This window comes from Drosophila virilis, unplaced genomic scaffold (assembly GCF_030788295.1).
Source record: "Drosophila virilis strain 15010-1051.87 unplaced genomic scaffold, Dvir_AGI_RSII-ME tig00001479, whole genome shotgun sequence".
Taxonomy (NCBI): Eukaryota; Metazoa; Arthropoda; class Insecta; order Diptera; family Drosophilidae; genus Drosophila; species Drosophila virilis.
In genome coordinates, this window is record NW_027212837.1 from 479821 (window position 1) to 551909 (window position 72089).

General features: G+C 38.9%; 1 protein-coding gene and 2 long non-coding RNA genes across 4 annotated transcripts; all 3 read left to right on the top strand.

Moving 5' to 3' along the window:
- The first annotated feature begins 10927 nt into the window (after positions 1-10927).
- Positions 10928-11917, top strand: LOC116649908 (uncharacterized). 2 transcript variants are annotated; one of them, XR_004302815.2, is made up of 5 exons: positions 10928-11165; positions 11224-11389; positions 11451-11494; positions 11626-11744; positions 11808-11915. It is a non-coding gene; the product is annotated as an uncharacterized lncRNA (long non-coding RNA). The 2 variants fall into 2 exon arrangements; XR_011417239.1 differs by having other exon boundaries at positions 10930-11165; positions 11626-11917.
- A 9821-nt stretch (positions 11918-21738) lies between these two features.
- On the top strand, positions 21739-32841 carry Rrp47 (Ribosomal RNA processing 47). The gene is made up of 2 exons (XM_002058773.4): positions 21739-22051; positions 32496-32841. The coding sequence occupies exons 1-2, from the start codon at positions 21785-21787 to the stop codon at positions 32721-32723; spliced, it is 495 nt and encodes a 164-aa protein (XP_002058809.2). The 5' UTR covers positions 21739-21784; the 3' UTR covers positions 32724-32841.
- LOC116649910 (uncharacterized) lies at positions 25215-32058 on the top strand. Its single transcript, XR_011417240.1, has 3 exons — positions 25215-27283; positions 27771-27823; positions 27895-32058. It is a non-coding gene; the product is annotated as an uncharacterized lncRNA (long non-coding RNA).
- Positions 32842-72089: the final 39248 nt, after the last annotated feature.

The following is a 72089-nucleotide window of genomic DNA, read 5'->3' on the forward strand; positions in this document are numbered from 1 at the left end:
AGAAAGCAGCAAAGGGTAAACCACATTGCGCAGGGCGCACCAGGGGGGTCAGAGTCATATGCCACAGCCGCTGATAGCGCGGTGTCGCAAATTGACGACGATGGCAACAGCGATGCTGGTTCGGATGTGCTCAATTTTTTAGGAGCAAGTCCCTGCTACCTCTCATCCGGCGAAGAGTAGCGGGGACTGATATGAAATTCCTCATCGATACGGGCGCGTCGAAAAATTTCATTCGACCATATGAAGGATTAAAAGGCGTTTGCCCGGTTGACAAAAATTTCACAATTCATTCAATCCATGGCACGACAAACATCACACAAAAATGCCTTGTTTTGATGTTCAATACAAAAGCTAAATTCTTGATTTTACCAGATTTGTCAACATTTGATGGCATCATAGGCCTTGACCTGTTAACACAGGTAGGAGCCTCACTTTGCTTAGCTTTAGGACAACTCAAGTGGGGTACGGAATTCGAAAAAATCACCTTCCGCACTTATGCCAACGTAAATTTCACAAAAGTAGATTGTGCAGAGGCACCCCCATTAGTTAAAACTTCTTTCTTAAAAATGCTAAAGACCAGATAAAAGGCTTTTGCAGACGCAGATGAAGCGTTGCCGTATAACACATCAGTCGTGGCTACCATTAGGACCACTGATGAGCAACCCATCTATGCCAAGCTTTACCCATATCCAATGGGAGCAGCTGATTTCGTTAATAAAGAAATCAAAGATCTGCTAAAAAATGATATAATTCAAAAGTCCCTCTCTCCCTACAATAACCCAATATGGGTAGTAGACAAGAAGGGCACTGATGAAGCAGGCAATAGGAAAATGAGGTTGGTAATGGACTTTCGTAAACTTAACGAAAGAACCGTGCCTGACAAATACCCTATGCCAAATTTATAAATGATATTGGTGATTTTGGGGAGAGGCAAATTCTTCTCAACATTAGACCTCAAGTCTGGTTATCACCAGATCATACTCGCTGAACGCGACCGTGTGAATACGAGTTCAAAAGACTCCCCTTTGGATTAAAGAATGCAGCAAGCATCTTCCAAAGAACCATCGACGACATACTGCGAGAGCAGATTGGCAAATTTTGCTATGTTTATGTCGATGACGTAATCATCTTTTCAGAAGATGAGGAATCCCACATTAAACACGTGGATTGGGTCCTAAAAAGCTTACACAAAGCAAACATGAGGGTCTCCGTCGAAAAGTCACGTTTTTTTAAGAAAAGCGTGAACTTTCTTGGTTTCATAGTCACCAACACTGGCGCCACGACGGATCCTGAAAAGGTTAGAGCAATACAGGAGTATCCAGAACCTAAAACACTGTTCGAGGTCAGATCATTTCTAGGCCTCGCAAGTTATTACAGATGTTTCATTAGGGACTTCGCCGCAATAGCAAGACCCATCTCGAACATCTTGAAGGGTGAAAATGGAACGGTCAGTAAGCATAGGTCCAGAAATATAAAGATTCAATTCTCTTAGGTGCAGCAAAGGGCGTTTCAGAAGTTGCGCAATATTTTGTCATCCGAGAATGTAATGCTCAGGTACCCCGATTTTAAGAAGCCATTCGATCTAACGACCGATGCTTCGGCTCACGGCATAGGTGCAGTTTTGTCTCAAGAGGGTCGTCCTATAACAATGATTTCAAGAACATTGAAGGACAGCGAGGTTAACTATGCAACAAATGAGAGAGAGTTATTGGCCATCGTATGGTCACTTGCCAAGTTAAGGCACTATTTGTATGGGGTGAAAGACATTAATATCTTCACTGACCATCAACCCTTGACATTCGCAGTTTCGGAATCCAAATGCAAATCCAAATGCGAAGATTAAAAGATGGAAAGAGCGCATTGACGAGTCTAATGCACGTATCTTCTATAAACCTGGCAAGGACAATCTGGTTGCGGATGCCTTGTCAAGACAGCAGCTCAACGCTGTAAATGAACAAGAAGTTGAGTCCTGCGCAGCAACGATCCACAGTGAGGTATCTCTCACCAACACCATTGAGACAACAGACATTTGAATTGTTTTCAAAACCAAATAGTGCTAGAAGAGGCGCGTTTCCCCTTAAAACGAAGCTTTATTCTTTTTTCGAAATAAGAAACGCTACTTGATCAGCTATACTTGCATCGAATAACTGCTAGACGAGCTCGATGTAGTTTCACCCAAATGCGTAAATGCTCTCCACTGTAATTTACACACGCTTGCAATGATACAAGATGCATTGGTTCGAAGATACCCGGCCACAAAATTCTGGCACTGCAAAAATCGCGTAGTGGACGTATTTGCGGTTGGAGAAAGAAGGGAAATCCTCACAGCCGAGCATAATAGGGCCCATAGGTCTGCACAGGAAAATATTAAGCAGGTACTCTCGGAGTACTACTTTCCAAAGATGGCAAAAATAGCCAATGATATAGTACAAAATTGCAAAACATGTGCTAGGGCTAAATATGATAGACACCCCAAAAAACAAGAGCTTGGGGAGACACCGATCCCCTCACATGTAGGAGAGATGTTACACATAGACATTTTCTCCACTGACAGGAAATACTTTCCCACTTGCGTCGACAAGTTCTCTAAGTTTGCTATTGTCCAACCGGTCCCTTCAAGAACCATTGTGGATCTGAAGCCAGCTTTAATCCAACTAATGCATTTTTTTCGAAAAGCCAGATCCATTTACTGTGGCAGTGAACCATCATTGAATTCAGAGACCATCGTGACTATGCTCGCAAACAACTATGGGATCAACATTTCAAATGCACCACCATTGCATATCATCTCAAATGGACAGGTTGAGCGCTTTCACAGCACTCTGTTAGAATTAGCCAGATGCCTAAAGATCGATAAAGGTATAAGTGTCACCGTAGAAATCATTTTACTGGGTACAAGTGAATACAATAAGTCGATCCATTCCGTCATCGACAAAAGACCAGTTGACGTGGTTCAGGCGCACCCAGACGAGCCACAAGAGAACATACAAAACAGGATCAGAGACGCCCAGACGGCGCTCAGAGCTAGGTAGAACGCCAAACGGCAGAATAAGATCTTCGACGTTGGTGACAAAGTTTTGGTCAAGTCCAACCGAAGGCTCGGGAACAAACTCACACCTTTATGTGATGAGAAGGCCGTTGAAGCAGACCTGGGGACCGAGGTCCTCATTATAGGGAGGGTGGTCCACAAGGACAACTTGAGGTAATCACCACGAGAATAAGGCCCTTGAAGTTTTTTCTTATAATACCAATCTGTTTAGCCGCTTGGCTCGCTTCTTCCAATTAATTATAAGACTTAGATATTAGCGTGTGCCCTAAGTTTAAGTTCTGGTGGTGGTGGGTTAAATAATATTAAAACACAAAAATAGCTAAAATTCCCATTCCACAGGCTTGAACTAATTCTCATCTTGTCCCTGTCCCTGGCTTCGGCGCGCGTCACCGATTATTCAAACGCTAGGTACATCCCGATAGTGGATGGACGAATCCTGGTGTGGGAGGATTTCGCCTACATTAAACACTCGGCGAATCTTTCAGAATATGCACGTGTGGTGGAGGAAACGGTCAGTTTGCTTGACATGTTCCCACAATCTCACATGAAGAAGCTTCTAAAGGTGGACACAGCTCACCTGCAGGACCTGCTGGAAGCGTTGGGCGTACACCATAGGGTGGCTAGAAGTTTGGACTTCCTAGGGTCCATGCTGAGTGTAGTAGCAGGCCCTCCGGATACCAACGATTTAGAAAGAATAAGATTTACAGAACAACAACTAATACATGAAAACAATAGACAAATAGAGATTAATTCTAAAGTACAAGAACAAGTAATAAGCTTACAATTACTGTCAATCAAATTCTCAAGGCCGCGAAAAACACACAAGTTAACACTGAACACTTGTATGAAACGCTATTGACTAGAAATAGGATGCTGATGATGGAATTGCAAAATTTAATGCTTGCAATATCATTAGCAAAAGCAAACATTGTAAGCCCGAACATTTTAGACCATATTGACTTGAAATCAGTTTGGCTTGAGGAGCCCACCGACACCCCCATAGCAGAACTTTTGTCCGTTTCGTCCGTTAAGATACTACAATCGAACAACGCTTTATACTTCATTATTAGGTTCCCAAAAGTTAAGCTAGCTTGTAAGAAAATCACAATTTATCCCGTCATTCAGAAAGGCGTAATACTGCGAATAACAGACAATACTGTGGCAGAGTGTGATGGAAACGTTCACGCTCTCGAAAACTGCACCGCATCCCCTGGAGCGACGTTCTGCAGACTCTCAAAAGAAAGCTCATGCGCCAGAGAGCTACACGCCGGGGGGTGGCTAACTGCGAAACCCAGCCTAGCAACTTGGAGCCACTTACTCAGGTGGACGAAGGGATGCTTATTATCAACGACAAGCTAGCAGAAGTGCAAGTTGATAACGGCCCTAAGAATTGGCTCCAAGGCACACACCTCATTACGTTGGCTGATCGGGCTAACGTAAATGGAACTCTTTTCATAAACCATAATAACATCTTGGATAGAATCCCAGGAACGGCGAACTCTCCACTGCTGAACATTACGGCCAGCCGAGATATACTAAGTCTTCCATATCTCCATCTATTGAACGAACGTAATGTGGAGGCAATTCAACAGTTCAGGGAGCAAATCAATGAGGACCGGGCCTACCGAGCTTCGTGCATAGCAGGAGCTATCAGTTGCGCAACCGTTTTTATCGGGTTGACACTTTGGCGAATCACCAAGAAGAGGTAGACTGCAAGGCGGCTGAAAGAGGTGATTGCCGGCATAGGGTCGACCGAGGACGGTCATAAACTCGAGGGGGGAATAGTTAACACTATAGTTAACAGAAACTTGCACAATACTTATATTGACCCATTTACAACCAAGCACATTCCGCTGACACATGAGTTCAGCGGCCTGACCGCAACGGTCAGCAGCGGTAACCTGACACCTGACACTATGCTGCAAGTATCCGCGTTGTCGCTTATGCTGAGTCGGCTTGCCGACTGTAGCTTTGTAGTTTATAGATCCAAGTTTTGGGTATAATTCAAATTCAATTTTATACCACAGTTCAGTTTTTTATTTGACGTTTAAGAATAAACTTACACTACTCCGGCACGCTGCCGTAAATATCATTTGTTATATATTACAAAAACATTGCTGAGCCACAAGGCCAGTAATTAGCAAAGAGAGTGAAGTCAAACTCTCCACCATAATCCTCCTAAATATCACTGGATCAACTATCGCATCGCTGGACCAGCAGATCTATATAATTTGTACATACATAGAGCTTGTAGCTAAGTGAATGTGCAGGTGCAGATCGCGCTTGTACAGTGCTTGTGAGCGAGAGAGCTTTCGACCACGCTTATTGTTTGTGATTCAATTATGCAATCAGATATATGTACATATATAATATAACATAATAACAAAACAGCTGATCAGTAACAATTAATCGTGCATATGCCCAGAATGAGCTTTTCACGCTTCGAGCCCTTGCATATCTCGAAAGTTTAAAGCGGAGGAACGAAGCATCAACTGCTGATTAGCTTTGTGACAGTAATTAATAAAAGTATGCGCCCACTAGTAGGCTTAATATACAACTGGCACGACATATGAAACAATTATAAGAATAATAACGGCTATTAAGAACCGATATGAGGAGAGATCGTAGTTTTCTTGCTGGCTTAAAAAGTGAAATGCAAATAAAACAAAACAAACAACCAATGAAATGCCGTATGTATATTTCGTTAATCAATAAATGATTATGCAAAATTAGTTCAGTTGCAAATCGCGTTTAGTTAAATTATAACGAAAGAAAACAATTTTTGTTTTACCAAGAATGTTAAAATTTCATAAAAATACACGAAAATAAATGAAGCCTATATATTGTTGCAAGGCACAATGAACGCTTTAGTTTTTATTAATGGGAGGCATAGGAACCTAATGTTCTAGATTAGTTTACAATAGGGAGTCTCTGTAAACTGGCATGCAAGATTCCTGGGTAGGTAACGGAACGCTAGGATCGTACTTCACCTCAGATCCTGCAAAAAAAAAGTTAAATAGTTGTTTAGTTGTAGAAAGCCTCACCCATATGTTGCTGGATACAGTTTATACGCTGTACGTTAGGTTTTGGTTTCCTTTTGTCCACTTCTTGTATGTTAAAAATGGAAGTTTAGCGCCTAAGGTCTACAGGAAAGCCAGTAGTAAAGATTGGTGTGGATGTTTACGATTATTCGCCCTCCGACTTTACCGCGAGACCACCGCTTTCCATGTGGACCTTCTAACGAAGTCTTATTGAGGATCGACACAACAAAATGTTTAGTAACAAAATTTGTACATTACACACAATTTTGCACATGATCATGTCAAACCCTTTAATAATATCACACAACTGCTTACTCGTAAGATTGTGCGTGTGACAAGCAACAAGACGCAAAAATTGAACATTGTAAATTTTTAGGTCTTTTCTGAAAATTCTTACAAGCCGACGATGAATTTCCTTTGCAGAAATACGACTTAGATATTTTTGTATTTTAAGCAAAATAGGTCCCTACAGTAAACACAAAATAGATATAAATATTTCCTTTAGGTCAATTAAGTGTGTATTAAGTAAAATTAGATAAAATTTTTATTATTATGCCTAACTAGACGAAGAAATGCACGAAGAGCATTTAAATGTGAGTACCTATGGCTACCACAGGCCCAAAGGGCACACAATTGAAGAAATAACCTCGGGCTTGCGACTAACGCCGTAATCTATTTGTGCGCACATCCATACAAGACAAACATATGAATGTTTGTAGATCTCGGGGTTTTGTGGGAAGCTATGCATGGAGAAAGAGATGGACGCAAATGCGCAATCCAATGACTGAGAGCGAGGCACATGCATACACACATATGTTTTTGGGCTGTACAGATTTAAAAATTACATATACATTATGAAAACGCATCAGCCGCTGCGACGTTGTGCGCTGAGCAAGATGTGGCTTCATATTAAACCTTCGGCTTTCGAGGCCGGGGTTCCGCTGCCATTCTCAGCAGTCTTAATCTGTCTGCGCACACTAAAATGGTCGCAGGTACCCTTGGGGTCGCCTCGTTTCGATTTTTGTTGTTTCGATACAAAGGGTCATTTGGTATGTCTACACATTGTATGGTTAGTGCTTAAGTTCGTGTGATAGATATTTATTTAATTCAATTGTATGAAATCGGGACAAGTTATCAATTATCGGAACTAAGCTTAACTGGATAGGTCGACTCAACTCTTGATGCTAACACTAACCAAACAACATATAGACTGGACATCACATACAAACAACGTTGTCACAAAAAGTATCGGAGGCATCTGATCCAAAATCGCGAGTAAGGCAGTAAGGGAGTATTTTTGAACCGCTTACTCTACAGGAATGTGATTGGTTTGTGCGATAGAACGGCAGCGCTGTTAACTTTTATCACGCTCGCAATTACTCTCAGCTCTCAATGCTCTCTCTTTATGTTTAGGGATCGTTTCAATCGAAATCTTAAAAAAGAAGGGCGCGCATCAGACGCGTGCCAATAATGATATGTATTTTTTTTTTTTGCGCCCATGATCAGCCCATTCACACACATTTGTATGTACTCAAATTTAAAGACTTCGGTGTAGAATAGGATTAAAGAATCCAACAATGATCCGTTTGATGAGAACCAAAAAATAGGCCCATTTAAGTTATATAACTGAAAAGCTTGTCGTTTCTTTATTATAGGAGCATCTAGTAAACTATTTGCTTAGCGGCCAACAAGGCATTTAAATAACAGACAACCAGCGCAAACGATTATAACTGTTGCAGAAAGATATTATATCACCCTTCACCAGAAACGTCCAAGTCTAAACAATTTGAAAAAGTAAGGTACTCAAATGTCTATCTAGGCTTATAGCCTCTGTCCAGTGGCATAAGAAATGTCATATTTTCAAATTTTCCATATTGGTAAACCACCGATTTTCGGAAACATGTAAGTGCGAAAAGTACCGCTTCTTTTAATAAACAGCTAATTGAGTAGCTTTAATTTGCATAAGCGCCGCAAAGTTTTTCTTCCAAAAATCAAATAATGCGATCACGAAGTAAGGACTCTATTTTACATACACTTTTCGATATTTCGCCATGTTTTAGTGCTAAAAACTGGGCGGTTGCCTTCGTTTGATAGATCAGCTGTTTATGGTTATGATGCTTTTACATTTTTCACAACATCTATCAACATCTCGATAATCACCGCAAAAAACACGAAATATTCGGGGCGAACTGACACATTTTTCAAAAATGTGACGTGTTGAAAAATGTGTGAAATGTGTTTTCGTATGGGAAAGCGCAAAAGCCGAATTTTACACATTCTACAAACATGTGGAATTTTATAAAATGTATTATAGCCTCTGTCCACTAGTTTAAAAAATGTCACATTTTTAAATTTCACATATCAGTGTTTCACCGGGTTTCGGTAACATGTGAGTGGCAAAAGTACCGCTTCTTTAAATAAACAGGTGATCAAGTTTCTTTAATTTACATAAGAGCCGTAAAGTTTTTCTTCCAAAACTCAAAATTGCGCTCTCGAAGTAAGGGCTCCATTTTAGGTACTCTTTTCGAGATTTCGCAATGTTTAAATTCTAAAAACTGTGGGATTATTATAATATTCAATTTCTTTTATAAAGTTGTCACTTGCATTCGTTGGTAAATCAGCTGTTTATGGTTATGATACTTTACCATTTTTTTTACAACATCGATAAAAATCTCATTATTGATCTCACAAACCAAGAAATGTTCGTGGCGAATTTACACAATTTTTAAAAATGTGACAAGTACCCGTTATTTTATTGGGACAAAAGTATTGGCAATTTTCAATATAACGTTATGTGAATATTATTTTGGATATGGTGTCACTTTTCTTTGCTAAAAATTGAATCTAAAAATAAAATTAGAAAAATTAATATAAGATTAATTTATATCATTTCTTTTTTGAAAAATGGTCGATAAGAATTGTGAAACCACCTTAGAACAGCGAAAAATTATAATAAATTTAGGCCAGGAGACAATAAACTATATGGAACAAAATTAATACATTTTCGGACGACCTTGCCGTAGAAAATGCTGAACGCAAGTTAACGGCGCCAATGAAAGTTAACGGGTCATCATTGCGTCAAAATAATACTTAAGATCATGAAAAAATCGTATCATCCCAAATAGTATCAGAGGTTATAGAAGAGACTGGGAAAGGAATACGCTCCAAAACTTTGCAAAGGGTACTACCAAAGACAATATAAACACTAAGATGAGTAACGCCATACAACAAAATGCTACTATGCAGCTTGATTTTTTGAAAATTGAGAACGAAAACTAAATCTGTAGCATAACGCTCTCACAGCCGAGAGAACGACAAAGCTAAAAATAGAATTTGGTCTCAGCTTCGGCTCTGTGACGACCGTGCAAGCAATTATGTTTGTATGCGTGTGAATATACATACATAACAGCATATTTGAATGTGTTGTTATCCACTGCTCTGACAAAGTCTCTGGCTGGCAAAGAAACAATTTTCTTAGTTTTTTAGCGCAGATCACGACATACCCAAAATTTCTGTTGATATATGAATGCATTTCGTGTACTGAGGTTGGCTCCGTACAAAAAAATTTGTATTTTTAAGTCGATGCAAATATTTATGTAATTTTTTATATTTGAAATTATTAATTAAATTATTTTTTCAAAGAAACATTTAATTATTTTTTTTTTTTTATTATTTTTGTTGTTCGAATTATAAAGAACAAAGTACGCAGGGAACACCGCGAGGAGACCATTAAATTTATAATGGGGTCATAACTAAATATGACCTTCGGGTATTTTCTGCGGAGCCAACCTCAGTACACAAAATGCATTCATATATCAACATAAATATGGGATAGGTCATGATCTGCGGTAGAAAACTAACGAAATTAATTTCTTGCCAGCTAAAGCCTGATCAGTGAATATCAACACATACATACATACTTTAAAGTTCTTATGCATGTATAATTCACGCATACAACGAAAGGTGCACGCTCGCATACACTGTCCAAAAAGGAAAGTGAAATCAATCTATGTGTGCTATTTTCTTAACATAGTTATTGCGCAAGGAGCGCCTTGTGTCAAAATTATAAAAGTTCTTAAATTTTCCAGTAAAATTATTTGTTAATATCTAGGGTAATACATCATTTAAATAAAGCATGCATTTCATGAATAAAGCACAAGCACTTTGCGTCGATCGGAAGTTCTAAACTTTTTCGCTCAATGTACTTCGAAAACGAAGCGACGCAAAGCAGCATCGACCAGCTTTGCTGAAGGCTGGCTGGCGACTAACTTCGTAGCTCGTGTCAGCATCAGCAAGCCGCGACTTCGGCATTCGTTCGTCTGGTCTTTGGAGAACGAACAACCAGTCGGCAGGCATGCCGTACGAAGCCTCAAAGGCCAGATGAAAGGCTAGGCTAGAAATTTTGCGTCGCATTCAAATGTATGGGCGTTACTCATCTTAGTGTTTATATTGTCTTTGGTACTACACAAGCCGTTCCAGTAAGTTAAAGGTTACGAATAAAACTCTTTGCCAGATGCAGATCTCTTTGATTAGCTTTTACTCGAAATGAGTGGTTTGCGTCTTGCTATTCTCGCATTGTACTCATCCTTGTGAAGTATCCTCTCTTTAAAATAACAACATTATAATAAAAATTGCCAATACGGTTGTCCCTATAAAATTACGGGTAATTGAAATTGAATAATTAAAAATAAATAGCCCTGCCGCCAACGTTTTTGAAATAGTTGTATTGTTTACACAAATAACTAATAATCGTTTGAAATATATAAAACATAAACATATATTAGACGGTATATTGGACAAAACCGACAATAACACTAGATGATGTGTGTGGATTTTGTTACGGAACTGCTTGTTTCTCAGTGGGCCGCGCCGGCTGGCTCATCGGATTCTCTGGGTGTGGTCCCATCCCTGGCCCGCAGTCCGCACAATCGATAACAACAAAGCTACACGTCTGTAGCAAAACAGACTCACACAACACTACTCAAAATGAACCGCATAATCGATAACAAATATTCGGAACTACTAACTCATGAACAAAATACACAGCTGTAACTATGAAAATGTAAACAACAAAGGTAAGACACTCAATATAAATTAACAAAAAAACACTATTTATCCACCTTACTCTTCCAGATCGGGCCCCGGTTCCGGACCCAGCGTACCCGCCCTACCATGAGACGATCACCTCCACTCGTCTCCCACATTTTGGCCACTAGATGGCCTATATTAGCCCGTGTCGGCCATAATGCCCACTCTCCCCAGCAATATTATTTTAGCCGGACATGATTTCTTTCAATAGGTGCGTATAATTGGTTGCGTTTTCTTAAAATGTATAACAATCATAATCATTTATCTTGCAGCTGTTTAGGATCTCATGCAAGCGGATAATTCATTAACTTCACAGGTGCGTATTACTGTTGCATATATTTATACTAATTGACAAAGCGCATTAATTCCTAAATTTTTCTCTTATCCTATAGAATTAATATTTTTTTATTTTTTTTTTTTTTTTTTTTACAACACTGAATGGGACAGGCGACGGAACACTACAAGGATATTGCGAGTCGCCGTAAAAGAAACGCGCAATGAGGCACTTTAGAGGCAATCGTTGCGCCGATTTAGGAACAATGGCCCGCACAATTACTTAAAACTGGGTATGTCACGTATTGTGTATTGTATGTATTAAATCGCTTAATTCTACCTTACCCTACCTAAAGAGCTCTCTGGGGGTGGTAAGGGGCGATATAAATGCGTAAATTCAAATTAGGTAAGTATGTGAGCATAGTTCGCGCAAGAGTTAATTTTAGATTTTTTTTTTTTTTTATATTTTACAGGCGCAGATGCATCACCTTTGGAGTTTTCCCCCACCGTTCGCACTCTAAAGTGAAGCTCGGCGTAAGTGCCTATGTATGTATAAATATATTTTTTATAAATACAAATTAACTAAATTTAACGATAATAAAAAAATCTACTCCTTTTCAGGGAGTGCAATTAGGAGTCTTCTTCTGACTCTGCCAGGGGCTCGAACGAGGATGGGCAAAACAATGGAACGGACTCACTCGGTGGATGTGGGCGGGGTCTCGCCTGTGGCCGCTTCTTCGTTGTTGGAGCCCGGTCGTTGGTGGCTCGTCTCGTCGCCTTCACGTTTGCGCCGACGCTTGCTGGCGGCGTCGCGGATATGGCTGGTTTGCGCCGCTGCACTGAATCCTGGCCTTGAATATTTCGTGGGCCTCTCTGGTGCGCGAGCTGGTCTCCTTGGTGCCGGAGCCGTTAATTTTTGGCTTATTTGGTTCGTCTCTCGTCGCACTTAAATTTTTAAGTCTCTTTTAATTTTTTTATTATATTTTCTTTGTGATTCGAGCGGTTTGATTTATATAAATTTATTACATGGCAAAGAACACAAAAACAAAACTTTTATTCGTCTGTTAAGCCATTGGTATTATGTGCCGGCTTAATTTTTCAGAAGGGAAAAAATTTTACTCTGTCAAGCAGAAATGCAATGTCCAACTTTTTTTGCTCACTTCGAGCTGGCACGCCCGCCGTTAACCGCTGAACAAATCGAACTCCTCGACATTTTTGGCAGCCACACCATCGGTACCGAATTTCGGCACACGCATACATTTGCGAGGCGGGCACCGTTGCTGCTCATCTGCACAGCTGCATTTTTTTGGGTCAACGGCCCAAATGAAGGCCAAGGGCATATCCAAGGGCATGCGATCCACTCTCCTCGTATTCCCTTTAAGAGCGAAACGGGCGGCCAATAGCAATCGTCGCTTTTGGCGCCGTGGATCGCATGTCTGGCGTTGCCACCCTTCAAAATTTTGGGCTCCGCCGTGGGCCCAGCTTCACCCCGCATACTCCGACCATATGCCAAAAAGATATCGGCGTGGCCGATAATATCGCACGCAACCAACTGAGTAACCCTCGGTGCTGCCGATAACGTCAAATGCAACATCACCACGCAGATTATTGTAACGACATGAAGGACAGTTACAAGGAATCTGCGTGCGCATTTCATGGATTGACCCAGCCGGCTAATAACGATGCCCAACGTAGGCCACACCCACGACAAGTAATCTATATTTTTTTTTTGCTGACCCAAAAAAAAAGGGGGGACTGGCGCTGCCGCCGCCGTTGCCTGGCAAGGAGGTGAGCAAATTACGATTATGTTCGTATATCTTTTGCGTGGAAGACGCCTAGCACGCGTCCCTGGAGATCTTCCAACTCGTAGGCGTTGGTTCCCACGGCTCGGACGACGCGGCTCTTCAAGAACTTCCGGGCGAACTTGGCATTGAAGGCTTTGCCGAAGCTGCTTAGTGCGAAGTTGCGCCTCCACACTTCCTGTCCCGGTTCCAGATGGAGCTGTCGCGCGCGGTGGTCGTACCGTTGGCGACTTCGCTCGTATGCGGTGTGCAGGTGGTCCTTGACTTGGCTTCGGATTACAGCCAGTCTGTCCTTTGCGTCAAGGTCAGAAATACTGTGGTCGGCCAATGATCTCAGCTTCCTGGCCAGTTTGTAACTGGAACCATTCAGGTACATCTGCTGTCCAAAGACCGCGAAGAACGGAGTGACTCCCGTAGCGCTGTGGACCGCATTCCGGATCGCCACTTCCACCTCTGGTAGGTACGCGTCCCATTCCCGATGATCCTGACCCAGGTAGGTTCGGATTGCCGACAGCACTGTGCGGTTCACGCGTTCGGCGGCGTTGCTCTGAGGCGAATACACTGGTGTGCGCAGGTGAGTAATGCCAAACGCCTGGACCATCGCATCGAACGACTTTGACACGAATTGTCGTCCATTATCCGAATGGATCACTTCCGGCACGCCAAATTTGAAGAACACCTCATGCACTAGGAAGTTCACGACATCCGCCGCGGTGGCTTCCCTCATGGCCTTCAGGAAGGTAAACTTCGAGAAGTGGTCTACGACGACGAATATCCACGCATGCCCTCGTTTCGACCGTGGATACTTCCCCAAGAAGTCGATATATAGCTTCTGGAAGGGGCGGTCGGTGCGCACTTCTTCCCCAATTCCGACCTGCATTCGGTAGTTCTGTGCCTTGGTCTCCTTGCATGTATCGCATTTCCGAACATAGTCCCTGACTTGTATGGCCATGTTGGGCCAATAATATTGCCTGCGCAGCGCGTGCAGCGTTTTCCTCATGCCTCCATGAGCTGACGTCTCGTCCGCGTGTGCTTGTTGGATGAGTCCTGCCGTCAGCGACTCCGGCACCCAGAGCTTCCAACTTGTGCCTTCGACCTCATCCTCCAAGCTCTCGTGCACGGTCCTCTTGAACAGAAGTCCGTCCTGCACTCTAAGGTCCGGCAACTTCCCTTGTTGGCTCATCACCTCTCTTATCAGCTCTCGATATTCGGTGCTCTCGAACTCCGGGGTCTGAAATCCCAACAGATCTTCCGGGGTCAGTTCGACCTCTTCCACGCTTCGGGACAATGTGTCTGCGACGACGTTGTCGGCTCCCTTGCGGTACTGCATGGAGAAAGGGAACGCTTGCAGTTCGAGGGACCACCTGGCTAATCTCCCGCTCAAGTCTTTGAGACTCATAAGCCACTGCAGACTCGCATGATCGGTGATTACCGTGAACGGCATCATCTCCACGTACGGCCGGAATCGATGTATGGCCAGTTTGGCGGCTAGGCATTCCTTCTCGGTCACCGAATAGTTGATCTGGTGCTTGTTGAGTTTGGCCGAGAAGAATGCGATCGGCCTTTCCTGTTGTTCGTCGTCTAGCTGGAACAACACGGCTCCTACTCCGTAGTGAGATGCGTCGCATTGGATGAAGAATGGTCTTCGAAAATCTGCGTGAACTAACACCGGGGCTGTGGTGAGGGCTAACTTTAAGCTCTCTATGGCTTCTATGGCCTCGTCGCTCAACACAAATCTACCCGTTCTCTTCTTAAGGGCATCAGTCAACGGTACCGATATCTCAGCGAAATTCTTTATGAATCGGCGGTACCACCCCGCCGTACCTAAGAAGCTTCGTAGTTCCTTGACCGTCCTCGGATTCGGGATGTTCCGGATCGCTTCTACCCTTCCCGGATCCATGCGCAGCGTCCCGCCGCCTATGATGAAACCCAGGTAGTTTAGGTTGCGGAAGCAGAATTTCGACTTCGCCATGCCTATGGTGAGGTTCGCGTTCCTCAGACACTCGGCCACCAATTCCAAGTATTTTAAGTGCGTTGGAAAATCTGCCGATATTATCAGCAAGTCGTCCAGGTATACGAATACGTTGGACCTCAGATTCGCCGGGATTACCTTGTCCATGAGCCTGCAAAGCTGTTGAGCGGCGTTGCAGAGCCCGAATGGCATGTGGCGGAACTGGTACAGCGGCCTCCCTGGTACAGTAAACGCCGTATACGCCCTGCTCTTCTCCTCCATCTCTATTTGCCAGAACGCGAACTTAAGGTCGACGCTAGAGATAAAATGAGTCTCGTCGATTCGCGATAGGATGCCCTCGATGCATGGAAGCGGGTACGCGTCTTTTACCGTTACACTGTTTAATTTCCTGGCGTCTAAGCAAAACCTGTTCTTCCCAGGCCTCATCACCACCGTCGTCCGGTTGCTCCAGGGGCTGTCACTCTCCTCGATGATGCCTAACTTTAGCATCTTATCCACCTCGGCCCACACGATCTCCTGTTTGGCCGGGGACAGCGGATAATGTCTGTCTTTCACGGGTTCTGCTCCCTCGATCAGCTGAATTCGGTGCTGCAGCAGGTGAGTTTTCCCTAGGCCATCCTTCTCAAATTGGAGAAATCTGCGCTTCACGCTTTCCAACTGACTCCTCTGATCGTTGTCCAGGTCCCACATTTCCGGATCCGTTACGCAGTCGTCGTCGTCCCGGTAATAAGCCACCTCTGGGTTCGCTACCGTTACCTCAGATGCCTCTGGTGGTGTTTCGGACTTTCTGGCCGGACCGAGCAGCTCTGGTGCGATCTCAAAGGCTCGCCAGAAGTCGATTCCCAGGTATAGTTCCTGTCGCAGGTCCGGGCACATGTAAAATACGATATCTTCCGTTCTATTCCCGTATTTCACAGGCAGAACAACGCGACCTAAAATTGGGCGATTGGCACCCGCCGCTGTCCTCACCATCGATTCGTATGGCCGCGCTTCCCATCCCAGTTTCTCCACTAACTCCCGGCATCCTTGTCCCAACAGACTGACTGAGGCCCCCGTGTCCAGCAACCCTTTCATTTTGGCTCCAGCGACCTCCACTTCGGCGAATACTCGTGGGTCTATACTCTCCTCCCGTCTCACCGCTTCGACGACCTGGCGCCTGGTAATCCTGCGTCTGCGGAAGCGCGCACGTGCCTTCACCATTCTCCGGGTGGCTAGCGTCATCCCCTCCAGCTGTCGCTCACCAAAAATTCTATTTCGGGCCGACATGTATGCCCGAACACGTTCTTCGTATGGTAAGCCCCTAAGTGTTCCTCCTTTGCTTATACTATTATTATAATTAGCCTTATCCTGATCCTTATTCCAAATCTCCGTCTCCTTTCCAATGATTATTGGCTCTGGTAGGTGCCCCCCTCCTGCTTTCCCGCGGTCGCCGTCCCGGAACGCGTCTGTCCCGCCATCACCGCGCTCCCTCTGGGGTTTCCCGGACAGTTTTCACACTGCGAGCAGAAAGTGTCCGGCTTTCCACACCTATAGCAGAATATTTTCCGCTCCTTGGACAGGCAGTCTCTAAAGACGTGGTCGAACTGTCTGCAGTTCCAGCATACAATTCGGGATGAGTTCCTGCTTCGCACGAATGCCTCCTCCAGTTCTCCCGGTGGCGTTTCTGTAAGATGCGGTGGAACTTCAACCTCGTGGACTACGGGCCTCGTTCCTTGTGGACAACGCGACGGCTGAAGGTACCCAGTCCGGCTTCTGCGACCCATGTGCCTCTCCACTTCTAGGCACTCTTGGCGCAGCTCATCCACGGTGAGTACGTCCATGGCATAAATATATTTCGCCAGACTTTCTTTTAAACCACGCTTTATAATCCTCACCAGCTCTCGGTCTCTCAGCGGCTTCTGGAATCGCGCGGCGAGTTGACGCATGTGGTGGATATAATCATCCACCCCTTCGCTGGCCTGTTGCTCTCGTTGTAGAAGCTCCTGCATTACCTCGTGTTCCGTCTGGTAGCCCCGGAACCTGTCCAAGAGGGCATGCCGCAGTTGCATCCAGCTGTCGACCCTAGAATGCCGCACGTGCATCCAGTACCACTCGCGGGCGCGGCCGGTCAGGAGCAGGTGGAAACCGCGCAGGACCTCCTTCCACGGGCACTGATACTGCCTCTGCAGGAACTCTAGGCGGAACACGAAGTCCTCGACCGAATTCATCGCGTCCTCGCCGTCAAACTTGACGTTCCACCGCTCGAGCTTCATGTACGCAGTTTCTCGCACGTTGGCGTACGCCTCCTCCGGTTGAAAATCATCCGCTCTCCGGTCCTCTACTCGGAAATGGCGGTTATTCGGGTTACGCCAGTTCCTCGACTGAGCATCTGCCACGTAAACTGGGCTGCTGGACGAATACTCCGCCCCTCGTGCGCCTTGCCTACGTGGCTTCGGTGGCACCGGTGGTGGGAATGCCTCGCGCTGGAACACTTCCCGTTCTTTCGGGATGGCGCCTGTTCGCGGTCCCGGCTCGACATGTCTTGGCGGCTTCGGCGCAGTGTTAGTCTCGGCGGTTTGGCTCCCTGGCGGCCTAAGCACATCAATGATGCCCTTCATCATTTCCATGAAGCCAGCTCGCATCTCCTCGCGGATGGACTCGCTGATGCCAGATGGCAGAGCATGCAGATATGTTTGGTGGGCCTGAGCGATCGCCGCGTTTGCCGCCGATTTGAGCACTGAGTCTTTCGGGGCTTTTGGGAACTCCAGGTTCCGTGGAGGTCTATCCTGTTGCGCCAATTCTTTCTCCAAGTCTACCAGGTGACCCTCTTTCGGGATCTGTCTCTCTGGAAATCCCCGGAAATTCATTGGCGTTCGCACCAGCCCTCCAGCTGGGCGCGGCGGTGGCAGAGCCGACGCCCCATCAGCGTCAGAAGCCCAATCAGACACCTGTTCCTCAGCCATACTTATCCCTTCTGAGAACAGTACCCCTCTCTTCTACAAGGCTTACAACCCTTATAAAAACTTTACTAATATTTCTAATAAATTAATAAATAAATAAACACCCACTAACAAATCTTACTAATAAAGAATAATAAATTAATACACATCGACCACAAAAACACTCACAAAATTAAATTTTTTTTCTTTCTAATTAATTTCAAATACTTGGGGGAGAGAAGACAAATCCTAACACAGGCTAAATAATCTACGCATAATCTGGACAGTGGACAACACTTAAGCATTCGTCCCATGCTCAGTTCGTCAGTTTGACTGACGGACGGCATGCAAGGAACGCTACCTTGAAGGCTATTTGGTTTCTGTCGCACTTCTGTGCACCCCTAGAGTATGCTGTGTGACAGGTGCGGCGCAGGATCGGCTCTATATCGTCCTGGGTCACCTGCCTCCGAAGCTCATTTAACTACGGCCAGCACACACCAAACGTTAACACAGAGTGGGACAAAACAAATAGAAAACATTAAACAAACTCTAGTCAGACCTACCCTAATATCACATTTCGTCACAGGTTATTTTGTCATGGCGGCTACCACCAGGCTACGATTGACGGTCGCGAACGTTCACCAACTAGCAAACGTGACTTACCGTCATCAACCGCGACAAGAAAACACCCCATGTCAATGGACACCATGGCAAGATCCGTCTCCGTCGCTCTTCTGGCCATTCTTGGGATATGCTGTGTGACAGATGCGGCGCAGGCTCGGCTCTATATCGTCCTGGGTCACCGGTCTCCGAAGCTCGTATAACTACGGCCAGCATACATCCAACATTGACACAAAATGAGACAAAAACAACTAATTGAATAAATAACATCTGACTAAACTACCCTAATATCACATTTTTTTAACCATGAGATGCCTTTGTCGTTGCGGCTACCACCAGGCGAACGATGGATAGTCGCAAATGTTTCGCCAACATGCGAACGGCCATCAACCACTACAAAAAAAACCCCTCATGCTTATGGATGGATATTCAGATAACCTCTACTTCCGTCGTGCTTCTCGGATTCCACTACACGCTGCGCGATTATGAGCTACCTACTCGTGCCACATAAGACTTCAGCGGTGTGGGTCCTGAAGCCAAGGGAGTCCTTTCCTCTGTACCTTCATTTTTATCGTATTTATTTTTCTTTGATTACACACCGACTTCAAAGAAGCCGAGTGCTTCTTCAAATTGGGCGCCATATTGTTACGGAACTGCTTGTTTCTCAGTGGGCCGCGCCGGCTGGCTCATCGGATTCTCTGGGTGTGGTCCCATCCCTGGCCCGCAGTCCGCACAATCGATAACAACAAAGCTACACGTCTGTAGCAAAACAGACTCACACAACACTACTCAAAATGAACCGCATAATCGATAACAAATATTCGGAACTACTAACTCATGAACAAAATACACAGCTGTAACTATGAAAATGTAAACAACAAAGGTAAGACACTCAATATAAATTAACAAAAAAACACTATTTATCCACCTTACTCTTCCAGATCGGGCCCCGGTTCCGGACCCAGCGTACCCGCCCTACCATGAGACGATCACCTCCACTCGTCTCCCACATTTTGGCCACTAGATGGCCTATATTAGCCCGTGTCGGCCATAATGCCCACTCTCCCCAGCAATATTATTTTAGCCGGACATGATTTCTTTCAATAGGTGCGTATAATTGGTTGCGTTTTCTTAAAATGTATAACAATCATAATCATTTATCTTGCAGCTGTTTAGGATCTCATGCAAGCGGATAATTCATTAACTTCACAGGTGCGTATTACTGTTGCATATATTTATACTAATTGACAAAGCGCATTAATTCCTAAATTTTTCTCTTATCCTATAGAATTAATATTTTTTTATTTTTTTTTTTTTTTTTTTTACAACACTGAATGGGACAGGCGACGGAACACTACAAGGATATTGCGAGTCGCCGTAAAAGAAACGCGCAATGAGGCACTTTAGAGGCAATCGTTGCGCCGATTTAGGAACAATGGCCCGCACAATTACTTAAAACTGGGTATGTCACGTATTGTGTATTGTATGTATTAAATCGCTTAATTCTACCTTACCCTACCTAAAGAGCTCTCTGGGGGTGGTAAGGGGCGATATAAATGCGTAAATTCAAATTAGGTAAGTATGTGAGCATAGTTCGCGCAAGAGTTAATTTTAGATTTTTTTTTTTTTTTATATTTTACAGGCGCAGATGCATCACCTTTGGAGTTTTCCCCCACCGTTCGCACTCTAAAGTGAAGCTCGGCGTAAGTGCCTATGTATGTATAAATATATTTTTTATAAATACAAATTAACTAAATTTAACGATAATAAAAAAATCTACTCCTTTTCAGGGAGTGCAATTAGGAGTCTTCTTCTGACTCTGCCAGGGGCTCGAACGAGGATGGGCAAAACAATGGAACGGACTCACTCGGTGGATGTGGGCGGGGTCTCGCCTGTGGCCGCTTCTTCGTTGTTGGAGCCCGGTCGTTGGTGGCTCGTCTCGTCGCCTTCACGTTTGCGCCGACGCTTGCTGGCGGCGTCGCGGATATGGCTGGTTTGCGCCGCTGCACTGAATCCTGGCCTTGAATATTTCGTGGGCCTCTCTGGTGCGCGAGCTGGTCTCCTTGGTGCCGGAGCCGTTAATTTTTGGCTTATTTGGTTCGTCTCTCGTCGCACTTAAATTTTTAAGTCTCTTTTAATTTTTTTATTATATTTTCTTTGTGATTCGAGCGGTTTGATTTATATAAATTTATTACATGGCAAAGAACACAAAAACAAAACTTTTATTCGTCTGTTAAGCCATTGGTATTATGTGCCGGCTTAATTTTTCAGAAGGGAAAAAATTTTACTCTGTCAAGCAGAAATGCAATGTCCAACTTTTTTTGCTCACTTCGAGCTGGCACGCCCGCCGTTAACCGCTGAACAAATCGAACTCCTCGACATTTTTGGCAGCCACACCATCGGTACCGAATTTCGGCACACGCATACATTTGCGAGGCGGGCACCGTTGCTGCTCATCTGCACAGCTGCATTTTTTTGGGTCAACGGCCCAAATGAAGGCCAAGGGCATATCCAAGGGCATGCGATCCACTCTCCTCGTATTCCCTTTAAGAGCGAAACGGGCGGCCAATAGCAATCGTCGCTTTTGGCGCCGTGGATCGCATGTCTGGCGTTGCCACCCTTCAAAATTTTGGGCTCCGCCGTGGGCCCAGCTTCACCCCGCATACTCCGACCATATGCCAAAAAGATATCGGCGTGGCCGATAATATCGCACGCAACCAACTGAGTAACCCTCGGTGCTGCCGATAACGTCAAATGCAACAATTTGACAATGCTAGCTATTCGTCACGCATAAACCAAATATTTTTTTATATATGAGCTGAAATTACTTAACTACTCCTCACGTCCAGGAATTTTTGTGATCCAATAATTTTATATTCTTACCGACAGTACTTTGACAATGTTGTATATCATTAATATATAATATCGATAACTTTCAAAGCTACCTGAATTTCCATCGATAGTATAAATATTTTATAAATTTTAGTAAGCATATGTGTTGAGTTAAAAAATAAAACATCATGGCAGGGATAATAGCTCCAAGCGGTGGAAACCAGCCATTTATTGATTGTAATGGACAACTAAACGATGACCAACTACTTGGTATTTTTGTAAATTTTTCGGCAAGCCTGGACGTTTTGGAAAAGGATCTGCACTCTGCTATTAGAGCACACAATTTTCGGTCGTTGTCCACTGAAGAGCAAGTGAAAGTTGACACTTTCTTGGTTTATGTGAACAGTACGTTATTTTGGATGTACCTTAAACTACAAGGATGTGATTTGTCGAAGGTATAAGGAATTTTTATAATTACAAATTGTATTATTTGACACAACAATAGTAGTCAATTCAACTAAACAATGACTTAAAATTTATGCATTGATTAACGAGGAATTAGAATGGACGTTTCGCATCGAGCTTTTATTATGATTAATATTTAATAATTGGAGTTGGTTTGGAAACGACAGTAATACAAAAACTCAACTTACCGTAGCAAACAACACGTGCGTAACAAGAACAAGTTTCTTGACGGGAGTTCCCAACTAGGGCGTACCCAATAACACCAACCAACACTAAATGCAGCTCGTTTGCTTTAGCAGTAAAAAAAGTAATTTAAAACAAAATTCCCTCGATAGGAATTACACCTTGAATAGACAGCATAGCAAGAATTTATTCTCAAAATAAAAATTCAAGAAAGAAGCGCCTGAATGTACATACATATGTGCTCATGCAAACAGAAATTCTTGCAACTTGCGCTATCTGCCGCAAACACGTGGAAATATCATCACACGCTTTCTTTAATTACTTTTGTGTTTTCTTACCGGTCTTTATAAAATTTGCAGCAATAGTTCTTATTGAGCTATAAAAAATGTCAAAACATCAAATATAGTTAAATTGTGAGTGTTTAGTTCCAGTTTACTTATTTATTCGATTTATAGCTGTGTGGCGTGGGTGACGATAGCTATCAAATGAAAGATTCTTTACCTGTATATACTATTCTATAGATTTCAAGTTTGGTGATTGTACCTCTTAAAACCTAGGGGATATGCTCATAAAACATAAATCGGAAAGAAACTCGTACTTGCACGGTCACAATGAGGATCTATGTACGTTCCAACTGTCTTTATCTTAGAGGTTCTGAGAAACCCATGCGTTCATGGTTATGGACAGAGAGATGAGCATGTCTAAATCGACTTGGCTATTGATGCTGATCAAGAATATGTATACTTCATGTGTTCGCAGATGCTTCCTTTTGCCAGTTACATCAATTTGCACAAAAACATTATACCCCTTTTGCTCAATGGGTTAAGGTAGAAAGGTAATAGTTATATACGACCAAATGCGCAAATTACGCTAAGGCAGCGTGCTTCTTTGGTTGCGCCACAATGTTGGAAATTTCATGTTGAATAACATATTTTTTGTCATTGTATTCAAATGTGTGTCGTAAATAACTATTTTATTTTATACGCTGAACTCATTAAAAATGAGTAAAATTAGTATAATGTAATAACACATATATATTCAAAACGCAAAGCACGCCAGAGCTGTTTCATGTCTATATTCAGTGTCTTTATTTCAGATACAGAGTGGAATATTCACTCCCAGCTTTTATTACAGTTCTAAAACTGGCGCAAAGTGGTTAAGGTTAGGCAGCGCAGAAAACTCAATTTTTTTCTTGTCGTCAGTTTTGATCGCTGAAAGGTAAGTGCAAGATTTGAGGACAGAAAACTTAGTGCAAAGAAAACGAACAGATAATGCCACTGTGTTTGTTACTGGTTTCTTTGTCGTACCTACAAGGCACAGGCGTAGAAATAACAACATAATTTGGGTAGTAAATTGTTGTTCCAGAGCCGAGTCTGGGCTCAAGCAGGTAGAAAATTCACATCCAGCAGGACATGGCATTCAGATCAATGGGTTACGCGCACGGCGCTCCAACATTCATATATTAAGAAGTCACATTTCATAGAATTTTATTTTATGTGATGTTAAGTATATATTTCTACCTTTATTAGGTAAATCTAAATAATTTATGAATAGGGTTCTTTATAGTAAATAATTTATTAACATAATCATTGTAATCATTTTTAATACAAAATGATCGCACGCAAAAAGCCTAGGGCTGTGATGTCAGATGTGCAACAGAATATTGTAATCTTCTTAAGTTTATAGACTTCCCTTGGCTTGGCAGACATATACATATATGCAGATTTGCACCAATATGTGTGAGATGATACACACATACAACTATTTGGCGGGTCGCGGCATTGATGTCCTTATTTTTGGAAATGGTATATAATTTTTCAATAAAATAAATATTAATAATTTTACCAATAGTTGCACACTAAATTTGAAATTATATATTTCATAGACCTTGGATAAAAATGTATACATATATAAGAAGGTTTGTGCTATTTGATTACATTACTTATGATTAGTAAAAATAGCCTATTTTGGGAAAGGGTTTCTTGCTGGTGGAAAAATTAAAACTGATTCAAATCTGCCGAGCTGCTTACGAGTTGAAAGTGAGTGGAGAAGAAGGATACATGAATTTGCGTATTATGAGCATAGCAGGAGTTAGAACCCGCAACAATGAGTTAGAAGGGTGCAGAAGCTAAGATCATATGCTGTAGTCTCAAACCAAAAAGGGAGAACTGTATTGTTTTTATTGTCGAGTCGTTTGTTTTGATTATGGTTGTTGTTGTTGGTTCTTATGAATAATGTTCTGAAGTTGTAATTAAATTTCGGGCATCGGCAACAAAGTGCCGCATACTATATATTTGAACACAGGTTGTTCATTTAAGGCAGTTATTTTTTATTGATCGTCATTTTTGAAAAAGTGTAAATATATTAAAATTTAAAAATATGCAATGTTAAGATTATAAAAATAAAAAATTTGAATAGAGAATTATAAAAATTAGTTATGAAGAATTTTTTTGTTTTGTTTTGGTTGATCATAAATTTATAAATAAATTATAAATTAGTGGGTACGAATATTTGTATACAATGAAAATTAAAATTAAATTTCTTTTATTTGATTTGCAATAATTAAAAAACTAGTAAAAGATTTAATGATATAGATTTTTTTTGGTACTTTTCTTTATATATATTAACAACAATTTTTTTTGCTATTTAAGCTTAACATATATACCAATGCCAATTATTACTTATGGCCACACTACAACACTATGATATGAAAGTTTTTAGTCTATACTTATTTACCTTTTGTTCTTTGCTTGATATTATGATATTATCGTTATCTTCTATCTTTTTTACTTTATGTGGTCGTATATATTTAAAATCAAGCTTATTACCATGTTTCGTTTCTTAATAAAACTTTACATCCTATTTTTAATTCTATGTCATTTACTTTCTTATAATATAGAAGTATTTTTTTTCTTATTCTTTTTGAGCATAATTCTAGTTCTTTTATATACTAACTTTAACCTATATTTTGATTCCTTAGTGTATATACAGTATGTCAATAAGTATATAAGTATGTCAAAAAAAAAGGCTTTTTTTAGGTTTAGTTGAACATAAATGTTTTTTAAAGTGGGAATATTTTTAAATATCTAATTTATTTCGATTCGCGATTTTTCCTAGAACAAAACACCAGAAAAATGTTTAAATAACTTTATCTAAACATTTTATGGAGTTAAAAAACTACCAAGTAAGAGGTTCTAGTCGGGAGCTTCCGACTAGGGTATACCCTGACCTCTCTAATTTCAACACCACATAAATTAAAAAAAAGTTCCCTTGGCAGGGTTTGAACTCGCAACTGACCGCATTACTTGCTGTCGACACTACCCAACAGCCACACCAGCAAAAAAAAAAAAAAGAAAATAATATCCCCGGTAAGGCTTGAACTCGCGACACACCGCTAGTTATGCCTCTACTCAGCAGCCACAAAAATAATTAAGTAGTTATGAGAAAAAATGGAACTAAAATAGCATTTCAGAAAAAAGTCGCAATTGCAATGCTGTTGAAATGCTTAGCAGACGCGCATGAATGTGTGTGTACATGTATACACAAATTCTTGATGTTATATATCATGTTTGTTGACTCTGGCTCTTATTATTTACCCAATTTGCTCGAAAAACATAATATCGATATCGATTTTTATCGATTGCTTGGAAACGGAGTAAGATATCGATTATCAGAAACAAACTCGATCTGCGTAGGCACTAGGAGGACCTGCATCTAAAATTCAAGTCTCTAGCTCTTATAGGTTCTGAGATCCTTGCGTTCATACATACGGACAGACGGACATTGCTAGATCGACTCAGCTGTTGATGGTAATCAAGAATATATATACTTTATGGGGTCGGTGATGCTTCCTTCTGCCTGTTAAATATATTTGCATTTTGCACAAATACAATATACCCTTTTACCCATTTTTTATGGATTCAGGGTGTAAAAATATTCAAATTTTATGCTGCCAATAAAGTGTTACAGCTACGGTAAATTGTTTTGCAGTTCGCTTTTGGACAATCCCGTTAGATTTAGACCCATGCGATTTTGCTTATCTTGTGTCTTCGACTTTTCTTATAAATTTCTATTGCAATTTGCAACGATTGGATTCCATTTAGTTAAAAATAAATTGCCAGGAACAAAATATAACTTTTGAAGTCGCTCAGCTGGTCCATTGTAACTACCAGGTGGGACGTCAAGTCTCGGAACTGGCTGATATCACCAAACACTTTCTATTGGATTCATATCCGTGGTGTGGTGGAGTGTAACAGAAGAAATCATCTGCGGTCGGAGTGAAAGTACATATATATCATGATCAGCATCAACAGCCGAGGCGATTTAGTCATGTCCGTCTGTCTGTCCGTCCGTCCCTATGTATGAACGCAAGGATCTCAGCTGTAGGTCCTCCTAGTCCATGCGCAAATCGAGTTTGTTTCCGATAATCGAAAACTTAGTCCGTTTCCAAGCAATCGATAAAATCGATATCAAGCTCCTGTTTTGTGAGCATATTGGGTAAATAATAAGAGATAAAGCCACCGAAAGTGCCATGTTTAATCTTGAATAGTATATATATATCAAGATCTTTCATTTTATACCCATCGCCACCTCCCCGCCTCATAGCTATAAATCAATTTAATAACCCAACTTATATTGCCCACCAATTTAAGCCACAATTTTAATGCAATTAACCTTTTTAAAATACACAAATATTCTATGGTACAATAAGATGTACTGTAGAAAATTTCATTAAGATCGGTTTTTGTTTTGCTTTCCGGTATTTTAACTGCGCACGTGTTTGCGACGCAAAATCCAAGAATTTCTGTATACATGTACACACACATTCATGCGTGTCTGTTTCGACTTCGATTGTATTGTTTCCACTGCTCTTATTTTAATTAGTTCATTTTTTAAGAATAATACTCTATTATAGATGTGACTGTTGAGTAGAGACGGTGGCATGTGGCGTGGCATGTCGCTAGTTCGAGCCCTACCGAGAAAGTTTTTTTTTTTTTGGCTGGTGTGTCTGTTGAGTAGAGACGGCGGCAATTAGTGCGGTTAGTTGCGAGTTCGAGCCCTGCCAAAGGAACTTTTTTATTTTTGTTTATGACTACAAGCGAGCGCGTAGCGCGTGCTGTATTTAGTGTTGGAATAAGAGGGTTCAAGGGATGCCCTATTCGGGAACTCCCGACTAGAATCCCTTGTTTGATCTTCTTTTATTAGGGTCACCGGATTGAGTAGCGCTACTTTTAACATTGTATTGCCCATTTGTTTGAAATATCTATTGAAACTTGTTCAAAGATATTTCCCCACGGTGCCATTTTAGTAGGCTGATTTGATGCAGGTTGCAAGCCTTTGGAAGACCTTAATTAAGTTCAAAATTCCATTAATATGTATAACGCTAACTTCATATCTTGCAGTTATTTTCTTTCCATGTTGAAAGAAACAACATTTTTTTTACTTGCAAGGTTACTACATTATATACGTTGGGCTTTGTAGCTTTTTCTATAGATTGCATAACCAATTCTATTTCTTTATCTCCAGCGCAGGTTTTTTGTCTACTTTTTTATCTGGTAGTGACTTTCATTATGTTTTTGGTAATGTCTTGTAGTTCTTTGATGGTTGTTCTTGATAACGCATCTATTAAATAATTGTCTTTTCCCTTTAGATACTCAACTGTGAAGTCGTATTCTTCTAATGCGTGCGGCATGCGTGTTAATTTTGAGCTAGGATTGATCATTGAAAACAAATATGTTAATGTTCTATGGTTTGTTCGGACTGTAAATTGTTTGCAATAAATGTATGGTCGAAAATGGGTAATTGCCTAGTGTATTGCTGTTAGTTCTGTTTCTGCTGTACATTTATTACTTTCACCCTTATGGTTTTGAGTTTGTTTACTTGCATCAGATATTATGCCAAATTCTTTGCTGAAATCTGGGTATTGTAACAATATTGGGCTCATTAAATTTTTTCTTAAACAATGGAAAGCTTATTTGTATTTGTATAAATTTGTATTGTACAAAATTGTATTGTTTTCTGTGCTGAGTGTATATGCTGCTATTTTAATTGGTTTTCTTTTGTAGTTGGTTTGGCTGTTGAGTAAAGACGGTGACAAGTAGCGTGGTCCGTTACTAGTTCGAATCCTATTCAGGAAACCATTTCTTTACATTTATTTATGTTACTGCTAAAGCATGCGAGCGCCTAGCGCGAGCTTGAGTACCTGTCGGTGAAAAGATTTCAGGATATACCCTATTCTGAAACTCCCGACTAGAGCGTCTTTATGTGTTGAATGTTAATAAGTTACAAAAGAGGTACTAAAAAGGGTATGAAAAAAGTAAAGGAATTTGAAACAGACTTGGGAAATCTTCTCTCTTGGGATATTTGTAGCCTGTCCGGCATGCTTAGTCCTTACTCATAGATGGAAACGGTTGGTGAGTTCCCGAAATCATTCTAAAAGCAAGGATCTTATTGGAGGTAGAGAGAGCTCTAGAGAGAATATGTGGTTCAATACACGAAATGAGATGTGGAATGTGTGCACGTAGATCGACGTGAAAGGCTTCGTAACAGAAAAAGAGAATTAATGTCGACAATAATTACTACCTTATGTAGAAAGGCAACTCCGAGGATTGTGTGTGTTTTTAGCGCCCGAAATACAGAAATCACAAAAAACATTAAATCTTGTCAAATTTGCAAGGGACAGACAGGCAGGCAACCAACAAACACACAAGCGCATAAATTGTAATATTCATATACAAAATATGGAAGTATGCGTGAATAGCGAGTCCAAAATGTTTTAAATCCATACATGGCAACGCTAAGGTACCCTTTCCAACGATAACGAGCCAAAATGGAAAAATTTCCCAACGACGTGGCAATCCCTTTTATTATTTTATACTACTAGTCCCTTTAATTTTAATTTTAAACCGAGCTTAAAATAAAAACTAACCCCTAGATCGTTAACTATAAGTACATGTTGCAAAAGCCTTTTTTCGATCGTATAGCCAACACGATAAGTCCTAGTATGATTAATGGTCATAAACATACACTTTAAACAATTCAGATACAATTGTTTGTTCCACCACCAGAGTTTCAATGAGTTCAAGTCATCCTGTAGATGAGGGTGATGTATAGGGTTAGTATACACAAGCAAAGTGTCACATCTTCGTACAAAAGTACATGAGTATGTGATATAACAGAAGGGACATCATTTATAAAAAGATTAAATAGTAAGCGTCCAGGATGACTATCTTAATGTACACCCGAAGTAATGTGAAACTGCTTCCCATCTTTTAAATAAGAAGAAATCCAACCGAATTTCCAATAAACATTTGTGCAGATTTGTTATATTTCCAAAGAGATGGAAAGACAATAGAAGGAATATTGCCAGGCCCGGGTGAGTAAGAGGAATAGAAAATAATAGGAGCGATTTTAGAAATAGACGAAAAAATATTATAAGCGTAACACATATTTTTAGGGTAAATTGATTACAAAAATCAGTAATCTGCCCTGTGAAGAAGGGCAAAGTAGAAGATTTACGCTTCAAGTATGCAAAATTATAAAGTTGTCTCGGATTTTCAGCAAATTGTCTTTTGCAAAGAGTTAGATAATTCTAATGGCATTGAGAATTCATAAAAAATAAGTTTGATATGTTAAAACTTTCGAAATACTTAGACTTAATATTTTTGTACCCTGAACCCATTAAAAAAGGGTATATTGTATTTGTGCGAAATCCAAATGTATGTAACAGGCAGAAGGAAGCATCTATATTCTTGATCAGCATCAATAGTTGAGTCGATCTGGCCATGTCCGTCTGTCTGTCCGTCGGTCCGTCAGCCCGTATGTATGAACGCAAGGATCTCAGAACCTATAAGAGCTAGAGACTTGAAATTTAAGATGTAGGTGCTCCTAGTTCCCGTGCATATCGAGTTTATTTCCGATAATCGATAACTTACTCCGTTTCCAAGCAATCGATATCGATATCCTGTTTTTTTTTGGCAATTTTGGTAAATAATAAGAGCTAGAGTCACCAAACTTGACATATAGCTTCTAAAATAGAATATATATGCATTTGATGTTGGAAGAAGAAGGTTCAGGGTATCCCCTAGTCGGGAGCTGCCGACTAGAACCTCTTGTTTAGGTTTTATGGTTCGGAAGCAAACCAGGGAGGCCTAGAAGACGCAGACAATGGGATTGAATGGCGCATAAATTCATATAAAACGGAATCAAGGGCGTATAAAAAAATTGCAGCAGTTCACAAATCAAAGTCATATAAGAAAGGCCAATCAGTAGCATAAATACCTTGATTGATCAAGGAATATTTTCCATTGTGAAAGCAATGGCGTGGCTTGTTGGCCACTATTTAATAAGGCCAATAAGATCAAATGTTCTTTTCAAATGATTAGAAATTAAATTGATTTGAACTTATGAAAGATCTAGGAAGCAGTTTACAAAGACCTGCTCTGCTAAAGGTACAAGGTAATTATTGGCGGTGAATAATGACCAATAGAGGCTCGGTAAAATCACCCAACACGATAGGAAGGTCATTACCACACACTTGATTAGAAACTTCTTTAATACAAGTAATTTGTTTTATGTAAACTGGAATTTCAGAAGAAGGTGGGATAGCTGAGCATGTGATATAAATAAGACGTGAAGGAAAATCAACTGTAACTAAGACAATCTCATCATCAGTAGGTTCAGAGTGGAGAATGGATTTAACGGCTATTCGAAAAAAGTACACTGTCAGATATGATTGAATTAAACTATGTTTCTGAGAATGAGGTATCAAAATTATATGAAATGATGTTTCGCATAAGTAAGCGCTGATCATTAGCATTTGTATAATTTAGTAGTCCGATCCGACATATGTACTGACAGATGACTCGGAGGTGTCACATTTCCGCTATAGAGGCTTTGCGATCAGCTGGTGCTTTATTGACTCCATTGTTTACTTGACTTAAGCCGACTAAGCAATAATCATTCATACTTTATAATGCTTTTGGCGAATTTTTATTATTGAATCTTTATTTAATAAGCTGGCTCGAGGTCCGGGGTTCAGTTTATTAAAAACAAAAAAAAAACATCAGTTTTGCCGATCTTAAATTGTATAATTGTTAAGTTGGCCGGCTCGAGGTCCGCTTATTTTTTTACCCTGAACCCATTAAAAATGGCTGTAAGATATATTGTGTTTGTCCAAAATCCAAATGTATGTAACTGGCAGAAGGAAGCATCTCCGACCCCATAAATAAATATATATATTCTTGATCAGCACCAATAGCCGAGTCGATCTGCCATGCCCGTCTGTTTGTCTGTCCGACTGTCCGTATGTATGAAGGCAAGGATCTCAGAACCTATAAGAGCTAGAGACTTGAAATCTTAGATGTAGGTGCTCCTAGTGCCCTCGCAGATCGAGTTTGCTTCCGATAATCGATAACTTACTCTGCGTTCAAGCAATCGATAAAAATCGATATCGATATCCTGTTTTTTGGGCAATTTTGGTAAATAATAAGAGCTAGAGTCACCAAACTTGACATATAGCTTCTAAAATAGGGTTCAGAATATCCCCTAGTCGGGAGCTTCCCACTAGAACCTCTTACTTGTTTATTAAAATAATGTAATGTTGTTCTTGCTGTAAGATTGTTGTTTCATCAAAAATTGGAGTGTGGTTGCTTTTCGTACAATGGGTCATTAGTGCTGCTTTCTGTATATTATAATTATGTCTTAATTTGAAGCCTGATTTATGCTGGATAATCATTGTTTTTAGTTTAGATTTTCATTCTGCCTGTTACATACATATGCATAAACACATTATACCTTTTTTTCCTGTTTTTATGACAAGGCACCAACAATATTGCTACATCAAGAACAACACTTCAACAAACAGCATACATTAATAAAGCTACACAACAAACTAAAGAGTAAACTTAAAAAAATACACATAAAATTACGCTCTCTTGTGTAGACACTTATTAATTATCCAAAGAATTTCAATCTTCAAGTCAAGAAGCGCAGACGTATGCTAAATGTTTAATTTATTGTTTAAATTCATTTATTCTAATGTTATTTATTTATTTGAATGTTAGTGCCCTGAAGACGGTTGCCGATAAGCAATCGAATATCGGATAAGTATAGAATAAAGCCAATTTTTTTTTTACTTTTGTTTTCAATAAACTAAACCCTGGCCCTCGAGCTAGCAAATTAAAATACAAAAAAAAATTATAATTAAATTGTTTATTAAAAAAAATTTTAATGACTGATAACTTTCCCTAGCACTATATTTTACACGATTTGCGTCGAGCAAGAGAAATGCTAGCACGCGAAAAGCAAACGAACAGTTCGAAGGCAGCACCACGCTTAGACATAGCAGCGAGTAAACGGTTTATTGCTGCAGGAATGCACACACGATTTGTAGATATGGAAGGCGTCATGGTTACTGAAGCTCAATATACGCGTAGCCTGACGGAGGCAAGCGGCTCCAATCTCCAACAAACAATTTGAATTTGGAACATGAAAACCGTTGAATAAAAAATATGTTTAAGTAACAAATAAGTTAACCCCGTAACTCTTAAATGGTCTTACAAACTATGTACAAATAAATTGCTGTATATACTATATACTTACGCAGGAATATTTTGCTAGATTAATATAATTGCGGATAGGTTGCAATTGGATTTAGAATAACGAACGCGGAATAAAATTTCTTATCTTTGAAATGTTTGCTTTATGTCGGGCAGAGACTTTACCACCGCATACAAAGCAACGAACCTACTCTCGAAATGTTAAAATAATAAGTAAACTAATCTATACCTACACTTACAATATTGATAAAAGGGAGTCAATACAATCTTTGTACGTAGTGCTCGCTAATGAACAAGAGTTCTTCGACTTTCCCTATGAAGAGAAAGACAAGTGTTTATTTTACCTTTCACTGAGAAAATTCATAAGTGTTTATGTGAAGAAGAGTCTACATTAGGATATTTAAGATACACCTGAGGTGTATTCTGTGAAGGTGATATTTCGCTGTCTAGTTTAAGTCGTCTCTTCTCTTCGCAATTGCTGTAGTTGTTGCCATTTTCCGAGGCCCTGCAAAACAATTTGCGCGACCCGTTTTCGTTTGGCAAATCACTTCATGTACCGCGCAAGATCGCACGTATTCATACACTCAATATGGCCAGAATTGACTGATGAACAGTTGTCTGCCTTCCGTCGTTGGTACCTAATAGCAGCTGCGAAATTCGATGGTGCGTGCGCAGCAACTTTTATAAATTAGCATCCAGTAGCATATAAGCTTTTTACCTACCTAATAATATAGTTCACACCTGTAAGTTATGTGATTTTTATACCCTGACCCCATTAAAAATGGGTATATTGTATCTGTGCGAAATCCAAATGTATGTAACAGGCAGAAGGAAGCATCTATATTCTTGATCAGCATCAATAGCCGAGTCGATCTAGCCATGTCCGTGTGTCTGTCCGTCCGTCCGTCCGCCCGTATGTATGAACGTAAGGATCTCAGAACCTATAAGAGCTAGAGACTTGAAATTTAAGATGTAGGTGCTCCTAGTTCCCGCGCAGATCGAGTTTATTCCGATAATCGATAACTTACTGTTTCCAAGCAATCGGTAAAAATCGATATCGATATCCTGTTTTTTTTTTTGGCAATTTTGGTAAATAATAAGAGCTAGAGTCACCAAATTTGACATATAGCTTCTAAAATAAAGTATATATATGTATTTGATGTTGAAGGAAGAGGGTTCAGGGTATCCCCTAGTCGGGAGCTCCCGACTAGAAACTCTTACTTGTTTCAATTGTAGATGTTGATGTTGTATATTCAGACCCTCGTCACAAATGCTGAGATTGGTAAAGTTGTATATTATGTTCGGGAAGCAACTAGCCTTCAAAATCACTGGCCTTGTGCCTCAGAAATGAAACAATTAGTAACGGAGTGATAACGACAAGTGCCGTATATTTGAAGAAGTTTTTCCTACAAAGTTGGTTATAAACCAAACTAGAATTAAAACATTGAATTAGATCTGAACCCTAAGGCTAGGCGCATAAGTCTTAGCTACTATATCCGGCAAGCCGATTGGGCATACTCCAACACTGTCGCATGCGACATAGGCAAGTGTCAGGTTACCGCTGCTGGCCGCAGTGGCCGGGCACTGAACTCGTAGCTCAGCAGAATGTCGTATTAAAGCAAAGTGCACTGCAACATTCTTGTGTTCTTATAAACAAAAGTGTGTTCTTATGACATAAATATGAAGTGCAATTCTTAGGTGTTGACTACTCCTCTCTCAAGATTTTGACCGTTCTCGGTTATTTTATAGCTGTTAATAGTTTTTATTCCACCTTCTGTACTTCCTTCGATGCTTGCCTTCTCTTTACAATTTGCCAAACGATGTGAAAGCCAATGCCAACGACACTGAGGATGATGCCTGCTGCAATCCAAATCTTATAGCTTATAATCTTAGCACTGGATCGTGGCTGATGATGCTGAGTAGAGGCGACCCTGCCACTTCTGGCGATTGGTTAACATCTCGCGCTGGCTTACATGTTTTGTGCTTTTGATTATGGCCGAAGAGAGGAATGTGGGGGGGTGTGTCCAGTTTGTAGTAATCTCTGGACTATCGTCTGTGCTGACCTTGCCAGCACTCTCGTTGATAATGATAATACCGTCATCGACTTGTGTGATGGGCTATAGATGGTGCGTGCGGCAAAGCACTGTGCTGCCGGCGTGCAGTGCTTGTGCGCAGGTGTCTTGCGCTGCCAATTTACAGACAGCGGCGTAGGTCGCCGTTACTCATTCATTGACCGCTAGAATGTCATTGTCGCATTCGGCTATGGTATCATCTTGTAGCTGTAGTGTGACGTGTTGGTGTGCCACCGGAAAGATGCTGATTTTCTTGCAAAAGAGCTGGACCCTGGGATACGCTATTAATATATGGACAATGTTTTCGGACTGGAGGACCTTGACTTTATTTCGACAGGATGTTTATTTATAATTGATTTTAAATCATCGTGGTCAAATATTGTGGGATTTATTATACCCGCTTTGGCTAGTGTAATTGTAAGTATCAAGTTTATTTGATTTATTAGTATTATATTTCTTACTAATAGTGTTTCATATAAATGCGGTGTGTTTACCAATTAATTTCTTTTACATTTCATTATTTCGTTCACCGTGTCGGTGAGTTTGTTAATTTGTGTCTGTGTTTGTGTATTAACTACCTGCCTATTGTTCGCATCAATCAACTTTGACTCGGACCACCTTACATTTTCGAGTTCAGAGGCGTCTGGCCTGATATTAATTTAAGTGCTGAACCCAAGAAATCTAAGCTCCTTGCCATTCTGTGGTGCACTTTTACTACGGACAATAGATTTCTGATATGATCTGTATCCACGTCAAGTAGTTTTCGTATGTGCGACTGAGAGAATAATTTGATTTGTTTTAAAGTTTCATCTGTTATGGTAGAGAGGTCTGTTAAATTGCTTGAGTGCTTCAGAAAATCACGTTGCTCCTGTACCATTACCTTTCCGTCGATTACCGGGATATAGTTGGAGCGGGAGTAGTCGATAATCCGACCCTGTATTACTCCTTACACTTGGAGGATTGCAAGCGAAATCCTGTACAAATAAAATAAGCAAAGAATGGAAATTGTTCAAAATAATACGCAGAAAACAGCAGTAATGACCCATTGTATGAGAAGAAAACCACACAACAAATTTTGATGCAACAACAATCTTACAACAAGAACAACACAAGCGACACACACCAGAAATGTTACAGATAATTAACACAACAAAGGACAAACGACTAACTACAAGAAGGCCCCGAAAATTGCGCTCACTTGTACAGACACCTTTTGAACAGCCAAACAGACTCAGTTCAAATTTCCGCGTCATAAAGCGCAGACGTGTAAAATAATGTGTCAATTTATTGTTATATATATTTTATTGTTAACTGTTTTTTGTACCTTGTTAGTGCCCTAAAGACGGTTTGCCGATGCGCAACAGAAATATATAAAAATTAATAAAATTGTTTTCATTGTTTTATTAAAACAAACCCAGAGTCCGAGCCAGCCACCTAAACAATTATTTTGTTATAATCTATATTTTATCGATATATTTCTGCTGCAAATCGGGAACTATCTTCAGAGCACTAACCAAGAGACCACAAAGAAATTAGACGCGAAATTAAACAACATTTGACCAAAAACGACTTCTCACAGAATGTAATTAATACATTTTTACATAGACAACAATGTAGAACACAATAGCCTACAGAACTTGTCAAAATATATATGTCTTGAATACATGTACCACAATTATCAGTACGTCTCACAAACTCAGACTACTACAACAAGCAAGAAATAAAAGTAGCACACAACCCTACGAAAACATTACAACAAAATTTTCAACAAAACTACAATACATAGAAGTAATGTAATTTACAAAATACATTGTTGCGGGGTCACCAACAATAATTTCAATAGAGTGTAAACTAAAAACAATGATAATGCGACACAAATCGGACTTCAAATTAAGAATTCTCGAATTCGCGACAGACCGCACAACCTCTACTCAACAGCCATACCAATAATTGTGTCTTATTGAATTAAAATATCAGCACAAAAAATAATCGCAATCGCTGTTGACAAATTTCGCAGCAGATGCGCATGAATGTGTGTGTGTACATGTATACAGAAATTCTTGGAATTTGACCCCATCCAATTGCGCAGTAAGACACATAACTTATGGGATTTTCTTAACCAATCTAAATAAAATGTTCTACGGTACATCTTATTGAACCATTAGAACATCTTATTGAACTCAAAAAGAAAATTGAATTTAAAATGGGGCTCAAATTCATGGGCAATATAAGTTGGGTTATTAACTTGATTTATAGCTCTGCGGTGGTAGCGGGAAGGTGGCAATAGGTATCAACTGAGAGGAACTTGATATATATATATATATATATATATATATATATATATAAATTAAGATCCTTCCAGTCCTGTAGTGGATGAAGATTAGGTTGAGAGGCGACTGTGCCTCTTATTGCTGGCCTCGGGTTCAGACAATAAAACAAATTGCTTAACGGCCAAGTGCCGGAGTGAATATTTATTTAAGCGACTTATTGGAAGAGCGCTGAATTCAAAACTAAAAACTTAATACACAGAATATTTCACTTAAGCTAAGCCAAAACTCGCATCACGCCACAATGTCATGGTCGGCAAGCCGACTCAGCAAAATCTTAGGCAATAACGGAAACTCTCGCAGCAAAACAAAAGTGTCCGGTTACCGCCGCTGACCATTGCAGTTATAGCGCGCTGATACAAAGTATGCAGTGTCGTAATTGCGAGGGCTGTTCCTTAACTTATGAAGCACGCGATAGCGAGGGTTGATTATAAACTTATGAAATATCCTATATTAAGTGTTATGTGTTAACTACCGGCGACGACTTCTCGTAACTGCTTCGCAGACTCCAATGCGTCGATGATCCGCAAAAGAGTGAGGCCAATGCAGATTAAAGCACAGCATATGGCTCCAATGATGAATGCCACACGATAAGCTTGATCAGTTCCGGCGTCTTTTTTGAATTGCTGTATCACCTCCAAATTACGTTCACTCAAACGATAAAGGTAAGGGAGGCTGAGGACATCTTGGCTGGCAGTGATGTTCAGCAAGGGAGAATTGGCAATACCCGGGACTCTATTGCGTACGTTGTTGTGATTGTAAAACAGAGTCCCGTTAATTGCGACTCGGTCTCCGAACGTGATGAGATGCGTGCCTTGTACCTGGATCTCAGTGCCGTTGTCCACCTGAATCCTTGCGGACCCGTCGTTGAGGATGATGATTCCGTCAACTACGTGGGTGATTATTTCCACGTTGCTCGGCTGGATCTCGCAATGTGCCGTTCCACCTGCATGGAGCTCTTTGGCACATGAACTCTCTAATGCCAGACGATAAAATGTGGCTCCAGGTGAAGCGGCGCAACTCAGCAGTATGTGGGTTTCTCCATCGCATTCGGCTATGACGTTGTCAAACAATCGCAATATGAAGTTCGTGTGGACGACACGATAAATCGTAATTTTTCTGCAAGCTTTCTTAATCTTTGGAAATTTAATTATAAAATGTATAGTGTTAATGGATTAAAGAACTTTTACGGACGCAACGGACATAAGATCTCCTATGGGAGTGTTGGTGGGTTCCTCTAGCCAAATTGATTTCAAATCTCAGTGGTCCAAAATGCTAGCCTTCAATGTTAGCCTTCGCATGAGTAATAGCAAGCATTAAATTTTGTAACTCCATCATCAGCATTCTTTTTCTAGTCATGGCTAATAAATGGCTAGTGTCAACTTGTGAGTTTTTGGTTATCTTGAGAACTTTATTGACAGTGATTGGTAACTGGTAAAGCTGGTCTTGAACTCTAGTGTTTATTTCTATTTGCCTATTGTTAGCATTTGTGTCTTTCTAAAAATGTTTTTATTTCACCTTTCCCAACTTTCACTGAGAAAATACATAAGTGTTTTGTGAAGAAGAACGTACAATAAGATATTAAAGAGGTGTATTCTGTGAAGGTGATATTTCGCTGTGTGGTGCCCTACCAGGTAGGCGAACAACAGTTTAAGCCATCTCTTCTCTTCACAATTGCTGTAGTTGTTGCCATTTTCCGAGGCCCTGCAGAAGAATTTACGAGACCCTTTATATATATTAGCAAATATGGATGCAGAACAGGCTTTATGTGGCAATCTTTTTCACGTGTAAACACAATAGAGTGAGCCCAATTTTATGGCAGTGGCTCGTAACCAACCAGGAGCGGCGTGAGTTGCCCCTGATTAGGCAAGTCCAGAAAACATGTGTAGATTTAGTTAACGTATTGTCTCGATAGTGGGTCTGTTATCCAGAAGTACTATAAAGATTTGACCAATATCATCTAGGTACTATTTAGAAAAGATCACAATATTTTTCATTTAATGTTGAGGCCTTGGTAACAAGCACCTGCAGTTTCCGCATTCTCTTCTGGAGCTTGTTTACCTCTAATATGTTCAGCGCCTAGCACACCGACTTTGGTCACAGCTCATTGAAGGATCTCGATAGCTATCCCGACGACTGTTCGTATTGTCTCCTTGTCTTTTTCCAGGATGGTTTACCGCGCAAGATCACGCACGTATTTATACACCCAATATGGCCAGAATTGACTGATGAACAGTTGTCTGTCTTCCGTCGTAGGTACCTAATAGCAGCTGCGAAATTCGGTGGTGCGTGCGCAGCAACTTTTATAAATTAGTATCCAGTAGCATATAAGCTTTTTACCTGAATAATATAGCTCACACCTGTAAGTTATGTGATTTTTTCAATTGTAGATGTTGATGATGATTCAGACCCTCGTCACAAGTGCTGAGATTGGTAAACTTGTAGATTATGTTCGGAAAGCAACTAGCCTTCCAAATCACTGACCTTGTGGCTCAGCAATGAAACAACTAGTAACGGACTGATAACGGCAAGTGCCGGAGCAGTATATTTGAAGAAGTTGTTCCTACAAAGTTGGTTACAAACCAAACTAGAATTAAAACATTGAATTAGATCTGAACCCTAAGGCTAGGCGCATAAGTCTTAGCTACTATATCCGGCAAGCCGATTGGGCATACTCCAACACTGTCGCTTGCGGCATAGGCAAGTGTCAGGTTACCGCTGCTGGCCGCAGTGGCCGGGCACTGAACTCGTAGCTCAGCAGAATGTCGCAGTAAAGCAAAGTGCCCTACAACATTCTTGCGTTCTTATAAACAAAAGTGTGTTCTTATGACATAAATATGAAGTGCAATTCTTATGTGTTGACTACTCCTCTCTCAAGCTTTTGACCGTTCCCGGTTATTTTATAGCTGTTAATGGTTTTTATTCCACCTTCTGTACTTCCTTCGATGCTTGCCTTCTCTTTACAATTTGCCAAACGATGTGAAAGCCAATGCCAACGACACTGAGGATGATGCCTGCTGCAATCCAAATCTTATGAGACCCAGAGGCCTTCAATTCGTCCTCGAAACTTCTGATGACGCGCAAATTGCGGTTGTTCATCCTTTGTAGTTGGGGCATGCTTAGCACTGGATCGTGGCTGATGATGCTGAGTAGAGGCGACCCTGCCACTTCTGGCGATCGGGCTAACATCTCGCGCTGGTTTACATATTTTGTGCCGTTGATTATGGCCGAAGAAAGGAATGTGGGGAGGTGTGTCTAGTTTGTAGTAATCTCTGGACTATCGTCTGTGCTGACCTTGGCAGCACTCTCATTGATAATGATAATACCGTCATCGACTTGTGTGGTGGGCTTTAGGTGGTGCGTGCGGCAAAGGGCTGTGCTGCCGGCGTCTAGTGCTTGTGCGTAGGTGTCTTGCGCTGCCAATTTACAGACGGCGGCGTAGGTCGTCGTTACTCATTCATTGACCGCTAGAATGTCATTGTCGCATTCGGCTATTGTATCATCTTGTAGCTGTAGTGTGACGTGTTGGTGTGCCACCGGAAAGATGGTGATTTTCTTGCAAAAGAGCTTGACCCTTGGATACGCTATTAATATATGGACAATGTTCTCGGACTGAAGAACCTTGATTTTAGACGCTTCGGTTGGGTTAACTATGGGAATTTCGACAGGATGTTTATTTATAATTGATTTCAAATCATCGTGGTCAAATATTGTGGGGTTTATTATACCCGCTTTGGCTAGTGTAATTGTAAGTATCAAGTTCGATATTTGATTTATAAGTATTATATTTCTTACTAATAGTGTTTCATATAAATGCGGTGTGTTTACCAATTAATTTCTTTTACATTTAATTATTTCGTTCAACGTGTCGGTGAGTTTGTTAATTTGTGTCTGTGTTTGTGTATTAATGACTACCTGCCTATTGTTCGCATCAATCAAATTTGACTCGGACCACCTTACATTTTCGAATTCAGAGGCGTCTAGCCTGATATAACCTTGAGTGCTAAATCTCGGGAACCATCTTCAGAGCACTAACCAAGAGACCACAAAGAAATTGGACACGATATTAAACAACATTTGACCAAAAACGACTTCTCACAGAATATAATTAATACATTTTTAAATAGACAACAATGTAGAACACAATAGCCTACAGAACTTTTCAAAATATATATGTCTTTAATACAAGTACCACAATTATCAGTACGTCTCACGAACTCAGAATACTACAACAAGCAAGAAATAAAAGTAGCACACAACCCTACGAAAACATGACAACAAAATTTTAAACAATACTACTGTCTGGTTACGCAGCCAAAACAACTGGAGCGACTTCGCAACTGATAAGAGCAGCATCTTAATTTTATCTTATAATACTCGCTCTGCAAAACAAGGGCCTAAATTTCGCTCTTAAGAATTCATTTACATAGAGCTGCCGCTCTTCGCTGTAACAATCGTTTTATTGCCCTAGCTTTACTTATGCGAAGGCCTCGATGCTGCGCATCGCGTTAGTTAAGTTCGTTCGCTTCATGCATTTGGTACGCATCGGCCACTTGCATTACTCAAAATTATAACTAATAATTGTCTCTTCGCTAAAATTGGCACGTTCTTATTCGGGTTCGCTTGCCTATATACAAACTATTGTTCTTAAATAATAAGCACAGACCAATTCGGGTCTGCCTGCTTCTCGTAACTTTAAGAAATATAAAACAATTTTGAACACAAAAAATAAATAGTTCAATCTTTCTATTTGTGAAAGCTATTGAAAAAGCTCAATAGCGCAACAACTACAATACATAGAAGTAATGTAATTTACAAAATACATTGTTGCAGGGTCACCAACAATAATTTCAATAGAGTGTAAACTAAAAACAATGACAATGCGACACAAATCGGACTTCAGATTAAGAATTCTCGAATTCGCGACCGCACCACCTCTACTCAACAGTCACACCAATAATTGTGTCTTATTGAATTAAAATATCAGCACAAGAAACAATCGCAATCGCAATGCTGTTGACAGATTTCGCAGCAGATGCGCATGAATGTGTGTGTGTGTACATGTATACAGAAATTCTTGGAATTTGACCCCATCCAACTGCGCAGTAAGACACATAACTTATGGGATTTTCTTAACCAATCTAAATAAAATGTTCTACAGTACATCTTATTGAACCATCAGAACATCTTATTGAACTCAAAAAGAAAATTGCATTTAAAATGTGGCTCAAATTCATGGGCAATATAAGTGTGGTTATTAACTTGATTTATAGCTCTGCGGTGGTAGCGGAAAGGTGGCAATAGGTATTAACTGAGAGGACCTTGATATATATATATATGTATGTATATATATATATATATATATACTAGTCTAAAAGCAATATATCAATTATTTTACTCTAGCTCTTATTATTTACCAAAATTGGTAAAAAAAAGGATTTTGATGTCGATTTTTATCGATTACTTGGAAACGGACCAAGTTATCGAATATCGGAAAATCTGTCTCTAACTGCTATAGTTTCTGATATCCTCGCGTTCATACGTTCGGATAGACGGATGGACGGTTAGACAGACAGACGGACGGATATGGCTGGATTGATTTGGCTGTTGATGCTGATCAAGAATATATGTATGTACTTTATGGGATCGGTGCTTCTATCTTCTGCCTGTTTCATATATTTACATAAATACATTATACTTGTTTTACGCATTTTAATGGGTTCAGGGTATAAAATTAGCACCAATGACCGACTGTATGACAAGGAAACAACAATAATCCTGCAACACTTCAACATACAGCATACAATAAAATAGCTACACAACAAACTAAAGAGTAAACTTAAACAAATACACATAAAATTGCGCTCGCTTGTGTTGAGACTTATTAAATAGCCAAAGAATTTCAATCTCCAAGTCAAGAAGCGCAGACGTATGTTACATGTTTAATTTATTGCTTAAATTAATTTATTTTAATGTTATTTGTTTATTGTTTCTTGGTGTTAGTGCCCTGAAGACGGTTGCCGATAAGCAATCGAATAAAGCCAATTTTTTTCAATTTTTCAATTTTCAATAAACTAAACCCTGGCCCTCGAGCTAGCAAATCAAAATACAAAAAAAATTAAAATTAAATTGTTTATTAAAAAAATTATTTAATGACTGATAACTTTCCCTAGCACTATATCTTACACGATTTGGGTCGAGCAGTTCGAAAGCAGCACCACGAACAGTTCGAAAGCAGCACCACGCTTAGACATAGCAGCGAGTAAACGGTTTATTGCTGCAGAAATGCACACACCATTTGTAGATATGGAAGATATATGCAAGCTCAATATATGCGTAGCCTGACGGAGGCAAGCGGCTCCAATCTCCAATAATCTTGGAACATGAAAATCGTTAAATAAAAAATATGTTTAAGTAACACAAAGGTTAACCCCGTAAAATAACAGTGTTGACTCTTAAATGGTCTTACAAACAATATACAAATATATTGCTGTATATACTATATATTACGCAGGAATATGTTGCTAGATTAATATAATTGCGGATAGGTTGCAATTGAATTTAGAATAAAGAACGCGGAATGAAATGTTTTCTGTTTGAATTGTTTGCATTATGTCGGTCATGGACTTTACCACCGCATACAAAGCAACGAACCTGCTTTCGAAATTTAAAAATAATAAGTAAATAAATCTATACCTACATTTATTATATTAATAAAAGGGAGTCAATACAGTCTATTGTACCTAGTGCTCGCTAATGAACAAGAGTTGTTCGACTTTATGGCAGTGGCTCGTAACCAACCAGGAGCGGCGTGAGTTGCCTCTGATTAGGCAAGTCCAGAAAACATGTGTAGATTTAGTTAACGTATTGTCTCGATAGTGGGTCTGTTATCCAGAACTACTATAAAGATTTGACCAATATCATCTAGGTACTATTTAGAAAAGATCACAATATTTTTCATTTAATGTTGAGGCCTTGGTAACAAGCACCTGCAGTTTCCGCATTCTCTTCTGGAGCTTGTTTACCTCTAATATGTTCAGCGCCTAGCACACCGACTTTGGTCACAGGTCATTGAAGGATCTCGATAGCTATCCCGACGACTGTTCGTATTGTCTCCTTGTCTTTTTCCAGGATGGTTTGCTTGATAATGATCACGTTTGCTTACAGGACGATGGAGGTGTTCGTTTGACAAATCACTTCATGTACCGCGCAAGATCACGCACGTATTCATACACCCAATATGGCCAGAATTGACTGATGAACAGTTGTCTTTCTTCCGTCGTTGGTACCTAATAGCAGCTGCGAAATTCGGTGGTGCGTGCGCAGCAACTTTTATAAATTAGTATCCAGTAGCATATAAGTAGCATCGTAGTCAAATATTGTGGGATTTATTATACCCGCTTTGGCTAGTGTAATTGTAAGTATCAAGTTTATTTGATTTATTAGTATTATATTTCTTACTAATAGTGTTTCATATAAATGCGGTGTGTTTACCAATTAATTTCTTTTACATTTCATTATTTCGTTCACCGTGTCGGTGAGTTTGTTAATTTGTGTCTGTGTTTGTGTATTAACTACCTGCCTATTGTTCGCATCAATCAACTTTGACTCGGACCACCTTACATTTTCGAGTTCAGAGGCGTCTGGCCTGATATTAATTTAAGTGCTGAACCCAAGAAATCTAAGCTCCTTGCCATTCTGTGGTGCACTTTTACTACGGACAATAGATTTCTGATATGATCTGTATCCACGTCAAGTAGTTTTCGTATGTGCGACTGAGAGAATAATTTGATTTGTTTTAAAGTTTCATCTGTTATGGTAGAGAGGTCTGTTAAATTGCTTGAGTGCTTCAGAAAATCACGTTGCTCCTGTACCATTACCTTTCCGTCGATTACCGGGATATAGTTGGAGCGGGAGTAGTCGATAATCCGACCCTGTATTACTCCTTACACTTGGAGGATTGCAAGCGAAATCCTGTACAAATAAAATAAGCAAAGAATGGAAATTGTTCAAAATAATACGCAGAAAACAGCAGTAATGACCCATTGTATGAGAAGAAAACCACACAACAAATTTTGATGCAACAACAATCTTACAACAAGAACAACACAAGCGACACACACCAGAAATGTTACAGATAATTAACACAACAAAGGACAAACGACTAACTACAAGAAGGCCCCGAAAATTGCGCTCACTTGTACAGACACCTTTTGAACAGCCAAACAGACTCAGTTCAAATTTCCGCGTCATAAAGCGCAGACGTGTAAAATAATGTGTCAATTTATTGTTATATATATTTTATTGTTAACTGTTTTTTGTACCTTGTTAGTGCCCTAAAGACGGTTTGCCGATGCGCAACAGAAATATATAAAAATTAATAAAATTGTTTTCATTGTTTTATTAAAACAAACCCAGAGTCCGAGCCAGCCACCTAAACAATTATTTTGTTATAATCTATATTTTATCGATATATTTCTGCTGCAAATCGGGAACTATCTTCAGAGCACTAACCAAGAGACCACAAAGAAATTAGACGCGAAATTAAACAACATTTGACCAAAAACGACTTCTCACAGAATGTAATTAATACATTTTTACATAGACAACAATGTAGAACACAATAGCCTACAGAACTTGTCAAAATATATATGTCTTGAATACATGTACCACAATTATCAGTACGTCTCACAAACTCAGACTACTACAACAAGCAAGAAATAAAAGTAGCACACAACCCTACGAAAACATTACAACAAAATTTTCAACAAAACTACAATACATAGAAGTAATGTAATTTACAAAATACATTGTTGCGGGGTCACCAACAATAATTTCAATAGAGTGTAAACTAAAAACAATGATAATGCGACACAAATCGGACTTCAAATTAAGAATTCTCGAATTCGCGACAGACCGCACAACCTCTACTCAACAGCCATACCAATAATTGTGTCTTATTGAATTAAAATATCAGCACAAAAAATAATCGCAATCGCTGTTGACAAATTTCGCAGCAGATGCGCATGAATGTGTGTGTGTACATGTATACAGAAATTCTTGGAATTTGACCCCATCCAATTGCGCAGTAAGACACATAACTTATGGGATTTTCTTAACCAATCTAAATAAAATGTTCTACGGTACATCTTATTGAACCATTAGAACATCTTATTGAACTCAAAAAGAAAATTGAATTTAAAATGGGGCTCAAATTCATGGGCAATATAAGTTGGGTTATTAACTTGATTTATAGCTCTGCGGTGGTAGCGGGAAGGTGGCAATAGGTATCAACTGAGAGGAACTTGATATATATATATATATATATATATATATATATATAAATTAAGATCCTTCCAGTCCTGTAGTGGATGAAGATTAGGTTGAGAGGCGACTGTGCCTCTTATTGCTGGCCTCGGGTTCAGACAATAAAACAAATTGCTTAACGGCCAAGTGCCGGAGTGAATATTTATTTAAGCGACTTATTGGAAGAGCGCTGAATTCAAAACTAAAAACTTAATACACAGAATATTTCACTTAAGCTAAGCCAAAACTCGCATCACGCCACAATGTCATGGTCGGCAAGCCGACTCAGCAAAATCTTAGGCAATAACGGAAACTCTCGCAGCAAAACAAAAGTGTCCGGTTACCGCCGCTGACCATTGCAGTTATAGCGCGCTGATACAAAGTATGCAGTGTCGTAATTGCGAGGGCTGTTCCTTAACTTATGAAGCACGCGATAGCGAGGGTTGATTATAAACTTATGAAATATCCTATATTAAGTGTTATGTGTTAACTACCGGCGACGACTTCTCGTAACTGCTTCGCAGACTCCAATGCGTCGATGATCCGCAAAAGAGTGAGGCCAATGCAGATTAAAGCACAGCATATGGCTCCAATGATGAATGCCACACGATAAGCTTGATCAGTTCCGGCGTCTTTTTTGAATTGCTGTATCACCTCCAAATTACGTTCACTCAAACGATAAAGGTAAGGGAGGCTGAGGACATCTTGGCTGGCAGTGATGTTCAGCAAGGGAGAATTGGCAATACCCGGGACTCTATTGCGTACGTTGTTGTGATTGTAAAACAGAGTCCCGTTAATTGCGACTCGGTCTCCGAACGTGATGAGATGCGTGCCTTGTACCTGGATCTCAGTGCCGTTGTCCACCTGAATCCTTGCGGACCCGTCGTTGAGGATGATGATTCCGTCAACTACGTGGGTGATTATTTCCACGTTGCTCGGCTGGATCTCGCAATGTGCCGTTCCACCTGCATGGAGCTCTTTGGCACATGAACTCTCTAATGCCAGACGACAAAATGTGGCTCCAGGTGAAGCGGCGCAACTCAGCAGTATGTGGGTTTCTCCATCGCATTCGGCTATGACGTTGTCAAACAATCGCAATATGAAGTTCGTGTGGACGACACGATAAATCGTAATTTTTCTGCAAGCTTTCTTAATCTTTGGAAATTTAATTATAAAATGTATAGTGTTAATGGATTAAAGAACTTTTACGGACGCAACGGACATAAGATCTCCTATGGGAGTGTTGGTGGGTTCCTCTAGCCAAATTGATTTCAAATCTCAGTGGTCCAAAATGCTAGCCTTCAATGTTAGCCTTCGCATGAGTAATAGCAAGCATTAAATTTTGTAACTCCATCATCAGCATTCTTTTTCTAGTCATGGCTAATAAATGGCTAGTGTCAACTTGTGAGTTTTTGGTTATCTTGAGAACTTTATTGACAGTGATTGGTAACTGGTAAAGCTGGTCTTGAACTCTAGTGTTTATTTCTATTTGCCTATTGTTAGCATTTGTGTCTTTCTAAAAATGTTTTTATTTCACCTTTCCCAACTTTCACTGAGAAAATACATAAGTGTTTTGTGAAGAAGAACGTACAATAAGATATTAAAGAGGTGTATTCTGTGAAGGTGATATTTCGCTGTGTGGTGCCCTACCAGGTAGGCGAACAACAGTTTAAGCCATCTCTTCTCTTCACAATTGCTGTAGTTGTTGCCATTTTCCGAGGCCCTGCAGAAGAATTTACGAGACCCTTTATATATATTAGCAAATATGGATGCAGAACAGGCTTTATGTGGCAATCTTTTTCACGTGTAAACACAATAGAGTGAGCCCAATTTTATGGCAGTGGCTCGTAACCAACCAGGAGCGGCGTGAGTTGCCCCTGATTAGGCAAGTCCAGAAAACATGTGTAGATTTAGTTAACGTATTGTCTCGATAGTGGGTCTGTTATCCAGAAGTACTATAAAGATTTGACCAATATCATCTAGGTACTATTTAGAAAAGATCACAATATTTTTCATTTAATGTTGAGGCCTTGGTAACAAGCACCTGCAGTTTCCGCATTCTCTTCTGGAGCTTGTTTACCTCTAATATGTTCAGCGCCTAGCACACCGACTTTGGTCACAGCTCATTGAAGGATCTCGATAGCTATCCCGACGACTGTTCGTATTGTCTCCTTGTCTTTTTCCAGGATGGTTTACCGCGCAAGATCACGCACGTATTTATACACCCAATATGGCCAGAATTGACTGATGAACAGTTGTCTGTCTTCCGTCGTAGGTACCTAATAGCAGCTGCGAAATTCGGTGGTGCGTGCGCAGCAACTTTTATAAATTAGTATCCAGTAGCATATAAGCTTTTTACCTGAATAATATAGCTCACACCTGTAAGTTATGTGATTTTTTCAATTGTAGATGTTGATGATGATTCAGACCCTCGTCACAAGTGCTGAGATTGGTAAACTTGTAGATTATGTTCGGAAAGCAACTAGCCTTCCAAATCACTGACCTTGTGGCTCAGCAATGAAACAACTAGTAACGGACTGATAACGGCAAGTGCCGGAGCAGTATATTTGAAGAAGTTGTTCCTACAAAGTTGGTTACAAACCAAACTAGAATTAAAACATTGAATTAGATCTGAACCCTAAGGCTAGGCGCATAAGTCTTAGCTACTATATCCGGCAAGCCGATTGGGCATACTCCAACACTGTCGCTTGCGGCATAGGCAAGTGTCAGGTTACCGCTGCTGGCCGCAGTGGCCGGGCACTGAACTCGTAGCTCAGCAGAATGTCGCAGTAAAGCAAAGTGCCCTACAACATTCTTGCGTTCTTATAAACAAAAGTGTGTTCTTATGACATAAATATGAAGTGCAATTCTTATGTGTTGACTACTCCTCTCTCAAGCTTTTGACCGTTCCCGGTTATTTTATAGCTGTTAATGGTTTTTATTCCACCTTCTGTACTTCCTTCGATGCTTGCCTTCTCTTTACAATTTGCCAAACGATGTGAAAGCCAATGCCAACGACACTGAGGATGATGCCTGCTGCAATCCAAATCTTATGAGACCCAGAGGCCTTCAATTCGTCCTCGAAACTTCTGATGACGCGCAAATTGCGGTTGTTCATCCTTTGTAGTTGGGGCATGCTTAGCACTGGATCGTGGCTGATGATGCTGAGTAGAGGCGACCCTGCCACTTCTGGCGATCGGGCTAACATCTCGCGCTGGTTTACATATTTTGTGCCGTTGATTATGGCCGAAGAAAGGAATGTGGGGAGGTGTGTCTAGTTTGTAGTAATCTCTGGACTATCGTCTGTGCTGACCTTGGCAGCACTCTCATTGATAATGATAATACCGTCATCGACTTGTGTGGTGGGCTTTAGGTGGTGCGTGCGGCAAAGGGCTGTGCTGCCGGCGTCTAGTGCTTGTGCGTAGGTGTCTTGCGCTGCCAATTTACAGACGGCGGCGTAGGTCGTCGTTACTCATTCATTGACCGCTAGAATGTCATTGTCGCATTCGGCTATTGTATCATCTTGTAGCTGTAGTGTGACGTGTTGGTGTGCCACCGGAAAGATGGTGATTTTCTTGCAAAAGAGCTTGACCCTTGGATACGCTATTAATATATGGACAATGTTCTCGGACTGAAGAACCTTGATTTTAGACGCTTCGGTTGGGTTAACTATGGGAATTTCGACAGGATGTTTATTTATAATTGATTTCAAATCATCGTGGTCAAATATTGTGGGGTTTATTATACCCGCTTTGGCTAGTGTAATTGTAAGTATCAAGTTCGATATTTGATTTATAAGTATTATATTTCTTACTAATAGTGTTTCATATAAATGCGGTGTGTTTACCAATTAATTTCTTTTACATTTAATTATTTCGTTCAACGTGTCGGTGAGTTTGTTAATTTGTGTCTGTGTTTGTGTATTAATGACTACCTGCCTATTGTTCGCATCAATCAAATTTGACTCGGACCACCTTACATTTTCGAATTCAGAGGCGTCTAGCCTGATATAACCTTGAGTGCTAAATCTCGGGAACCATCTTCAGAGCACTAACCAAGAGACCACAAAGAAATTGGACACGATATTAAACAACATTTGACCAAAAACGACTTCTCACAGAATATAATTAATACATTTTTAAATAGACAACAATGTAGAACACAATAGCCTACAGAACTTTTCAAAATATATATGTCTTTAATACAAGTACCACAATTATCAGTACGTCTCACGAACTCAGAATACTACAACAAGCAAGAAATAAAAGTAGCACACAACCCTACGAAAACATGACAACAAAATTTTAAACAATACTACTGTCTGGTTACGCAGCCAAAACAACTGGAGCGACTTCGCAACTGATAAGAGCAGCATCTTAATTTTATCTTATAATACTCGCTCTGCAAAACAAGGGCCTAAATTTCGCTCTTAAGAATTCATTTACATAGAGCTGCCGCTCTTCGCTGTAACAATCGTTTTATTGCCCTAGCTTTACTTATGCGAAGGCCTCGATGCTGCGCATCGCGTTAGTTAAGTTCGTTCGCTTCATGCATTTGGTACGCATCGGCCACTTGCATTACTCAAAATTATAACTAATAATTGTCTCTTCGCTAAAATTGGCACGTTCTTATTCGGGTTCGCTTGCCTATATACAAACTATTGTTCTTAAATAATAAGCACAGACCAATTCGGGTCTGCCTGCTTCTCGTAACTTTAAGAAATATAAAACAATTTTGAACACAAAAAATAAATAGTTCAATCTTTCTATTTGTGAAAGCTATTGAAAAAGCTCAATAGCGCAACAACTACAATACATAGAAGTAATGTAATTTACAAAATACATTGTTGCAGGGTCACCAACAATAATTTCAATAGAGTGTAAACTAAAAACAATGACAATGCGACACAAATCGGACTTCAGATTAAGAATTCTCGAATTCGCGACCGCACCACCTCTACTCAACAGTCACACCAATAATTGTGTCTTATTGAATTAAAATATCAGCACAAGAAACAATCGCAATCGCAATGCTGTTGACAGATTTCGCAGCAGATGCGCATGAATGTGTGTGTGTGTACATGTATACAGAAATTCTTGGAATTTGACCCCATCCAACTGCGCAGTAAGACACATAACTTATGGGATTTTCTTAACCAATCTAAATAAAATGTTCTACAGTACATCTTATTGAACCATCAGAACATCTTATTGAACTCAAAAAGAAAATTGCATTTAAAATGTGGCTCAAATTCATGGGCAATATAAGTGTGGTTATTAACTTGATTTATAGCTCTGCGGTGGTAGCGGAAAGGTGGCAATAGGTATTAACTGAGAGGACCTTGATATATATATATATGTATGTATATATATATATATATATATACTAGTCTAAAAGCAATATATCAATTATTTTACTCTAGCTCTTATTATTTACCAAAATTGGTAAAAAAAAGGATTTTGATGTCGATTTTTATCGATTACTTGGAAACGGACCAAGTTATCGAATATCGGAAAATCTGTCTCTAACTGCTATAGTTTCTGATATCCTCGCGTTCATACGTTCGGATAGACGGATGGACGGTTAGACAGACAGACGGACGGATATGGCTGGATTGATTTGGCTGTTGATGCTGATCAAGAATATATGTATGTACTTTATGGGATCGGTGCTTCTATCTTCTGCCTGTTTCATATATTTACATAAATACATTATACTTGTTTTACGCATTTTAATGGGTTCAGGGTATAAAATTAGCACCAATGACCGACTGTATGACAAGGAAACAACAATAATCCTGCAACACTTCAACATACAGCATACAATAAAATAGCTACACAACAAACTAAAGAGTAAACTTAAACAAATACACATAAAATTGCGCTCGCTTGTGTTGAGACTTATTAAATAGCCAAAGAATTTCAATCTCCAAGTCAAGAAGCGCAGACGTATGTTACATGTTTAATTTATTGCTTAAATTAATTTATTTTAATGTTATTTGTTTATTGTTTCTTGGTGTTAGTGCCCTGAAGACGGTTGCCGATAAGCAATCGAATAAAGCCAATTTTTTTCAATTTTTCAATTTTCAATAAACTAAACCCTGGCCCTCGAGCTAGCAAATCAAAATACAAAAAAAATTAAAATTAAATTGTTTATTAAAAAAATTATTTAATGACTGATAACTTTCCCTAGCACTATATCTTACACGATTTGGGTCGAGCAGTTCGAAAGCAGCACCACGAACAGTTCGAAAGCAGCACCACGCTTAGACATAGCAGCGAGTAAACGGTTTATTGCTGCAGAAATGCACACACCATTTGTAGATATGGAAGATATATGCAAGCTCAATATATGCGTAGCCTGACGGAGGCAAGCGCCTCCAATCTCCAATAATCTTGGAACATGAAAATCGTTAAATAAAAAATATGTTTAAGTAACACAAAGGTTAACCCCGTAAAATAACAGTGTTGACTCTTAAATGGTCTTACAAACAATATACAAATATATTGCTGTATATACTATATATTACGCAGGAATATGTTGCTAGATTAATATAATTGCGGATAGGTTGCAATTGAATTTAGAATAAAGAACGCGGAATGAAATGTTTTCTGTTTGAATTGTTTGCATTATGTCGGTCATGGACTTTACCACCGCATACAAAGCAACGAACCTGCTTTCGAAATTTAAAAATAATAAGTAAATAAATCTATACCTACATTTATTATATTAATAAAAGGGAGTCAATACAGTCTATTGTACCTAGTGCTCGCTAATGAACAAGAGTTGTTCGACTTTATGGCAGTGGCTCGTAACCAACCAGGAGCGGCGTGAGTTGCCTCTGATTAGGCAAGTCCAGAAAACATGTGTAGATTTAGTTAACGTATTGTCTCGATAGTGGGTCTGTTATCCAGAACTACTATAAAGATTTGACCAATATCATCTAGGTACTATTTAGAAAAGATCACAATATTTTTCATTTAATGTTGAGGCCTTGGTAACAAGCACCTGCAGTTTCCGCATTCTCTTCTGGAGCTTGTTTACCTCTAATATGTTCAGCGCCTAGCACACCGACTTTGGTCACAGGTCATTGAAGGATCTCGATAGCTATCCCGACGACTGTTCGTATTGTCTCCTTGTCTTTTTCCAGGATGGTTTGCTTGATAATGATCACGTTTGCTTACAGGACGATGGAGGTGTTCGTTTGACAAATCACTTCATGTACCGCGCAAGATCACGCACGTATTCATACACCCAATATGGCCAGAATTGACTGATGAACAGTTGTCTTTCTTCCGTCGTTGGTACCTAATAGCAGCTGCGAAATTCGGTGGTGCGTGCGCAGCAACTTTTATAAATTAGTATCCAGTAGCATATAAGCTTTTTACCTGAATAATATAGCTCACACCTGTAAGTTATGTGATTTTTTCAATTGTAGATGTTGATGTATATTCAGACCCTTGTCACAAGTGCTGAGATTGGTAAACTTGTAGATTATGTTCGGAAAGCAACTAGCCTTCCAAATCACTGACCTTGTGGCTCAGCAATGAAACAACTAGTAACGGACTGATAACGGCAAGTGCCGGAGCAGTATATTTGAAGAAGTTGTTCCTACAAAGTTGGTTACAAACCAAACTAGAATTAAAACATTGAATTAGATCTGAACCCTAAGGCTAGGCGCATAAGTCTTAGCTACTATATCCGGCAAGCCGATTGGGCATACTTCAACACTGTCGCTTGCGGCATAGGCAAGTGTCAGGTTACCGCTGCTGGCCGCAGTGGCCGGGCACTGAACTCGTAGCTCAGCAGAATGTCGCAGTAAAGCAAAGTGCCCTGCAACATTCTTGCGTTCTTATAAACAAAAGTGTGTTTTTATATGACATAAATATGAAGTGCAATTCTTATGTGTTGACTACTCCTCTCTCAAGCTTTTGACCGTTCCCGGTTATTTTATAACTGTTAATGGTTTTTAGGCGTAGGTCGTCGTTACTCATTCATTGACCGCTAGAATGTCATTGTCGCATTCGGCTATTGTATCATCTTGTAGCTGTAGTGTGACGTGTTGGTGTGCCACCGGAAAGATGGTGATTTTCTTGCAAAAGAGCTTGACCCTGGGATACGCTATTAATATATGGACAATGTTCTCGGACTGAAGAACCTTGATTTTAGACGCTTCGGTTGGGTTAACTATTGGAATTTCGACAGGATGTTTATTTATAATTGATTTCAAATCATCGTGGTCAAATATTGTGGGGTTTATTATACCCGCTTTGGCTAGTGTAATTGTAAGTATCAAGTTCGATATTTGATTTATAAGTATTATATTTCTTACTAATAGTGTTTCATATAAATGCGGTGTGTTTACCAATTAATTTCTTTTACATTTAATTATTTCGTTCACCGTGTCGGTGAGTTTGTTAATTTGTGTCTGTGTTTGTGTATTAATGACTACCTGCCTATTGTTCGCATCAATCAAATTTGACTCGGACCACCTTACATTTTCGAATTCAGAGGCGTCTAGCCTGATATAACCTTGAGTGCTAAATCTCGGGAACCATCTTCAGAGCACTAACCAAGAGACCACAAAGAAATTGGACACGATATTAAACAACATTTGACCAAAAACGACTTCTCACAGAATATAATTAATACATTTTTAAATAGACAACAATGTAGAACACAATAGCCTACAGAACTTTTCAAAATATATATGTCTTTAATACAAGTACCACAATTATCAGTACGTCTCACGAACTCAGAATACTACAACAAGCAAGAAATAAAAGTAGCACACAACCCTACGAAAACATGACAACAAAATTTTAAACAATACTACTGTCTGGTTACGCAGCCAAAACAACTGGAGCGACTTCGCAACTGATAAGAGCAGCATCTTAATTTTATCTTATAATACTCGCTCTGCAAAACAAGGGCCTAAATTTCGCTCTTAAGAATTCATTTACATAGAGCTGCCGCTCTTCGCTGTAACAATCGTTTTATTGCCCTAGCTTTACTTATGCGAAGGCCTCGATGCTGCGCATCGCGTTAGTTAAGTTCGTTCGCTTCATGCATTTGGTACGCATCGGCCACTTGCATTACTCAAAATTATAACTAATAATTGTCTCTTCGCTAAAATTGGCACGTTCTTATTCGGGTTCGCTTGCCTATATACAAACTATTGTTCTTAAATAATAAGCACAGACCAATTCGGGTCTGCCTGCTTCTCGTAACTTTAAGAAATATAAAACAATTTTGAACACAAAAAATAAATAGTTCAATCTTTCTATTTGTGAAAGCTATTGAAAAAGCTCAATAGCGCAACAACTACAATACATAGAAGTAATGTAATTTACAAAATACATTGTTGCGGGGTCACCAACAATAATTTCAATAGAGTGTAAACTAAAAACAATGACAATGCGACACAAATCGGACTTCAGATTAAGAATTCTCGAATTCGCGACCGCACCACCTCTACTCAACAGTCACACCAATAATTGTGTCTTATTGAATTAAAATATCAGCACAAGAAACAATCGCAATCGCAATGCTGTTGACAGATTTCGCAGCAGATGCGCATGAATGTGTGTGTGTGTACATGTATACAGAAATTCTTGGAATTTGACCCCATCCAACTGCGCAGTAAGACACATAACTTATGGGATTTTCTTAACCAATCTAAATAAAATGTTCTACAGTACATCTTATTGAACCATCAGAACATCTTATTGAACTCAAAAAGAAAATTGCATTTAAAATGTGGCTCAAATTCATGGGCAATATAAGTGTGGTTATTAACTTGATTTATAGCTCTGCGGTGGTAGCGGAAAGGTGGCAATAGGTATTAACTGAGAGGACCTTGATATATATATATATGTATGTATATATATATATATATATATATACTAGTCTAAAAGCAATATATCAATTATTTTACTCTAGCTCTTATTATTTACCAAAATTGGTAAAAAAAAAGGATTTTGATGTCGATTTTTATCGATTACTTGGAAACGGACCAAGTTATCGAATATCGGAAAATCTGTCTCTAACTGCTATAGTTTCTGATATCCTCGCGTTCATACGTTCGGATAGACGGATGGACGGTTAGACAGACAGACGGACGGATATGGCTGGATTGATTTGGCTGTTGATGCTGATCAAGAATATATGTATGTACTTTATGGGATCGGTGCTTCTATCTTCTGCCTGTTTCATATATTTACATAAATACATTATACTTGTTTTACGCATTTTAATGGGTTCAGGGTATAAAATTAGCACCAATGACCGACTGTATGACAAGGAAACAACAATAATCCTGCAACACTTCAACATACAGCATACAATAAAATAGCTACACAACAAACTAAAGAGTAAACTTAAACAAATACACATAAAATTGCGCTCGCTTGTGTTGAGACTTATTAAATAGCCAAAGAATTTCAATCTCCAAGTCAAGAAGCGCAGACGTATGTTACATGTTTAATTTATTGCTTAAATTAATTTATTTTAATGTTATTTGTTTATTGTTTCTTGGTGTTAGTGCCCTGAAGACGGTTGCCGATAAGCAATCGAAGTAAGCCAATTTTTTTCAATTTTTCAATTTTCAATAAACTAAACCCTGGCCCTCGAGCTAGCAAATCAAAATACAAAAAAAATTAAAATTAAATTGTTTATTAAAAAAATTATTTAATGACTGATAACTTTCCCTAGCACTATATTTTACACGATTTGGGTCGAGCAGTTCGAAAGCAGCACCACGAACAGTTCGAAAGCAGCACCACGCTTAGACATAGCAGCGAGTAAACGGTTTATTGCTGCAGAAATGCACACACCATTTGTAGATATGGAAGATATATGCAAGCTCAATATATGCGTAGCCTGACGGAGGCAAGCGGCTCCAATCTCCAATAATCTTGGAACATGAAAATCGTTAAATAAAAAATATGTTTAAGTAACACAAAGGTTAACCCCGTAAAATAACAGTGTTGACTCTTAAATGGTCTTACAAACAATATACAAATATATTGCTGTATATACTATATATTACGCAGGAATATGTTGCTAGATTAATATAATTGCGGATAGGTTGCAATTGAATTTAGAATAAAGAACGCGGAATGAAATGTTTTCTGTTTGAATTGTTTGCATTATGTCGGTCATGGACTTTACCACCGCATACAAAGCAACGAACCTGCTTTCGAAATTTAAAAATAATAAGTAAATAAATCTATACCTACATTTATTATATTAATAAAAGGGAGTCAATACAGTCTATTGTACCTAGTGCTCGCTAATGAACAAGAGTTGTTCGACTTTATGGCAGTGGCTCGTAACCAACCAGGAGCGGCGTGAGTTGCCTCTGATTAGGCAAGTCCAGAAAACATGTGTAGATTTAGTTAACGTATTGTCTCGATAGTGGGTCTGTTATCCAGAACTACTATAAAGATTTGACCAATATCATCTAGGTACTATTTAGAAAAGATCACAATATTTTTCATTTAATGTTGAGGCCTTGGTAACAAGCACCTGCAGTTTCCGCATTCTCTTCTGGAGCTTGTTTACCTCTAATATGTTCAGCGCCTAGCACACCGACTTTGGTCACAGGTCATTGAAGGATCTCGATAGCTATCCCGACGACTGTTCGTATTGTCTCCTTGTCTTTTTCCAGGATGGTTTGCTTGATAATGATCACGTTTGCTTACAGGACGATGGAGGTGTTCGTTTGACAAATCACTTCATGTACCGCGCAAGATCACGCACGTATTCATACACCCAATATGGCCAGAATTGACTGATGAACAGTTGTCTTTCTTCCGTCGTTGGTACCTAATAGCAGCTGCGAAATTCGGTGGTATAAATTAGTATCCAGTAGCATATAAGCTTTTTACCTGAATAATATAGCTCACACCTGTAAGTTATGTGATTTTTTCAATTGTAGATGTTGATGTATATTCAGACCCTTGTCACAAGTGCTGAGATTGGTAAACTTGTAGGTTATGTTCGGAAAGCAACTAGCCTTCCAAATCACTGACCTTGTGGCTCAGCAATGAAACAACTAGTAACGGACTGATAACGGCAAGTGCCGGAGCAGTATATTTGAAGAAGTTGTTCCTACAAAGTTGGTTACAAACCAAACTAGAATTAAAACATTGAATTAGATCTGAACCCTAAGGCTAGGCGCATAAGTCTTAGCTACTATATCCGGCAAGCCGATTGGGCATACTCCAACACTGTCGCTTGCGGCATAGGCAAGTGTCAGGTTACCGCTGCTGGCCGCAGTGGCCGGGCACTGAACTCGTAGCTCAGCAGAATGTCGCAGTAAAGCAAAGTGCCCTGCAACATTCTTGCGTTCTTATAAACAAAAGTGTGTTTTTATATGACATAAATATGAAGTGCAATTCTTATGTGTTGACTACTCCTCTCTCAAGCTTTTGACCGTTCCCGGTTATTTTATAACTGTTAATGGTTTTTAGGCGTAGGTCGTCGTTACTCATTCATTGACCGCTAGAATGTCATTGTCGCATTCGGCTATTGTATCATCTTGTAGCTGTAGTGTGACGTGTTGGTGTGCCACCGGAAAGATGGTGATTTTCTTGCAAAAGAGCTTGACCCTGGGATACGCTATTAATATATGGACAATGTTCTCGGACTGAAGAACCTTGATTTTAGACGCTTCGGTTGGGTTAACTATTGGAATTTCGACAGGATGTTTATTTATAATTGATTTCAAATCATCGTGGTCAAATATTGTGGGGTTTATTATACCCGCTTTGGCTAGTGTAATTGTAAGTATCAAGTTCGATATTTGATTTATAAGTATTATATTTCTTACTAATAGTGTTTCATATAAATGCGGTGTGTTTACCAATTAATTTCTTTTACATTTAATTATTTCGTTCACCGTGTCGGTGAGTTTGTTAATTTGTGTCTGTGTTTGTGTATTAATGACTACCTGCCTATTGTTCGCATCAATCAAATTTGACTCGGACCACCTTACATTTTCGAATTCAGAGGCGTCTAGCCTGATATAACCTTGAGTGCTAAATCTCGGGAACCATCTTCAGAGCACTAACCAAGAGACCACAAAGAAATTGGACACGATATTAAACAACATTTGACCAAAAACGACTTCTCACAGAATATAATTAATACATTTTTAAATAGACAACAATGTAGAACACAATAGCCTACAGAACTTTTCAAAATATATATGTCTTTAATACAAGTACCACAATTATCAGTACGTCTCACGAACTCAGAATACTACAACAAGCAAGAAATAAAAGTAGCACACAACCCTACGAAAACATGACAACAAAATTTTCAACAATACTACTGTCTGGTTACGCAGCCAAAACAACTGGAGCGACTTCGCAACTGATAAGAGCAGCATCTTAATTTTATCTTATAATACTCGCTCTGCAAAACAAGGGCCTAAATTTCGCTCTTAAGAATTCATTTACATAGAGCTGCCGCTCTTCGCTGTAACAATCGTTTTATTGCCCTAGCTTTACTTATGCGAAGGCCTCGATGCTGCGCATCGCGTTAGTTAAGTTCGTTCGCTTCATGCATTTGGTACGCATCGGCCACTTGCATTACTCAAAATTATAACTAATAATTGTCTCTTCGCTAAAATTGGCACGTTCTTATTCGGGTTCGCTTGCCTATATACAAACTATTGTTCTTAAATAATAAGCACAGACCAATTCGGGTCTGCCTGCTTCTCGTAACTTTAAGAAATATAAAACAATTTTGAACACAAAAAATAAATAGTTCAATCTTTCTATTTGTGAAAGCTATTGAAAAAGCTCAATAGCGCAACAACTACAATACATAGAAGTAATGTAATTTACAAAATACATTGTTGCAGGGTCACCAACAATAATTTCAATAGAGTGTAAACTAAAAACAATGACAATGCGACACAAATCGGACTTCAGATTAAGAATTCTCGAATTCGCGACCGCACCACCTCTACTCAACAGTCACACCAATAATTGTGTCTTATTGAATTAAAATATCAGCACAAGAAACAATCGCAATCGCAATGCTGTTGACAGATTTCGCAGCAGATGCGCATGAATGTGTGTGTGTGTACATGTATACAGAAATTCTTGGAATTTGACCCCATCCAACTGCGCAGTAAGACACATAACTTATGGGATTTTCTTAACCAATCTAAATAAAATGTTCTACAGTACATCTTATTGAACCATCAGAACATCTTATTGAACTCAAAAAGAAAATTGCATTTAAAATGTGGCTCAAATTCATGGGCAATATAAGTGTGGTTATTAACTTGATTTATAGCTCTGCGGTGGTAGCGGAAAGGTGGCAATAGGTATTAACTGAGAGGACCTTGATATATATATATATGTATGTATATATATATATATATATATACTAGTCTAAAAGCAATATATCAATTATTTTACTCTAGCTCTTATTATTTACCAAAATTGGTAAAAAAAAGGATTTTGATGTCGATTTTTATCGATTACTTGGAAACGGACCAAGTTATCGAATATCGGAAAATCTGTCTCTAACTGCTATAGTTTCTGATATCCTCGCGTTCATACGTTCGGATAGACGGATGGACGGTTAGACAGACAGACGGACGGATATGGCTGGATTGATTTGGCTGTTGATGCTGATCAAGAATATATGTATGTACTTTATGGGATCGGTGCTTCTATCTTCTGCCTGTTTCATATATTTACATAAATACATTATACTTGTTTTACGCATTTTAATGGGTTCAGGGTATAAAATTAGCACCAATGACCGACTGTATGACAAGGAAACAACAATAATCCTGCAACACTTCAACATACAGCATACAATAAAATAGCTACACAACAAACTAAAGAGTAAACTTAAACAAATACACATAAAATTGCGCTCGCTTGTGTTGAGACTTATTAAATAGCCAAAGAATTTCAATCTCCAAGTCAAGAAGCGCAGACGTATGTTACATGTTTAATTTATTGCTTAAATTAATTTATTTTAATGTTATTTGTTTATTGTTTCTTGGTGTTAGTGCCCTGAAGACGGTTGCCGATAAGCAATCGAATAAAGCCAATTTTTTTCAATTTTTCAATTTTCAATAAACTAAACCCTGGCCCTCGAGCTAGCAAATCAAAATACAAAAAAAATTAAAATTAAATTGTTTATTAAAAAAATTATTTAATGACTGATAACTTTCCCTAGCACTATATCTTACACGATTTGGGTCGAGCAGTTCGAAAGCAGCACCACGAACAGTTCGAAAGCAGCACCACGCTTAGACATAGCAGCGAGTAAACGGTTTATTGCTGCAGAAATGCACACACCATTTGTAGATATGGAAGATATATGCAAGCTCAATATATGCGTAGCCTGACGGAGGCAAGCGGCTCCAATCTCCAATAATCTTGGAACATGAAAATCGTTAAATAAAAAATATGTTTAAGTAACACAAAGGTTAACCCCGTAAAATAACAGTGTTGACTCTTAAATGGTCTTACAAACAATATACAAATATATTGCTGTATATACTATATATTACGCAGGAATATGTTGCTAGATTAATATAATTGCGGATAGGTTGCAATTGAATTTAGAATAAAGAACGCGGAATGAAATGTTTTCTGTTTGAATTGTTTGCATTATGTCGGTCATGGACTTTACCACCGCATACAAAGCAACGAACCTGCTTTCGAAATTTAAAAATAATAAGTAAATAAATCTATACCTACATTTATTATATTAATAAAAGGGAGTCAATACAGTCTATTGTACCTAGTGCTCGCTAATGAACAAGAGTTGTTCGACTTTATGGCAGTGGCTCGTAACCAACCAGGAGCGGCGTGAGTTGCCTCTGATTAGGCAAGTCCAGAAAACATGTGTAGATTTAGTTAACGTATTGTCTCGATAGTGGGTCTGTTATCCAGAACTACTATAAAGATTTGACCAATATCATCTAGGTACTATTTAGAAAAGATCACAATATTTTTCATTTAATGTTGAGGCCTTGGTAACAAGCACCTGCAGTTTCCGCATTCTCTTCTGGAGCTTGTTTACCTCTAATATGTTCAGCGCCTAGCACACCGACTTTGGTCACAGGTCATTGAAGGATCTCGATAGCTATCCCGACGACTGTTCGTATTGTCTCCTTGTCTTTTTCCAGGATGGTTTGCTTGATAATGATCACGTTTGCTTACAGGACGATGGAGGTGTTCGTTTGACAAATCACTTCATGTACCGCGCAAGATCACGCACGTATTCATACACCCAATATGGCCAGAATTGACTGATGAACAGTTGTCTTTCTTCCGTCGTTGGTACCTAATAGCAGCTGCGAAATTCGGTGGTGCGTGCGCAGCAACTTTTATAAATTAGTATCCAGTAGCATATAAGTAGCATCGTAGTCAAATATTGTGGGATTTATTATACCCGCTTTGGCTAGTGTAATTGTAAGTATCAAGTTTATTTGATTTATTAGTATTATATTTCTTACTAATAGTGTTTCATATAAATGCGGTGTGTTTACCAATTAATTTCTTTTACATTTAATTATTTCGTTCACCGTGTCGGTGAGTTTGTTAATTTGTGTCTGTGTTTGTGTATTAATGACTACCTGCCTATTGTTCGCATCAATCAAATTTGACTCGGACCACCTTACATTTTCGAATTCAGAGGCGTCTAGCCTGATATAACCTTGAGTGCTAAATCTCGGGAACCATCTTCAGAGCACTAACCAAGAGACCACAAAGAAATTGGACACGATATTAAACAACATTTGACCAAAAACGACTTCTCACAGAATATAATTAATACATTTTTAAATAGACAACAATGTAGAACACAATAGCCTACAGAACTTTTCAAAATATATATGTCTTTAATACAAGTACCACAATTATCAGTACGTCTCACGAACTCAGAATACTACAACAAGCAAGAAATAAAAGTAGCACACAACCCTACGAAAACATGACAACAAAATTTTCAACAATACTACTGTCTGGTTACGCAGCCAAAACAACTGGAGTGACTTCGCAACTGATAAGAGCAGCATCTTAATTTTATCTTATAATACTCGCTCTGCAAAACAAGGGCCTAAATTTCGCTCTTAAGAATTCATTTACATAAAGCTGCCGCTCTTCGCTGTAACAATCGTTTTATTGCCCTAGCTTTACTTATGCGAAGGCCTCGATGCTGCGCATCGAGTTAGTTAAGTTCGTTCGCTTCATGCATTTGGTACGCATCGGCCACTTGCATTACTCAAAATTATAACTAATAATTGTCTCTTCGCTAAAATTGACACGTTCTTATTCGGGTTCGCTTGCCTATATACAAACTATTGTTCTTAAATAATAAGCACAGACCAATTCGGGTCTGCCTGCTTCTCGTAACTTTAAGAAATATAAAACAATTTTGAACACAAAAAATAAATAGTTCAATCTTTCTATTTGTGAAAGCTATTGAAAAAGCTCAATAGCGCAACAACTACAATACATAGAAGTAATGTAATTTACAAAATACATTATTGCGGGGTCACCAACAATAATTTCAATAGAGTGTAAACTAAAAACAATGACAATGCGACACAAATCGGACTTCAGATTAAGAATTCTCGAATTCGCGACAGACCGCACCACCTCTACTCAACAGTCACACCAATAATTGTGTCTTATTGAATTAAAATATCAGCACAAGAAACAATCGCAATCGCAATGCTGTTGACAGATTTCGCAGCAGATGCGCATGAATGTGTGTGTGTGTACATGTATACAGAAATTCTTGGAGTTTGACCCCATCCAACTGCGCAGTAAGACACATAACTCATGGGATTTTCTTAACCAATCTAAATAAAATGTTCTACAGTACATCTTATTGAACCATCAGAACATCTTATTGAACTCAAAAAGAAAATTGCATTTAAAATGTGGCTCAAATTCATGGGCAATATAAGTGTGGTTATTAACTTGATTTATAGCTCTGCGGTGGTAGCGGAAAGGTGGGAATAGGTATTAACTGAGAGGACCTTGATATATATATATATGTATGTATATATATATAATTAAGTTTTACACGTTAGGTTACTATAAAAAAATATATTTCAATTTATTATTTTCACTTAACGGCTACTTTTGTTGAGTACATTCAGATTTGCTTTCCGAATATGAACTGATTTATCTAACTGTTGCGGTCGCTTAGCAAACTTCGCTTTGAGAGAGTTTGAGTCAAAATTGAGTGAAGTTTGAGCTGCGTCAGCAATTATGCGTGGGATAGTACTCTGATGGGAACATTGACAGTGGCGTGATATTTAGGGTGAATTGTTTATGTCTACCAAAGGGGGACAGTTTGATCTTGACCAATGTCGATGTTATCACCAGGCTCTTTGTTTACAATATTAGAAATGTTTATAATTGTGCTTATGCTTATGTGCTAAGTTATGTTAAAGGGTGGGTGCGACTATGGATATGTCACTCCCCCAACCATTAGAAAAGTGCCTGTCCTCAGGTGTTTAAGTTTGGATATAGTGTAACATTTTCTTCTTTTACAATTGGTATATCTCCTATTATTGTAGGTGTTTCTTCTACTTTGGGTTTTTTATATTTTATAATTAATTTCTTAGGTATGCTTTTGAACTTATATGTCAAATACAGTGTTAAACTTATTAATATGATTACAAATATGGTTATTGTAATTATCTGGAATACATTGTTAAATTTTGTATGTGCATTTATAATTTGTTTCGTTTGTACAAACGAAAGTGGTTCTAATTTTATAACATCATTGCTTACGTAAATGCTTTGAGTATAATCTAACACATTGTTTGAAATTGAAATTTCATTAATTTGCAGTGAACAATTAAAGATTTTTATTATATTGTTTCCTTCTATTGTTATTTCGTTATTTATACAATTATGATTTAATATAGTTTTTGGTAAATTCCAAGTTAAAATTATATTTGGTTCTATGTAGTTGATTTGAAAATTTTGCAAAATTTTAGTATAACTACATTCTGATGTTATTTGGTTTAAAATTCCTGTTAAACATTCATTATTAATTAATTTTTTTGTTTCTCTGCTATAAACTTTTTTATCTTGGGTAAAATATTTTTCATGAGCTATTTCTGTCAAAATATTATTATTTTCATCCGGGTATGGAATTATTTCGAATACCGGGCTTTTTATTATTTCTCGAGGAATATGGGATATTATCAGTATTTCGTTTGTATCTGATTTAAACCAAGTGGAAGTTTTTGTATTCAACAATTTCTCAGAATTAACATGCAACAAATAGTCATGTTTTAGTAATTTTGGGTTAAAAATTCCTAATCTTGTGAGCTGCATTCCCATCTCAATGTCTTCTATATATTCTGTAAAGTGTTGTAAGTTAAATATAAGGATATCTAATTTCTTTCCTTTTTGTTTCTCTTGATCTAGTTCGTTCATGATTTCTATTCCTTTGTTTATAGCTTCTATTATGTAATTTAATTCGTTAACCTGAACGCTGTTTTCTGCTAAGTTGCTTATTTTTTGTTCAATTTCTGCTTTGTCTTCTTGATCTAATGTTCCAAATAAGTATTTATATGCTGTTCCTACTATGTTAACTAAACCTCTTTTGCTGCGTTTGGCTATTTTTAAGCCGTTTATTTCTCTGTTTAATTTTTCTTTTTGAATTTGGTTTTGTAATGTGTTATTTTCCTGCCTCTGTTAGTTTCCTCAAAATGTTTGTCGTCGATTTGTCTTAGTTCTCCTGTTTTCTTGAACGGGGTTGTCGTCTTTGATTTAACTAACGGTGAGTGTTTGTATCTAGTGTCAATTTCATAATTTGTTCGTTTTTTGTTGAGGTTATTTATTAGTTTTTCTTTATTAGCTTGAGTGTCATACTCTGGTGTACCTGCATATATGAATATGTCCGCTGGTGTTCTGTTAGTCGTTTTGTGCTTTGTTTTATGATTGTACGTGTAGAGTATAGTTTCAAATTTTGTAAGTTTATTTTCGACGTCTGAGTCGCTGTTAATGATTCTTAGTTTTTCGTTAACTGTCTTATGAAATCGTTCTACGTCGGATATACCGTTTTTACTAGTGGTTATATTAATATTTACTGCTTCTGATTTTAGCCATAATTGTAAAGCTGTGCACATAAAAGCTGAGTCTTTGTCTGCCTTTATTTCGATGGGTTTACCCATTTGGTTGAACACTTGTAATATAGCTCGTTTGGTTTCTAGCCAGTCTCTACTTTTTATTTCTATTAATGATGCAAATTTTGAATAGATATCAATGCAAGATAAAAATTGTTTATCTCCTACTATGTAAAAATCCATTACATATTTTTCTCGGATATTAGCGATTTCCGGAGTTATTTCGAAAGTTAATTTTGTATCTCTGTGTTCTGTTTTTGCGATGTTGCAAATCTCACATTCATTTATTAGATTTTGAATTAAATTTTGATAATCTGGGAAATAGTGGGTTTCTTTGAACCAATTGATAGTTTTTTCAATTCCTGGGTGTAATAATTCTTTGTGCTTTTTTAATATTAATTCTTTGGCATGCGTATTAGTCATGTCTTTGTACGTAATTTTTATGTTGGTTTTGTGAAAGTAATTCGTAACTTTTGTTTCGTTCTCGGTTCCTTTTTCAAATTCTATTTGTCGATTATAATAATTAAGTGGTCTTTCTGTGATTTGTAAATGGTTACTGTTGTCTTCTTGAGCACTATGTATTGTTGCTCTTGTGCTAATTGTATCTTCGCCTAAGAAGTTTTCGTTTAATTGAATTCTGGACAGAGCATCTGCCACATAATTTTCTTTTCCTGGGACGTATTTAATTTGGAAATCAAACTCATTTAGCTTGATCTTCCACCTTTGTAATTTCATGTTAGGTTCTTTCATATTATTTAACCAGACGAGTGGTCTGTGATCACTAAGGATTTGAAATTGTCGACCAAAGAGATAGGACCTAAAGTATTTAGTGGCCCAAACGATTGCTAATAATTCTTTTTCAATCGTTGAATAATTTAACTCATGCTCGTTGAGAGTTCTACTTGCATAGCATATAGGCTTATGCTCTTGCGAAAGGACGGCCCCTATTGCCATATTACTCGCGTCTGTAGTTAATGAAAATGGTTTTTCGAAGTTAGGGTATATTAAAATTGGGTCGGATGTTATGAGTACTTTTAGCTTTTCAAACGCTAGTTCGTAGTCTCTGTCTTTTATATTGATTTTTGCTCCCTTTTTTAATTTAAGTGTTAATGGTTTTACTATATTAGCGAAATTTGGTATAAATTTCCTATAGAAACCACATAATCCTAGAAATGATTTTATTTCTTTTGGGGTTTTTGGAATTGGGAATTTGACAATTGCTTGTATCTTGTTGGGATTTGGTTTTATACCCTCAGTTGTGATGATGTGACCGAGAAATTCAGTTTCTTTTCTCATAAACTCGCATTTATCCAACTGTAGTTTTAAGTTAGCTTCTCTAAGCTTCTTAAATACCTTTTGTAGCGACAAAATGTGTTCCTCCAATGAAGTGGAAAAAATAATAATGTCGTCTAAGTAGACCAGACAATCTTTAAAAATTAAATCTTCTAAGAGATTGTTCATACAACGTTGGAACGTTGCAGGTGCATTCTTAAGACCAAATGGCATGCGAGTGTACTCGTAATGGCCATGTTTAGTCGAAAATGCGGTCTTGGGTATTGAACCAGGATCCATTTGGATTTGGTGGAAGCCTTTGGCTAGATCAATGGTTGTGAAATATTGACATTTTCCAAGTTTGTCTAATATTTCATCCATGATCGGGATAGGGTATTTATCATTAATAGTTAGTTCATTGAGATTGCGGTAATCTATGACTAACCGGAACTTTTGCTTTCCAGATGCATCGTTTTTCTTTGGAACGATTATTACTGGTGAGCAGTAAGGGGATTTGGATTTACGTATGATATTTTGTTTTATCATATCGCTTATTTGTTTATTTACTTCCTCATCGTATATTTGAGGATATTTGTATGGACGCTTGTAAATTGGGTCCTCATGTTTTGTTAGAATTTTGTGTTTAATTGTACTAGTGAAAGTCAAATTGTCACCTTCATGGTACTGGATATCACGAAATTCATGTAAAACTTTTTTTATTTTTTCTTTTTCTTCTGAGTTTAGGTGCTCTAGCCTAAACTCATTGTTTTCTATTAATTCATTATTAATAGCGAAGTTAAATGGTCTGTCCTCTGTTGAGGGTGGATCAAGGCACTCTTGTGCGGTCATGTCCTCTTCGACCTCTTCGTCGTTATATCTAAAACAAAAGTTAAATTCTCCTAAGGTTACGGATCCTTGTGCATAGTCTATTTTTGCTTGACATGCCTCAAGGTATTCTCTCCCAATCAGAACATCATAATGCTCTGAGAAGTCGTGAATATAGAATTTTTGTTTGCTCGGACAAATTTTGCTTGCTCCTAATCGTATACTTTGTTTTAATTCAATAACACCATTTATGGTGTGAACCTTTAATGTTTCGTTGTAAACTGGAAAATTTAAGCGGTTTGTTTTCATTAGATTTATGGTTGAACCTGTGTCGATGACACATTTTAGAACTTCGTCATTCATAATCAATTTTATGAATGGATTTCTTCTGTTTGTTCCGAGGCTTGCTGATGAAAATTTTCGGATGTATCCATTTTCATCTGCCCACTGTTACTATCTCTTTGACGTTTAGTCGGAGGGTTTGGTGCATTCAAGCGTGAATGGGACTGATTTTGGTAGTTTAAGGGATTTTGGTATCTACCTTGACTTAATTTCTGTTGGAACTCGTGGTGAGCTTTCTGATTGTCTTCGGACTTATTGTGCTGTTTATTTTGTGCGTGATAACTCTGATTCGTGTTGGAATAACCACTTGAAATGGTGGTTGGGTTAGCATTTTGCTGATAATTTCCCATGTTCCTACGATTGTTATTTGGATTTCCCTGAACATTATTATTTTTAGGTTTTTCAGTAACGCTATTTTCATATAATCCCTCTCTTTGAGCTACTTGCTTTAGTTTTTGTGTCGACGTAATGTCGTGTCTGGCTAACATCATGAAAAGCCTATCTGGTAATTTTTTTGTAATAACATCTTTGATTGTGTTATTCATAGCATTTGTATAAAGGGTTGTATTGCTAGGTATATTTTCTAGTGCTAACTTATTTAATATAACAAAAGATTTATTCTCGAGCTCCTCGATGAACTTACGGACGTTTCCTTGGTAATTCGTGTTGTATAAGCGTCGAAGGAGTTCTTCAAATGGTGTCTGCACTTTGTATTCTTCAATCAATGCGTTTCTCAGCTCCTGCCAAGTGTTGGCTGCTGTCCTTTGTGATATTCTCTGAGCATCTCCTGTGACTTGCAATTCGATGGCTCCGTATAAGATGCTATGTTGTCTAACATCTCGGGTTGGATACAGGTGTAGGATGTAATCTATCCTTTTAATGAAGGCGTTTAGTTGATCCGTTGATCCGTCAAAGCTTGGCACCTGTCTAAGTTGTGAAAGGGCCTGGTTGAGGTGTTGTTCTGATAATTCCATTGTCATCTTGGTGTAATACACTTTTTTTTGAATAGTTTTGAGTTTGTAGGTTTGAACTTTATTGTTCTTTGATTTTGCACTTTTATTTTAGGTTAAAGTTTGTGATGGATTATTGGTTAAATGTTTTTTTTTTTTTTTTTGTGTGTGTGTGTCTTAAAAAGACTCAGTAATAACGTATTGCAGGGATCAAACGATATGCAAAGCCAGTCGTTATTAACTGTAGTAGCTTTATTGCCCAAAGGGTCAATATTATTAAGCTACTAGTGACCCGAAGGTTCTTGTGCGGATACGTATTCGAGAAAATTTTTATTACACTCCGACAACACTTTCGGTCGCGATTGTGCGTTAGATCTGGGAATTAATTATCCTTTAGCGATCTTAACTTTTTCCCGACGTATCCTACCGGCTGCGCCAATTAAGTTTTACACGTTAGGTTACTATAAAAAAATATATTTCAATTTATTATTTTCACTTAACGGCTACTTTTGTTGAGTACATTCAGATTTGCTTCCCGAATATGAACTGATTTATCTAACTGTTGCGGTCGCTTAGCAAACTTCGCTTTGAGAGAGTTTGAGTCAAAATTGAGTGAAGTTTGAGCTGCGTCAGCAATTATGCGTGGGATAGTACTCTGATGGGAACATTGACAGTGGCGTGATATTTAGGGTGAATTGTTTATGTCTACCAAAGGGGGACAGTTTGATCTTGACCAATGTCGATGTTATCACCAGGCTCTTTGTTTACAATATTAGAAATGTTTATAATTGTGCTTATGCTTATGTGCTAAGTTATGTTAAAGGGTGGGTGCGACTATGGATATGTCACTATATATATATTCTAGTCTAAAAGCAATATATCAATTATTTTACTCTAGCTCTTATTATTTACCAAAATTGGTAAAAAAAAAAGGATTTTGATGTCGATTCTTATCGATTACTTGGAAACGGACCAAGTTATCGAATATCGGAAAATCTGTCTCTAACTGCAATAGTTTCTGATATCCTCGCGTTCATACGTTCGGATAGACGGGTGGGCGGTTAGACAGACAGACGGACGGACATGGCTGGATTGATTCGGCTGTTGATGCTGATCAAGACAATATGTATGTACTTTATGGGATCGGTGCTTCTACCTTCTGCCTGTTTCATATATTTACATAAATACATTATACTTGTTTTACGCATTTTAATGGGTTCAGGGTATAAAATTAGCACCAATGACCGACTGTATGACAAGGAAACAACAATAATCCTGCAACACTTCAACATACAGCATACAATAAAATAGCTACACAACAAACTAAAGAGTAAACTTAAACAAATACACATAAAATTGCGCTCGCTTGTGTTGAGACTTATTAAATAGCCAAAGAATTTCAATCTCCAAGTCAAGAAGCGCAGACGTATGTTAAATGTTTAATTTATTGCTTAAATTAATTTATTTTAATGTTATTTGTTTATTGTTTCTTGGTGTTAGTGCCCTGAAGACGGTTGCCGATAAGCAATCGAATAAAGCCAATTTTTTTCAATTTTTCAATTTTCAATAAACTAAACCCTGGCCCTAGAGCTAGCAAATCAAAATACAAAAGAAATTAAAATTAAATTGTTTATTAAAAAAATTATTTAATGACTGATAACTTTCCCCAGCACTATATTTTACACGATTTGGGTCGAGCAAGAGAAATGTTAGCACGCGAAAAGTAAACGAACAGTTCGAAAGCAGCACCACGCTTAGACATAGCAGCGAGTAAACGGTTTATTGCTGCAGAAATGCACACACCATTTGTAGATATGGAAGATATATGCAAGCTCAATATATGCGTAGCCTGACGGAGGCAAGCGGCTCCAATCTCCAATAATCTTGGAACATGAAAATCGTTAAATAAAAAATATGTTTAAGTAACACAAAGGTTAACCCCGTAAAATAACAGTGTTGACTCTTAAATGGTCTTATAAACAATATACAAATATATTGCTGTATATACTATATATTACGCAGGAATATGTTGCTAGATTAATATAATTGCGG

Excerpts from the sequence above, each read along its gene's own strand:
- Rrp47 (XM_002058773.4), top strand. The coding sequence starts at position 21,785 with ATGGCAGGGATAATAGCTCCAAGCGGTGGAAACCAGCCATTTATTGAT. Across the intron at positions 22,052-32,495 it reads AAGGATGTGATTTGTCGAAG|CACTATATTTTACACGATTT; the intron begins GTATAAGGAATT and ends AACTTTCCCTAG.